This window comes from Lytechinus variegatus, chromosome 5, assembly GCF_018143015.1.
Source record: "Lytechinus variegatus isolate NC3 chromosome 5, Lvar_3.0, whole genome shotgun sequence".
Lineage (NCBI taxonomy): Eukaryota > Metazoa > Echinodermata > Echinoidea > Temnopleuroida > Toxopneustidae > Lytechinus > Lytechinus variegatus.
This window is the reverse complement of record NC_054744.1, coordinates 45490770-45562858: the sequence shown is the minus strand read 5'-3', so window position 1 is coordinate 45562858 and position 72089 is coordinate 45490770. Positions and strand designations below refer to the sequence as shown.

General features: G+C 36.1%; 1 long non-coding RNA gene across 1 annotated transcript; it reads right to left on the bottom strand.

The window, feature by feature from the left end:
• Window positions 1-36185: 36185 nt before the first annotated feature.
• LOC121416279 lies at window positions 36186-43451 on the bottom strand. The gene is made up of 3 exons (XR_005970119.1): window positions 43267-43451; window positions 42541-42641; window positions 36186-37265 (listed from the first exon to the last, which is right to left on the bottom strand). It is a non-coding gene; the product is annotated as an uncharacterized LOC121416279 (long non-coding RNA).
• Between the last annotated feature and the right edge of the window lie 28638 nt (window positions 43452-72089).

Below are 72089 nucleotides of genomic sequence, written 5' to 3'. Positions count from 1 at the left end.
TAAGTCCAAACTAAGATACCATAATGATATTCCAGTGGAAAAAAGGAAAATCGAGCTTAGCCTTTTCTCCAAACCTTGTTATTCAAAAATTGTAAATAACAATACAACAACAACAAAAACCGTATAAAGACCCCATAATCTTATCAATGCTGGGTAACATGGATATATAGCGTAGTCTTTCAGCCAGACCCAGTCATTTGTTTTTCAAAATAAGGCTAAGAGTAAAAATATAAATAACTCCAAATCTAATACCAAGCAATCCTTGAACCTAAGAACATGTTCTTAAAAAGAGGTTTAGAATGTTGTCTTTATTCCAGACCTAATCATTACAAAAATTACGAAAAAAAAAATCTTCTTACATAAGACCCTATCATATTCTCTTGGAATAACATGAGTTGTAAAACGTACTCTTTCCTCCAGACCAGGTTATCTAAGAAATTAATTAAAAAACAAAATCAAATCTAAAACCAATTTTTAAAATTTATACCCAGTAAAAAATATGTCTGTACCCCACACCCAGATTCTTTTGTATAATAATACTAAGACCCCTACAAAACATTGTAGTTATGCATTTGCAAAGAAAACGTCCATTTTCCAGACTTGGTTATTATTTAAAAATAGAATTGTCTAAAACAAATACCCAATAATCTAACTACTGTGGAATAACATGGAGATCGATTGTAGACTTTCCTCCAGACACAATTATTTCAAGAATAAAAAACAATAAAACCCAACCCCCAACAACGAATCTAAGAACCAACAATCCTCCAAATTAAGACCAAGTACAAAAGCACATGTTTAGAGCGTTGTCTCTATTCCAGACCCAGTCATTTACAAATTAATTCAAACAATCTTAAAAACATAAAACTTTGTCATATTCTTATTCCTGATGAATAACATTATTATTATGCTTAGACCTTCGTCTAGACCCAGCTATTTATAAGATAAACAAATATTGAAAAAATCAAAGCTAAGACCAATCTTTGAAATTAAACCCAGTTAAAATGCTTGGGTTTAGAGAGTTGTCTTTACCCCACATCCAGTTCTCTTAAAATACAAATTAAGCAAAAGATTAATCTAAAAACTTAGACACCAGCATCTCTCAAACTATAAAGCCCTTTGATAAGGCATACCGTACAAGTTGGTATACAACTTGTTTTTGTTTGATGGAAGTGAAATGAATAAAATTGAATTGAATTGAATACCACAAAAGCGTCAAATTAATAAAAGGTGTAAATATTCAGATCTGAATGGTACGCGCCTTAAAAACCCAAAATAACAACAACAAAAACGTTATTCTACATCAATGATATTGTGGCGTCTTTGTTAATATTGTTTGTCTGTTTTTATCGTTTCTAATAATTTCCTATTTTGAAATAACTGCATGGGTCTAGAGCAAAGACTACTCCATATTTAAAGACTGGGGCGTTGTGGCGTGCGCCTGTAATCAAAGCTATGTGGGGAAGTTACAAATTGATGCAGAGGTTCGAGCCCTTGTCACGTCTTTCGGATGGTGACGTTAAAGGTCGGTCCCAGACGTAAATAATCTGATTGAGACACGTCTGACAAAACTCAAACACACACACACACCCACACACGTTTGCCCCCTGGAAAGATTAAACCTCAAGATGTTGATGGACCTGAATCCACCGAGGGGACAGCCTAACTCCGTAACTCTGGTACGGGTGTGGGAGGGGGCTCTTCTTTCTTTGCCTGTCTCTCTTTCAGTCATTTCAAATCAGTTTTTTTCTCACCTGCGAAGCAAAGTGAGACTATAGGCGCCGCTTTGCCGACGGCGACGGCGACGGCGGCGGCGTCAACATCAAATCTTAACCTGAGGTTAAGTTTTTGAAATGATGTCATAACTTAGAAAGTATATGGACCTAGTTAATAAAACTTGGTCATAAGCTTAATCAAGCATTACTAAACATCTTATTAGAGTTTCATGTCACATGACCAAGGTCAAAGGTCATTTAGGGTCAATGAACTTAGACCATGTTGGAGGATTCAACATCGAAATCTTAACCTGAGGTTAAGTTTTTGAAATGTCATCATAACTTAGAAAATATATAAACCTAGTTCATGAAACTTGGACATGAGGTAAATCAAGTATCATTGAACATCCTGCATGAGTTTCACGTCACATGACCAAGGTCAAAGGTCATTTAGGGTCAATGAACTTTGGCCGAATTAGGGATATCTGTTGAATTCCAATCTTAACTTTGATAGTTTATGGATCTGATTCATGAAACTTGGACATTAGAGTAATCAAGTATCACTGAACATCCTGTGCGCGTTTCAGGTCACATGACCAAGGTCAAAGGTCAATGAACTTTGGCAGAATTGGGTGTATCTGCTGAATTACCATCATAACTTTAAAAGTTTATGGATTTGATTCATGAAACTTGTACATAAGAGTAATCAGGTATCACTGAACATCCTGTTCGAGTTTCAGGTCACATGATCAAGGTCAAAGGTCAGGTAAGGTCAATGAACTTTGGCCATGTTGGGGTTTTTTGTTGAATAACCATCATATCTCTGTAAGTTTATTGGTCTACTTCATAAAAAGTGGACATAAGAGTAACCATGTATCACTGAACATCTTGTGCGAGTTAGAGTAGTATTCAAAGTCAGCACTGCTGCTATATTGAACCGCGTGATGCAGGTGAGACGGCCAGAGACATTCCACTTGTTTCCTATCTTATCACTTCTTGATCACATAAATCCCCTCTCTCTCTCTCTCTCTCTTTACTTAACGGGTCAATATAACTACAGAAAATATATCTTAGGCCACTGAGATTACTGGAATTGTAACTAATAAAAAAAAATGCTGAATATATTACAAATGGTGCTTGGTACACTGAAAATTTAAAGTACCGAAGAACTTGTTAAAACTTTATCCCCTCTTGCTAGAATGATTTTCTTTTATATAATATCTCATAGATCGTCGATCAACAACCTTATCGTTTACGGGAAGTAATCCCCATATTGTGTGCTGATATCTTTTTCCTCAGTTTTTTGTTTTATATGTATTTAAAGGTTTTGTGGTTTTTTTTCATAAAAAAGGAATGAATATACAAGAAATAATAATAATAAACAAGTGGAATGCCTCTGACCGTCTCACCTGCATCACGCGATTCAACATAGCAGCAGTGCTGACTTTGAAAACTACTATAACTCGCACAAGATGTTAAGTGATACTTGGTTATGTGACCTGAAACTTGCACAGGATATTCAGTGATACTTTATTACTCTTATGTCCAAGTTTCAAAAGTCAGATCCATAAACTTGCAAAGTTATGATGGTAATTCAACAGATACCCCCATTATGGCCAAAGTTCATTGACCTTTGACCTTGGTCATGTGACCTGAAATGCACACAGGATGTTCAGTGATACTTGATTACTCTTATGTCCAAGTTTTATGAACTAGACCAACATACTTTCAAAGTTATGATGGTAATTCAACAAAAAAAAACAATTCGGCCAAAGTTCATTGACCCTAAATGACCTTTGACCTTGACCATGTGACCTGAAACTTGCCCAGGATGTTCAGTGATACTTGATTACTATTATGTCCAAGTTTCATGAATCAGATCCAAAACCTTTTTAAGTTTTGATTGTAATTCATCAGATACCCCCAAATCGGCCAAAGTTCATTGACTCTAAATGACCTTTGACCTTGGTCATGTCACGTAAAACTCATGCAGGATGTTTGGTAATACATGATTAACCTTATGACCAAGTTTAATGAACTAGGTCTATATATTTCTTAAGTTATGATGATATTTCAAAATCTTAACCTCAGGTTAAGATTTTGATGTTGATTCCCCCAACATGGTCTAAGTTCATTGACCCTAAATGACCTTTGACCTTGGTCATGTGACGTGAAACTCTAATAGGATGTTAAGTAATACTTGATTAACCTCATGGCCAAGTTTCATGAACTAGGTCTATATACTTTCTAAGTTATGATGTCATTTCAAAAACTTAACCTTAGGTTAAGATTTGATGTTGACGCCGCCGCCGCCGTCGCCGACGCCGTCGCCGTCGGAAAAGCAGCGCCTATAGTCTCACTCTGCTATGCAGGTGAGACAAAAAGAAGTATAAAAATAATACTAAATAAAATTGTTACCCTACTTCTCATACAGTGGGTGGCAAAAATAGTCAATCATGACTTATTGCCAAATAAAAACATGGAATGGAATGGTTATCCCCTCTTGTTAGAATGTTTTTCTTTTATATAATATATCATACATCGTCAATCAACAACTTTATCGTTTTCGGGAAGTAATCCCCTATTGTTTACTGATATCTTATTTCTCAGTTTTTTTCATATGTATTTCAATGTTTTGTTATTTAGGTTTTTTCAAAGAAAAAAGGAAGGAATATACAAGAAATTATTTTTTTTTAAGGACAAGTCCACCCCAACAAAAACTTGATATGAATAAAAAGAAAAAAATCAACAAGCATAACACTGAAAATTTCATCAAAATCGGATGTAAAATAAGAAAGTTATGGCATTTTAATGTTTCGCTTCATTTCGCAAAACAGTTATATGCACATCTCGGTCGGTATGCAAATGAGGAACTGATGACATCACTCACTCACTATTTCTTTTGTATTTTCTTAAATGAAATATGAAATATTTTTATTTTCTCGTCATTGTCATGTGAAATGAAGTTTCATTCCTTCCTGCAACACGTGGAAATTTATTATTTTAACATTTTGTGCTTTAGGCAAGGAGGTCCTAATCGTCAAATTCGTAAAAATTGAAATAATGTATAATTCAAACAATGAAAACCAAAAGAAAGAGTGAGTGAGTGACATCATCGACTCTTTCATTTGGATGTAGCTGGCTCGTTCATATAACTATTTTGATAAAAATAAACAAAACTTTGAAATGTCATAACTTTCTTATTTTACATCCGATTTTGATGAAATTTTCAGCATTGTGCTTGTCTGATTTTCCTCTATTGATTCAAATCAACATTTTTTCTGAGGTGGACTTGACCTTGAATGGTTGCAGGGTCTTTGTTTTGTTGTTGTTGTTGTGTTTCTAATGACTTTTATAACTGGGTCTGACAGAAAGACTAAGCTACATTTCCATGTTATTCAACATAAATAGGATCGTGGGTCTTTGTCTTTTAATAATTATTATAATTTTTTTAATAAATGGGTCTGGAAAAAGACTCTGGACTTATATTATAATTTTTTAAATAACCGGGTCAGGAAAAAAGATTTCGCATTTATGTGCCATATAAACACATTACTATAAAGTTTCAGCTTTTAGTTACCGGGTCTGGAGCAAAGACTATGCTTGATTTTCAATTTACCATTAGCGTCTGGAGAAAAGAATAAGCTCGATTCTCATTTTTATTCCACTGGAATATCATTAATGTATCTCATTTGGGACTAAAATTATATAATTTTTGAAATAACCGGGTCTGGAAAAAAGACTTTGGATTTATATCATGATTTTTTTTAAACACCCGGGTCTGGAAAAAAGATTGTGGATTCATATCATGATTTTTGAAACAACAGGGTCTGGAAAAAGACTTTGGACTTGCATTATTATTTTTTAAACAACCGGGTCTGGAATAAAGACTTTGGACTTATACAATCATTTTTGAAACAATCGGGTCTGGAATAAAGACTTTGGATTTATATTATAATTTTTGAAACAACAGGGTCTGGAAAAAGACTTTGGATTTATATTATAATTTTTGAAACAACCGGGTCTGGAATAAAGACTTTGGGCTCATATTATTATTTTTGAAACAACCGGGTCTGGAATAAAGACTTTGGGCTCATATTATTATTTTCGAAACAACAGGGTCTGGAAAAAGACTTTGGATTTATATTATAATTTTTGAAACAACCGGGTCTGGAATAAAGACTTTGGGCTCATATTATTATTTTTGAAACAACCGGGTCTGGAATAAAGACTTTGGGCTCATATTATTATTTTCGAAACAACAGGGTCTGGAATAAAGACTTTGGGCTCATATTATTATTTTTTAAACAACCGGGTCTGGAATAAAGACTTTGGATTTTTATTATAATTTGTTAATTAACCGGGTCGGGAAATGAGACTTTGCACGTTTGTGCTAAATGAACGCATTACTATACGATTTTAGCTTAGAACGGATTTGCCAAAAATCCCTTCAAATTTATTACATTTGTGGGTAAAGTCATTATTACATTTGTGGGCGATCAAAAATTATTACATTTGTGGGTAAAGTGCATTATTACATTTGTGGGTGAAATTATTACATTTGTGGGTAAAGTGTTATTACATTTGTGGGCGTTATTACATTTGTGGGTAAAGTGTTATTACATTTGTGGGCGTTATTACATTTGTGGGCGATTATTACATTTGTGGGTGTAACACCCCCCCCCCCGTCAATCTGTACGCCGGTGAGCTCAACCGTGATCATTTCAGTCTTTAGGGGTTAACATCTTTATAAGAAATGTTCATTCAAATTTATGATCAGGATAATCTTCAGAGGGGATGTTATAAAAATCATTTAAATTCCATGTTAGCCTTTCTTTTTTCGTTGTCTTATACAAACTCTGGCACATTGCCATCATGACCATGGCAGTGAACGCGGAGAAGGGTATTTACCTTTTTTTCGAACAATTCAATCTGAAGCTGCTTTACGAAAAAAAGAGAAATGCAACAGATGTCACAGAATTTATGTTCTTCTGGTTTATCACTCATTTGTTATTATTATTACTTGATTTATATCAGATTTCCAAAGTGCTTAGATACGTCACTTTTTACGGGTTTTCGAAAGGGAAGCCAATAAAATATCAGGATAATTCGTGGCAGATTTTGAACATGTAAAACAACCATAACTAAAGGTATTTCTTCGAATAAATGCTGAAGGATAACAAAATGTTAGACTATTTGTATTTATGTCCTTATTATCTTTTTAGGATTCTATATAGCGCATGAGCGTCATGCATGACGGATGTATGCGCTTTAAAAAAAAATCGATTATCATTATAATCATCATTGTTATTATCATCATCATCATTAAATCATTATTTTTTTTTTTTTGGAAGGGGTTCCCCGAACTGAACCCCTAAAATATGCTACTTCCATATAATATCCTGAACATCCTGAACATCCCAGCCATGGTGTAATTTCCTTCAGCAAGAAATTTATCCACATTGTGCTGCACTCAACCTAGGTGAGGTGAATGGTACCTGGCAGGATTTATTCCTTGAAATGCGTGTGCGCTGTAATCATAGTAATAACGGCAGCCAAGCTACAGCTGGGGTAATAATATCCAAGTCCTTTGGAAGCGCATAGAGACATTATTCATAATTGTGATATGCGCTATACAAGAACTGTTTATTATTATTTATTATTATGCATTCAAGTAAACAAGTAGTTTTCTTTCAATTCATTTCTTTATAGTTATAGAAATTAATGCTATATTACAAAACGTATTGAGTGCAGTATGTCACAGATGGCCAAAATGATTGAGTATGGAAGGAGATAACGATCATCCCCCCAGAATAATCAGAATATTTTTTTTTCAAATTATACATCACGTCTGATATTGACGAATGGATTGCATTTGTTTGTGTAACCGATGAGTTGTCTGCTCCCCCATATTTTTTAAGGCTCTTCGTGGTACGAAGGGCGATTGCAGACGAAAAACATTAAGACTTGTGTAATACGGCTTATGATGATCGTATTCGTTCGCGAAGCGGGGATTGAGTGGGAGAGGCCACCCCCTTTCGAGAAAACAGCAGGAGCTTTTTGAGGGAGGGGGGTAAATGCACCTTTTCGAAACAACCGGGGAGCTTTTCACGAAAGACTGCACTGAGTGTCTCTTGTATCAGTTGTTCATTTTGTGTGTCTGCCTAAGTTTGTGCGAGGGTAAAGAGACCTAAGTGAGGTTAGGGCTAGAGTGTGTGAGGGTGTTTGCGGGTGTGTCTGTAAGTGAGGAAGGAAAGGATGAGAGAAAAATACACATTTTAATTTCAGGCTTATTTATTTTTAAAAGCCTTGGCGGTGCATACGCGGCGCGGCATGGTCGACCAGGTAGCCACACGTGCAAGCCATTATACTGTTATTACGAGCAGCAATCTAAATCCAGTTTAAAGGTAGTTTGCTTTACCATAAGTTCTCTGCAAATTTTCATGAAATGTAAATTAATTCAGAATAACAAACACGATATCCCTCTTCAATCAGTTTTTCTATAAATATGGCTTTGTTAAACTGTTGGAGGTGGTTCTAGAATTATGAACTTGATGCAAATTTATTCAAAATCAAGAAAAATTGCACAAATTGGCTTTATTGAACTGTTGGAGGTGGCTCTAGAGTCTAGAATTATGAACTTGATGCAATTTTATTCAAAATCAAGAAAAAATCAACAAATTGGTTTAGTTGAACTGTTGGAGGTTGTTCTAGAATTATGAACTTGATGCAATTTTATTCAAAATCAAGACAAATTCAACAAATTGGCTTTAATGAACTGTTGGAGGTGGGTCTAGAATTATGAACTTGATGCAATTTTATTCAAAATCAAGAAAAAGTTGCGAAGTGACTTCTTACGCAGTGGCGTAAGGAGCCAAAACAAATTTGAGGGGGCCCGATATGGTGTATCGGGCAAAAAAAAAGTTGTGAGCGAGCGAGTGATCTACTTCATTACAAAAATCATATCTTGAATCAGATTTGGACGTAATATTTAGAAAATAATATCATATTTCATCCTGCACTCTTTATTTTTTTATTTTTTTTCTTGGTTGACAATTTCTCATTTTTTTTTTTTGGGGGGGGGGGGCAAGTGCCCCAAGCTCCACCAGTATGCCATATTATATCTTTGTTATTATTTGATGAATAAATTATACTAAACACAGACTTTCATGAAAAGTGGTTTTTATGGATTTCGATTGTTTCGGTACCATTTTTTTTTGCCATCCCGAATAAAGCCAAATACCACCCCAATAGTGGCAAGAATCGAGCTAAAGGTGGCCAGAATCGAGCCGAATGTGACCCGATGACTCCGATTACAGCCGAATGATGACCCGAATCGTGGGAATATGGCCAAATGCGCTGAGTTCCACCCGTTACGTCCTGAATGATACGAAAAGGTCTGAATCGGCCCAGAATACTCCGAATGCTTCCCTAATCCAACCGAACGTCATCCGAATATATATTCCCAATCTGGCCTGCATTAATTTTTTTTAGATCACTGTCGGTTTGATTAGGGGACGTGTTCGGATTATACTGGGCAGTTTCGAACTTATTCGTATCATTCGGGCGTAATGGTCCGAGCTTGGCGCATTTGGCCATAATATCTGAATTAAAGGTCAAGTCCACCTCAAAAAAATGTTGATTTGAATCAATATAGAGAAAAATCAGACAAGCACAATGCTGAAAATTTCATCAAAATCGGATGTAAAATAAGAAAGTTATGACATTTCAAAGTTTCGCTTATTTTCAACAAAATAGTTATATGAACGAGCCAGTTACATCCAAATGAGAGAGTCGATGATGTCACCCACTCACTATTTCTTTTGTTTTTTATTGTTTTAATTATACAATATTTCAATTTCTACGAATTTGACGATTAGGACCTCCTTGCCTGAAGCACAAAATGTTAAAATAATGGAATTCCACATGTTCTGGGAGGAATGAAACTTCATTTCACATGACAATGATGAGAAAATAAAATTCTTTCATATTTCAAATAATAAAATACAAAAGAAATAGTGAGTGAGTGATGTTATCAACTCTCTCATTTGGATGTAACTGGCTCGTTCATATAACTATTTTGTTGAAAATAAGCGAAACTTTAAAAAGCCATAACTTTCTTATTTTACATCCGATTTTGATGAAATTTTCGGTGTTATGCTTGTTGAATTTTTCTCTTTTTATTCAAATCAAGTTTTTGTTGGGGTGGACTTGTCCTTTAAGGTCAACATTCGGGTCGTCTTTCGGCTGTAATCGGAGCGATCGGGCCACATTCGGCTCGATTCCGGGAAATATTGGGCTTTATTCGGAAATGACCAAACTTGACTCGCTTCAATTCTATTCTGCGCTAATTCGGGGCCCATTCGTCTCTCCCCGAATCAGAGACGAATAAGTTCATAATCCATGCATCGAAACCATCAGAATCAGGCCGTAATTGGACAGAATCAGTCTGAATTTATTCGGAAGAATTCGGTTTCGGTGTAACCCTGGCTTTATAAAATGATAAACGTTTCTCGTGCATAGAAAATATATTAATAGCAACAATTCAGAAAATGGTGAGTTGAAAAACAAAAAATGAGATATTTTTTTGAATTTTTATTTGTTTTCATTTCATCATTGTGGTCTTCACTGTAGTAAACGTTGAACATCATCAATAGCCTTAGTTAACTTTAATTAAATTATCTTTATATATCTCAGTCCTCACTCAACGAAAAAAGGAAAGAATTACTGAGGAGTGTATGAGAAAAAAATACTTCCTAACGGGTTAGGCCTATAAAGCAATCTTGATCGAAAGGCAATGTAATCTGCCTTAGGGATATTGATCGTACCCTTTTCCTGCCGCAGAAATTTTTTTCTTTAAAAGATATTAAAACGAAAACAATACTGGAGATCATGAAGATGAAACATCCTCTTGGGCTCTTCTACTATCATGTCTGTTGATCAAGGGTAAGTTTTAAATCGTGTTTCTTTTCACGTAAACTGCTTTTGGTAACCTTGGCAGTCATGAGTCGCGTTCAGACGTTAAACATGTTAAAGGGGTGGTCCAGGCTGAAAGTATTTATAGCTTAATAAATAGAGTAGAATTCACTTAGCAAAATGCCGAAAATTTCGTCAAAATCAGACAACAAATAGCAAAGTTATTGAATTTTTAAGTTTAGTAATATTTTGTAAAAACAGTCGTCATGAATATTCATTAGGTGGGCTGATGATGTCACGTCTTTTTCTTTTGTATTTTATTATATGATATTAGGTTTATTAAATTTGTTTCCTCCAAGAACTATAAAAATTGGATTGACAACTGATTTAGTTCATTAGATATTTATTGCTGCAACTTATTTCATTATAGGGGAGGCATATAATTCACACAAGTATGAAATACTATGATTTTATGTAATAACATAATAACATAAGAAAACGGAAAGTGGAGATGTGACATCATCAGCTCGCCTTAAGAATATTCATGACGACTGTTTTCACAAAATATTGATAAACTTTAAACTTCAATAACTTTATTATTTGTTATCCGATTTTGATGAAATTTTTGATGAAAGTTTTGCTCAGTGAGTTCTACTCTGTGTATTAAGCTATAAATATTTTCAACCTGGAGCACCCCTTTAAAATCAAAGTTTTAATGATACCTCAAATTCAAAGACAGAGGAATGTGGGAAATTTGACAAGTATAAACGCAAGGATTTTGTCTGGTCAAGAAGCTATCCTTGGTCAAATATGTTCGCTTCAAGAACAATCATGGATATTATAAGAGATTTCAATATAGCTATGGTTTGACTTAGAGCTATCAAAAACATTTGAAACATCTACTAGTTGGTTCATACTTTGGTGGAACAATTCAAAAGCAAATAAGGATGAACGAAAAAAGTAACATGTTGTCCCGCTTGATGTCCACCCTTTTTAACTTTTCCTTGTTTTTTTTGTGCATATACATGATAGGATATCTCACGCGCATTAAACTTGCCTAACTTGGTAGAAACAAATCTCTGAAATTTTGTTGTCCGAAGTGGTGCCGATAGACGAGTTCGTAATAAAATTAAAAAAGACTACTGATCGATTCACAATTTTTCCCAGCCTCGAGGCGATCGACTGCTTATCTGGACAGCATTTATGACATTGTTGGCTCGTCTCATGCTGCCTTTCGTTTTATTTTTGTATAGGAAACTGTGTTTTCCAGCTGGATTTTCTTGCCAAAATTGATTTTATTAGCTAACTTTGTCAATTTTGGGGTGCCGATTTCAAAACTTTAGAGTGCTGTTCTTCCCGAGCACGTCTTCAGCCCGTCGTTTTGAAGTGCACTTTATCCTATATCTTGGCTTGTGAGCTATAAAATCATTGGAAATAGTGACAATCCGATGCTTGTGATACAACTGATTTCCTTTAAATCAGCATAACCTTCATTGCAACTCATCAAATTAGGTCGCCATCTTAAAATTCAACATGGCCGCCATCTTGAATAGATTTGGTCCTTTATATCTGAATCTGTGAGCCATTACAATTCCTGATAGATGATGGAAATGTCCATATTTGTTGTACCAAAAGTGTAATTAGATTACAATTTTTTATAGCTCATTATATTTGGTTGCCATTTTGAATTCTAGTCTAGCTGCTATCTTTGACTTCAATAATTATGGCCGTCATCTTGAAATAGATTTTGTCCATTATTTCGAGTTGTGACCTTTGAAAATCATTTTAAATGGTTGAAATATACCATATTTGTGATGCAAGAAATTCAATTAGATCTCAGAGTTTCTTCCAACTCATTAAGCTTGCTATTTTGTTGTTGTTGCTGCTTTTTCTGCGCAAAACTTGATAATTGATTAAGATTATTTACTGAATGGTAAATTTCTAAATTCTTGAATTATCGATACAGACGTTGTATCTTGACTAGCATTTATGTATTTATTGTAAAATTTATTACTTGTTTTCATATATTCCTACTCTCTAAATACAAAAGAGCTAATCTAGTCCTAATAACTCTCCTCTTGGAGTGATACTAGACCAATCCCTTTGGAGTTAAATTTACATCCTTTTAGTAGAGTGCATTGTGACTCATTTTGGAGTGAACTACGAGAAGAGACACATGCAATTCATTCCAAAAGGAGTCATAATGCACTCTAAAACAAAATTGTAATAATATGAGTATTCTAGCCTGTAAAAATATGAACGATTACGCTCCAAATAGAGGAATGGAATTAAAAATAAAATATTAGGCTTTTGTGCGCCCCAGCGTAGTGACGTCATATCAGTCTTGCGATCGGATGCCTTTACTTAGACCGTAATGTTGGCGGTAAAGGAAATTTTATTCATTACAGTATTCTCAACATCTTTTTACGCCACGATGCTGCTTTGGTAAGCCTTAATATCAATTAAAAATTTATTTATTTTATATTTTAATCCGGTCGGAGTGGGATGGCGCAGTCTGCGGTGGGCTAATAGCATAGAGCTATAGCCGAAGATTGTGCTGTGGGAAAAGCTAAATCTCGCTATTTATCATTCCCAACAAACGTGCTTCTATAAATACAGTACGTTACAATATCTTAATTTGTTTTGTTTTGTCTGCTAGTCATAAAACGATCCAAATGACTCGTTGGACGCCATAAGAGTCATATCTGGATTTGCATCGACAATTTATGTACGTTCTTGTAACGACCAAATAATTCTATCTATATGTACATGATGTAAAGCCATGGGATTATTAAGGAAGAAAATGGCAGTATAATTTCCGAGCTAGACTAATTCCGTAATCCAATGCATATTGACAACGCTGACGTTGGTTTTCAGACGCTATAGATCCGAACAAAAACCTTCAGAATATCATAAAGACCATGGGTAATATGAAGTTTTTAGAGAAAAGAAATGGATACCGCAAGTCCATTGTGAGACTGAGGGTGAATTATTCAAACTTAACAGGCAAATACGAGAGTAATTTTTGAAATTCGATAGCAAATTTCTGTAATATGCTCTTATAAGGACGAAACGACAAAACATCTGAAGGGAAAATCAATTAGAGTACAAGGGACTTCAAGGGAAAGGGAAGTAGGAAACAACGTTTACAGACAGAGAGGGAGAGAAATAAAAAGGGGAAGATGGAGAGACTAGTGAAAGCAAGAAAGAACTTGTGACGATTACACATTATCCACCCAAACCTCGAGTGAGGAGTCCCAACGGTTTACATCAAGTTCAACGATAAAGCAGAGAATGATGTTCCTTTAGCTCATCCACGTCTTTACAGCTACTGAAAGCAAGGTATCATGAATATTCTGAATGTTATTATTATTATTTTTTAGATATTACTGTTCTTATTATTTGTTTAAGAATGTTTAAAAATCATATGTAAACACTGCAAACACACCAAGAAATACAGCGCCCCCCCCCCCCACTACAAAAATGTACCTCTGACATAGGGCTGAATTAATTGAAAATGTGGTAGTATTCTAAATTGAATTTATAGAAATAGAAAGCTCATTTCATGTGCTAACTTCTATGAAAAGCGGTTTTGAATACTCATTCTAAACAGTGGTTTAGTTCAGCCCATTCCAAGTTTGCAGCATTGTTATATTTCTGCAATGTCTTCAGCATAAAAACCACATTTTACCATCCAGTATCTGAGCAGGGATGTTTTCCTGGTCAATCAGGGTTCATCAAATCTTAAATCTGGGCATGTTCAGCAGGGTAAGAAACATAAAGAATGAATTGTTTGTATGATTAATAGGGGAATCAGTGCAAAATATTTTTACCAGCACGAGGTTAAGTATCCAAACCGGGCATGGTGGCTCAGTGGTAGAGCGTCCGCCTCATGAACGGGAGGTCGTGGGTTCGATCCTCGGCCGAGTCATACCAAAGACTTGTAAAAATGGGACAATCTGCCTTCTTGCTTGGCGCTCAGCATTTAGATTGGAGAAGGGTAATAATAACATGTTATGTTATGCAGGGCCCGCTGGTAGAGCAGTTTCCTAACTGAAGTGGCTACCCTGGGTAAATAAAACGTTATTATTATTATATTGTTATTAACAAATTTGGGGCAGTATTTTACCCAATGCGGGAAGCATATTGTCCAGTAAGGTTAACAAATAAACAGCAATTACTTTAGAATGGGCAAAATTTTTACTCAATATTTTTTTAGAGTGTACAATATGCTGAACAATGACGAGCAATGCCACGATTGTATCACACTTTGCAAAAGCGACCACTACCAGTGAAAATTGACCTTTTTCATCAAAACACATGAGGTACAGTGTATTAATTTTCAATAAGTATAAGTTGAAAACAAGAATGAAATATTGTTGGAATTCCCATGAAACATGATTTTTTTTATCTCCATCACTGTGCACCTCTTATTATCAAACCTGAAATATACTGTAAACTACTTTTGTTGCGCTTCTGAACATGCTCTAGGTTGTGAAATGATGAGCGGTTTGAACCCGGTAAGATCATGGAGATTTTCCTGCTCAGATCAGAGGATTCCCTGCCTTCTGAATGATCTAAAGGTGTTGATATGCTAGACAATGCAGCACAGTACATCAGTGGTAGCAATATTGTTCATGGGATGAAATGCACCACTCTTACATAATAGAGTGTGTATTCAAAACTACTGAAGCGAGAACATTGAAATTTTCATAAAAGTTAAACCTGTAAAACATGAGATGAGCTTCCTTTTGGTTTTTCACACGATACAAAAAAAATCGTAATGTGAATGATTATTCCATTGTAAAATAAGGCCAACGACGACATTTTAGCACGTGTGAAACTAGAATCACGAACAGTAATCACAATTTCAAATTCTACTCTGGAGGTGAATTCCACTTAAGTTTCACTCAAATTACGGTTCGAATTTTACGTGTGAAAGGCTTAACCTCCAAAACATCTGTTGGGGTCGGAGCTTCAAGCACTTGCGTAGATAACAGTCATGCACTAATCGTATCGATGCAGTTCTTTGATTGACAAGTCACCAAGGACACATACTGCCTTCTCTCAGGAATTCAAATTCAAATCACAGTTTTCGAGTAAGCGTGTGAAATTTTGATGATAATATTAATGATAAAAAAAAAATAATAATAATAACGTTTTATTTACCCAGGGTAGCCACTTCAATCACAAGACTGCTCTCCCATCGGGCCCTGCATAACATAATCAATTATATTATTATTACCTTTCTCCAGGCTAAATGCTTAGCGCCAAGCAACAAGGCAGAAGATCTCATTTTTATAATTCTTTGGTAGATCGGAACCACGACCTCCCGCCAATGAGGCGGACGTTCTACCACTGAGTCAACATGCCCGGTTAAGGTCCGATGACTATAAAGACGAACTGCAATCATCATTACAATGATGATTCAAATTCACGTGTGAAAAGGCCCTTATTTCCATGCATTCATTTGAGGATAAGTTTCAATTTGGGAATTAATTGAGTCGAATATGAGAGGGCCACTTTTGGAGGACCTGCAGTTTAAGCCTCTTTATCTGACTTTTAAAGTAAGAAAAATATATGGCAATTTAATAGAGGGGCAGTAATATCTAACAAATGACAATGTGATCTCAAATATTGTAGTCAATACTATGGGATATATTTTCAGCATGTTCAGGTGCAATGATATGAATAGTTATAGAATTGATAGCTTAAGCTGTGCTCTAAATATTTCTCAGCAGAGAGTATTAATAAATCGATTAAATCCGCCTTTTCTTTGTTGCTGCAAAGGGAAAAAATAACGAAAATCAATTAATAAGAACTCAGTGAGGGCGATTGTCATTTGAAAAGCTCAGAGCCGGGTTCACTAACATCGGGCAGATGTAATTGATATGACAGACTCGTATTCAAGCTCACCAGACATCGACCCGCTCTTTCACACGGTCAAAAAAATTGAAAGATGATTCAAGTGAAATAAGGGTAATGATGAATATTTAGCACGTGTGAAACCAAACTAGAACATGATTAGAATCACGAACGCTAATCACAGTCACTATTACAATAGCAATCTTCATTACAATGATTCGAGATTCACGTGTGAAAAGGCCTTACATCAAACCATTTTCTACAGAATGCTACGTCTGCCCTTTGAAAATGAAAGTAAAATCACATTTTTTTAAACGAGGTTACCAATTGGCCAAACATTTATTATAACAATGTACCTTCTAGTATTCCTTCCCTTTTTTGTTTGTTTTTGTTGTTTTTGTTTGTAAAGAAAGAGGGCTTCGTTGTAAAGCCGTTTTATAACTGAACAGAAGTACCCTCCATCTTATTTTATCATTTGTAAGAAAAAAAAGAATAAACAAATAAATAGATAAATAATATCATTGTCAGTCCGAACAGGGATTAATGATTCCAGCTATCATGACTATGCTTTCGAAAGAAAAGCCTGATATATTTGTTTTCAAATTCAAATTCAACTTGTTTTATTCTCTCAGTAAAACCTTTACATGAAAAACAAATGTAATACAAAGTTAAAATACATGTATTACAAAACAGTGTAAAAGTCAGTCTAAAAATTGCATTATGGTTCAGAATCATGCTGAGGGGTAGCAGCAAAAAAGGAAAAATCCTTATAATTAGGCCGACCCATCATTAAAACGAAAATTTGACATTGAAAATGCAATAATAACAGGGATATAGCAAAAACATTTCTAAAAACAAACAAAATAACTAAAAAATGCACATAAACACAATAACCAAAACATCAAAAAGTGCCAAGCCCTATAACATAATATTACAATAGTTATGATAATACAAGTGCTATACATAATTCAGCCACAGTATTTCTCAAGAAGGTATCTTTGTTTTGAATAAATCAAGTGTTTTTGCATTACGTATTTCATCTGTTAGTGAATTCCAAACTACAGCACCTTGATGAATAATGGATTGTTGTGACAGTGAGGTTCTTATTTTAGGAAGATGAAAATTTTTTGCATTTCTCGTAGGATAACAATGTATATTGCAATTCCGGTTAAAACATTTTAATAGAGAAGTGGGTAAAAGTTTCAGATAATATAAGGACATAATAATTCCAAGCTGGTATTGATATATGTCATAAATGTTTAAAAGTTTCAGATTATAAAATATGGGTGAAGTATGGGCTAAAAAGATGAATGATTAACTATTCTTATTGCACATTTTGTAATTTAAACAGTCTATCGAGATAAATGTTGGCTGCACTTCCCCATACATAAATACCATAATCAAGAAAAGGAGCAATGATAGCATTGTACACTATATCATTTTTTAAAATCGAAGATGGTAACATTTTAATTCTGAATAATATTCCTATATTCTTTGATATTTTATTGCAAATGATGTTAAGATGGGATTTCCACGTTAACTTGTCATCTATTGTCACGCCAAGAAATTTCAAAGACGAGACATGTTTAATTTCAGATTCAGCAAGGCTAAAGCTTATTTGATCGATATCAACATTTCTATTTGTAAACATCATGAAATTGGTTTTCTTGACATTAACTGTGAGTTTGTTCATATATAACCAGTTTGAAATGTTATCAAGTTCATTGTTAAAAATACTTTGTAATTCATATGGATGTTTATGTTTTATATCCCTCCTTAACTTGTGGACCTAGTCCTTGTTATTGTTTAACCAATTAAGACCAAATAACGCTGCCGGATCTACTCCTATACTCTAGGTTTGTCGAGCTAATGCTAAACAATTCCTGGGTTGGCTGCGCGCGGCTTCTACCCGACTGTGAAACCTTTGGAACAAGTAGGCTTGTGTCAAAACAGAAAAATCAAGAAAAAGAACAAGGAAAGTTTGAGAAAAATCGAACAAATAATGAGATAGTTATGAGCATTTAGATATGGCAATCACTAATGCCATGGATATCCTCCTATTGGCAATGCAACAAGGATGTGTGATGTCACATGTGAACAACTTTCCCTTTGATCATGTTGATGGACTATAAAATACCCTCAAAATGTCTCTTTTTGCTTTTTTCTTAAGGTGATACAAATTCTTTACACATGATGTATTCTCTAGAAATCTGTATTACATGCCCTCCTATAGAAAGAACACATGATCTACTGATAGATGTGATAAAAGAGACAGTTTAAGTAAAATATATACCAAAGTAATGGGGTGAGTTGTTCACAAGTGACATTACGCATCTTTGTTGTATTGCCAATGTGAGGATCTCCATAGCAATAGTGATCGCAATATTAAAATGCTCATAATTTTCTCATTATTTGTCCGATTTTTCTCAGACTTTGGTTGATCTGTTTCTTTGATTTTTCTGTTTTCACACAAGCTATCTTGTTCCAAAGGTTTCATTCTCTTTAATAATACGCTGGGCTGCGTTGGTTGTTGCTGCAGTTACACTCAAAATGTATACATATAAATACGCGCAGCCTAAATATATGTTCTAATTTCCTTCTTTTTTTAATGGGTCTAGTCCGAATATAGAACTAGTAACATAATTGCGATTTCGAGCACGGGAAATTAAAAACTTGATAATTGGTAAAGAAAATGCATATCAAAACGGGGACCAAGATCGAGAGTTTACTCTTCGATTGCAATAGTATTGCAGAGCCGCGCGTTGAATATTAACAATTATCACCCGTATCAGACATCTGAGCTGGTCATTTACAAAACCGTATTGCCCTACATTTTCTGAATATAGGGAAGGGTAGGTATATTGTTTGTATTTTCCTCGGTCTCAATGTGCGTATTTACTTTGCATGCAGAGACGACGCAAAATATACCTTTGTATTTTCCCTGGTCTCACATCCGGGCATTTGTGGATGCGTATAAAGAGATACGCTTCATAAAGATCCGCGCACCAACAATATACGTCCATAGAGTTATATACGTCATAATAAAGACAACGCTGGATCCGAGCGCTTGCAAGTACGTCATAATGGTAAAGTGCAGAGCCTAGACCGATATTAACATGACACAATAGAACTCTATTTTTAAAAGAAATATCATTGTCATGATTTTTGCTCTAGATATCTGATTTGGATGATAATAAGAATATTGACTGGCTCTTCTTTCGGGGAACATCAAATATATTGCCCTTAAAAGACCCATATTGCCCTCGTCTAAAGACTCGGGCCAATATGACTCTTTTGCTGGCAATATATTTGATGTTCCCCTCAAGGCCAGTCAATATTATATAATTATAAAATGTTCTGCTCACTGACGTTAATTTGTGCGTGACGAAGTGTTGCCATTTGGTAATTTCCATCCCTAAATTTTGAAAATTTTGAGAAGCCTTTGGACATGGACAAAAATTATTTGTGGATTGAAATAAATTTGGGGAGTTTTCATGCATTTTAGAGGATTTTTGAAGGTTTTGATTAAAAACATTAAGATTTTTTATTTTTAATAATATTTACTGAAGATCCTAGAATGTACTTCAGCGCATTTCCTACGAAATTCAACCGATGTTTTCAAAAAGGTGGATAAAGCTTTACTTTAATTCCTCTCTATGGTTGTACGATATAATGGAAGGGTAGTGTTGCTAATCTTCTTTGCATCGAAATATATATATACAGTGCGTATATAACGGTTGTGTTTCAAATTATGATCTCTAGGGAGGGTTATTTTGGTGTCAATAGGTGCTCTGAAGTCTTATCCTTCAAATGCCATTGAAATAATATAGTTTCGTTCATGCTTGAGCGAACACGGAATGTATTTGTCTGGGGTTAAAAAAATAGACTTGCGCCAAAATGGTATAAAATGATAAATATGATGGTCGGACCTCTTGCTAATCAGCAGACTTCCTCTTAACCTTTTCATTATCTGTGCCATAATTTTCGAATTATGCGGTCAAAATTCATTTCCAAATTTTCTTATTTGCTTGAATAGATCCGTTGTTCATTTTAATATGTTTTCTTTTAGCTTCCTTCTAACGGCAAGAACAATTTTGTTTTAAACCGAATTATGAGAGAGCGTTTTTTTTTTTTTCAATTCCTTTCATTGTGTACTACAAAGGTTATACGGTGCCTTTCTTAGGTCAATTTTCATATTGGCTTCTGGAAATTCCGGGTGGGAAAAATAATTTCGCCCCCGCCCCGGCACCTTAGACGGCATTGTCGGATTATTAATCTTATTATTATCATCATCATCATCATCATTATTATTAATATTACTATTATTATTATCATTATCATCATCATTATTATTATTATGATTATTATTATCATTGTTATTAATATCATCATTATTACGTTTTTTTATTATAATCATCATTATTGTTTTTATTATTATTACTATCATTATTATCATCATCATCGATCATGATGTACCGGTGTGTTAACTCAGTGAGATGAGTGCCGTCTCAAAGCCGGGAGGTCGGGAGTTCAAACACCGGCCACGTAAGACCAAATGACGTAACAAGTTGCTGCTACCCTGTTTGGCGTTCAGTTATAGAGCCTTGTCGATCTGGCACTGCACAGTGGCTACCGGCGGCTACGATCTATTGGACAAAAAGATTTGTAGGAATATTTTTATTCTTAGATTTCTATTTCGAACAATAAAACATGGATTTATCATGTATGCCCTATACAGATAAACCCCCATTTAATAGATTATTATCATTCATTTTTTTGCCTGTTCGAAAAAAAACTGTTCGACGGGGTAGTGCCTTGAAAGTATTTTAACATATGACCTCATTAGGAGACGTTGGGCTCGTCAGATTTTTTTTGCACCCCTTGGAATTCCTAGATCTGATTATGGAGAATTGCATAACCTTTTCATTTTCCGTGCTATGTGTATGGATAGAATTTCATACCTAACAAAAAACCGCCACGCATGGAAGACAATTTTGCATTTTTAGCTGCATTTAGCATTTCAAGAGTTTCTGTTTTTGTTATTTGGCGTCACTTGAGTGGATGGTTCTTGCCTAAAAGATATCCAGCCATGTCCAAAGAGGGTATCGGTGACAAAGGTTTACGATCATTTACTTGGAATACCTAGAATGATTTCCTAGATCATGTAGATGATAACAACTGAAGTATTAAAGAGGACGTCACCTGCATAGATCATTGTGTGATTAATGACGAGCTTTTTTACATAGCAAAGTAATGCTTAGAAGGTGTGATAGGACAAGAAGCTGTCTTCTGAAACATTGTGTTCTGACAGGAAATGTTTCTCCTTCAAAATATCTGGCGAATTTAAATGTCCAATACATAACTTTTTTCATGCCCCTCTTGGAATCATTCGGAGAATAAACACTACTTAGCTCGGCCCCTCTAAACTTAACAATATTAGGGCTCAGCAGCTTGTCAAGAAATACACTATTTATGACTATGATCGAGTTAAATGCACCATATACAATGTCCATTTTATTTCTTCTCGAAACCTCCCTTTGCACCAACGATTATGATCCCAAACGCCTTTGGCCCTTCAGATAAGGGGTTGATGGTTACAAAGCCTTAAGTATAGATTACCAATCGATTATGAAGTACGGATTTAAAATGATTTGAGACGAAAAGCAGAGCAATTCGCAGGTGCATTTAAGTATTTTCTTTTAATGATTTATAATACAAAGAAAATAGGATCACGATTCTGAGTAGTTCCGATACGGTTCCTAGATGCTGATAGGTTTCTTTAAATCTCTACTGAAATTATAACCCGGGATAAAGACTGAGTGTAATCAACCTGATTGAAACAGATTCAAACAGATATTGATCTTATAAAGGTTGAGTGATCTTGTAATGAAAGAATTGAGAAAACAGATTTGGAATGACAAATCTTTGCTCGATTTTTTTTGCCATTTTAATATTGTTCACCGACAAAAATATACTGTTGTGCTTTTATTAAGGGAAATGCGAATTTACGAACTGCATTGCGGTACAAATATCTTTATTAAAAGAGTTAACCGAAATGAATATATATTACAAACTGCCCTTTATCAATTATACAAAACTTATTCAGAAACCTAGGAATTACGCTGTTAAGCGTTAGAATAGATTCAGATGTGTGTTACGAGGTCCTTCAATATCATTTTATTCTGTCTCCGCCCTGGAAAATGACCGTTTTCATAATCAAATGCATTTAATATTTCCTTGACATACTTTAAATTCGAATTCCCCAGTGTGCTATAAGATTTAAAGTGTTTTTGGTAACTTCAAGAAATAATGTTGATTATTGTGAGGGAAGACGTGTCAATATAAAACCCCCTTCATGTTTAATCCATGTTGTCTGTCCTAGATCTGTTGATTGTACAACATACGTGGTGTACATAGAAGATATTCTGCGAGGAGTAGAATTGTCTAGTCATCCCCAAGAGCCGAATACTTAACCTACTTAACGCCCAAGCTTATTACAACGCTTATAAAGTCTTACTTTGTCGACGGTACATTGCAGGTAATTAAAAGTCCAAATAGACACTTTGTACCAGGTTAATCATATAGCAATGCATTCGGCGATAATGATTTGAATAGCTAAATGAACTCTTCTGCAGGTGAAAGCAGATATGACGGATGATTTGAAGAAAGTTGAGTCACTATGGTAATGGGAAAGAGAAAGAGAGAGTGAACTACTGGTTTACTTTATACAGAAGAAGGAGGAGGCAGAGAGTCAGACAGAGGGCTTGATTACTTATTCATCCGTTAAAAGAAATATCTAAAGGCGAGGATGAGAAACGTAAAAGAAATGAGATCGTCATACTGAAGGGAGTGAGCAGACCCGAGGCGGGCATTTAAAGAGCAACAGGAACTAATAAACATAACACGGATTAGAATGATGAATGTGTTTACTTCATCTTCAATATTTGAAACATGCCCTTTTTTCTACAGATCTGTTGACTCCGAGCATTTAAATATTGTATTTCCTTTTTTTTTTATTCTAGTTTTATTCAATATGCATATTGAACATGCGGAGCAGGACTGAAAGACATAGAAATAGTCAAATATCTTATTTATACACGTCTGTTGTAAATCAATTTTAATGTTTTATTTTGTGTAACAAACTCATTGTAATCAGCTTTTTGATACGTTTTTATAATAATAATAATAATAAATTTGTTCTTATATAGCGCATAATCAATTGAAATTGCTCTATGCGCTTTGTACAAATTGCTCTCCAATATTACAGTTACACTACAAAAATAAATATGTTTTTAAATTTCTTTTAAAAGATTTAACAGAAGTACATGATCGAAGATGAAATGGTAAACTAATCCACAATTTGGGACCGCAAAAATCAAAACTAGCTTCACCCCTTTTGAGACAACTCTAGGAATTTGTAAAATTGTAGTGTCTTCACAAGAGCGAAGTCTATAATGTGGCCGGTGTGGGGATCTAAGTAAACTATAGAGGTATTCGGGTGCCATTTTATGCATACACTTAAAAACTAACTGCAACTTTGTAAGATATTCTTTTGTCAACTGGTAACCAGTGCAAATGCTTCAACAAAGGAGTGGCCCGCTCATACTTCTGAGCTTTCCATGCTTGTATGAATTCTAGATACCCCCAACTCTTCAGAGGTAAAGCTATGAAGCACTAAAATATTCCATTTTAACTCAAACTTCAGATTTACCATTAAATATTTTTGAAATTTCTCCAATCCCATGAATTAATATTATATTAATTACCTGATGATATAACTGTAATCTATCATGCCTTTATGCTTCTTTTCACATTACATTCTATTTTTCTCTATTAATAATCAGTGTGTTTTTCTAAATTATGATGAAATTTGAGTTTACCATGTTCTATTCAGACATGCATATTAATCTAAAAATGTATTTGCATACGATGTATGATTATGTCTTTTTTTATGTTTCACTTTCCATGTCATCCCTCTTGTACCTCCGGCTTTCATAGTACTACATCCAAACATCTTCTTCATCTGCTTAACCTGCCTATACCCCCCCCCCCCTGTGCTGTTATACCTGTCATTTATTCCTTCTAAATCCTTCTAAATTTTCCCTCATATCTTTCTCTCTTATCATTCCTCGATCATAATTTGAAGATCAATGATTATTTCATATGTACATTGATTCATTTGTTGTATTTCATTAGGTGACGTAGATTCCACCAAATTCAGCTTTCGGCTGCCATGTGATTTTTAATGAATACCTTTTTCAAATTCTTCTTATTAAAATGTAGGCTTAGTATTACCAGACTCGGATTGCAAAATCAGTCGATATACATTTCCGTCACACCATCATAATCTAATTATGAGAGAGAGTGGTGAATAAAATATAAGGAGGGGAAAATCAAAATGTGGATATATGGAAAAAATAGAAGAGTGAAATCTTAGGTAGATCGTAAGTTACAAACCTTTTGTTTGATCTTATTCTAAAGATATGAACATTACGCAAAAGCGTTCTCCTAATTCTATTGACAGTCTACAATGATGAATAGAAACCATTGACAGGGTCATCAATTTTAAACAAATGATAATTCTACCTAATAAGTCTATGGGTTTTAAACATCGTGTGAGATTTGCCTCGGTTCCTCTCATGGCCGATGGGGGAAACGACAAACCGAACCTATATCCTCGTTGACCCATACTTTTCATTTTAGCATGCTTAGTAAGATTGCAAAGCTTAGCAATTATTGCATAAAGCGCACATCGATTTCAGATGTATAGAACGACTTTATATTGCTCGGCGGAGGTGGATATAATATTTTGTTTAATCAAAGAGTTTCTCTTCAAAGTTTTCTCTTCAAACTTGGTTTAATGGGTCTTAAGTTGATATGCATGTTCAGACGGAGAAACCAAATAGGGGGATGGGCTTAAAAATTTATGACAATAAGAAGGTTTATTAAATGAAAGTGGATACCATCATTTCATGAAAAAGGGGGATATTCAATTCAATTAAATTTATTTTTCATTCTTCAACATAAACAAATAAGTACAAGAAAGATTGATTCACTTTAAATAAAAGCATGAACAAAATTCAATATTGAAAAACAAATGATAAACATATTCGATAAGTGATTTAAATATAAATTAACATATATGTCAAGTTTAAATCAATATAATCAATATCATTAAATATAATTAAATCAATACAAATATATATCATATGAAGAATGGAAGAATGGAGGGGTCCACTGAAAAGCAAATCTTGTAGAATGTGGACCCCTAAAAAAAGTAGATACAAGGAATATTGTAATATACGTAAAGGAATACATGAAGATAACGAAAAGGGCAAATAATAATAATAATAAATAACACGAAACAACACAACACAGGAACATGAGGTGGAGGGGGACAATAATACGATGACAAATGCCTAGAATTTAGAAAGAAAAATAGAGATAGGGAGAGGGATGCAAAGCTAATCTGCTGCATATATATTATGTCTACACATACATACACATCAATGCACATATAGATATATATATATATATACAAATATACACACATATACACAATGCATATATACACACACACATACATATATATATATATATATATATACACATACATATATACACAAACATATTTTTATACACATATACACACATACACATATAAGCACATACATACATACATATAATAAGAATATCCATGTAATATGTAATACACATCAGATCGTGACTAAAGCATGTAAGAGCAGGTATGGAAGCAATTTGAAATCGTACGATCCTTTGTCTTTTTTCTCGCCTGCAAAACACAACGTCACCATTGAAGTCTGAAATATTTGAACATGGTGAAGTTTTGATATATTATAAAAGATAAAAGGCCTGTTTCATCAAACCCGGGCATAAGGGTAATCATTTACCTTGCATGGGGTTCAGGTGCCACTAGGCACGTTTTTATCGACACTAGGCGCCACAGCAGCTTTCCATTGGCGCGAACTGGTCACCTGGTACCAACTGGCGCAAACTGGCGACCTCCATATTTCCACATATATTATTTTATTTTATTATTATTTTATTTTTTTTATAACCTCAACAGCACTGAGAGATACACAATGTCTACATAGTTCTCTGGAATATAAAGAGAAAACCTAAACAAAAAGGGAATATACATGATAAATAATTCAAAGCTCTATCTTGAAATATGCATACATCTTTCTAAAATGAAACACATGGAACTAAACGAGACTGCTTTTCTCAACCCATGCATGGCCTAATTTACGGTGGTAGACTAATATGAACATTTTGTTCCATTCTTTCATACTCTGGACCACTATACCGCCCTGTACTTCGATCACAGATGAGTCTTATCTTTATTTAAAGTACAAGTCCACCCCAAACAAAAACTTGATTTGAATAAAAAAGATAAAAATTCAACAAGCGTAACACTGAACATTTCATCAAAATCGGATGTAAAATAAGAAAGTTATGATATTTCAAAGTTTCGCTTAATTTCACAAAACAGTTATATGCACATCTCGGTCGGTACGTAAATGCGGAGCTGATGACATCACTCACTATTTCTTTTGTATTTTATTATATGAAATATGATGCATTTTTATTTCTCGTCATTGTCATGTGAAATGAAGTTTCATTCCTCCCTGAACATGTGGAATTCCATTATTTTAACATGTTGTGCTTCAGGCAAGGAGGTCCTAATCGTCAAATTCGTTCCAAAACAAAATAAAATGACAATTACAGCAGTCTTGTTTTAGAAATATCATTGCTGATACATTTATTCATTAATCAAAACAAATTACCACAATAATTTAGCAATCCTATTTTAGAAATATCATTGTTGATACATTTATTCATTAATCAAAACAGAATTTACACAATAATTACCGCAATCTTATTCTAGATATATCATTGTTGATACATTTATTCATTAATAATACATCACATTCCAAGAGAGCCTACTGGCACATGACAAAACGAGATGCCTAACAACCTTGTTGATTTATTAACAGCTCAAGTGCAAAAGTAAAATCTCTTTAAAATACCCTTATCCAAATGCCAATATTCATACCTTGAAACCCTAGCCTCAGACACTTTGATGACTTAACGTTCTGTCGACTAAGCAATATGCGACACCGTAATAGGGATAATACAGCATCGAATAACTGATCCGAATACGCAATAAACTATGCGAATTTCGGTCAATTAAGTAGCTTCTGAGTACTCATTACCCATTTATAAAGGGTTACCAATCGTTACCTTTAGTACATCGTAGCAATATAAAGAATAAATGAAGATGTATTAAAGGAACTCATCAAGAATTGGACAGTTGATGCAGGCACATATAAATCAACTCACTGGAGAACACTGCGGTGAGCGCATATTTAGATTCAGATGTCATTAAATCCAATTGCAAGATTGCATTTTCTTCACCAAATATTCCCAGATCCAATCAATGATCTCGCTAAGGATCACTCTGAAGAAAAAAAAAGTTGCATGATATGTATTTTCAGACTGAGAGACCGTTACTCCCGTCATAAACCACATATAAAATATACATTAGTAGTTTTATATATATATATATATAAGTATGAGTGTGTGTGTATGCATTATATTCTGCTCTTGGGAAATTGATATTAAGTTTATTTTCTTTCGTGCAATCATTAATGAATATGAGACCACAAATTATCACCACCATTGTGCTCAGTAAATATCAGGATTCGGGCACTTCCAAAGTTAATTTTTCTAATTAAACTTTATTTCTATTATATTTCTAAGGAATGTTAAGTATATGTTTACCCCCCCCCCCCTCGAAAAAAAATGGAATCAAATATCGTTAATTCTGTAACTTTCAAGTTATTTTACAATGATATAATATACCTTTACAAAAAGTTGTCAGCGCAATACTGTTTTTTTGTAATTGTAACATTGTTCGAGTTTTTTACTTATTGATTTTCTCGTTGAGCTTTGATTATTCAAATTTGAATATTTCCATACCTATAGTAATGAATAATTTTGTTTGAATATAGTGTGGACCTACCAAGCCATCACATGGATAAAAAAATGTGGAGAGAGGTATTCCAATTTCATTCCCTTCAAGTATTCATTAAAGAACAGTAATGCGCTTCTCAGTCTGGTTCAAGAATAGTTTAATTTGCCAAGTACAAAAATAAATCAAGTGCATTGAAATGTACGGCAGTACCGTAGACACAAGGTAAACTTCCATTCGAGAATAGAAGCGGTACTAAAAAGAATATAAGGGCCATCAACGACTGCATGTGACGTGGTAAAGAGAAATTGAAAAATAGACTTGGCTGACGAAACAGATCGAACTGGCAGCAGATAAACGAAAGTAGGACCTGGTGTCGAATTGATACAGGTGAAATGGGTTCCTTGCAAATCACATTAATACCATCAAATCATCGACCTTAACCATGTTAATTTAGAAACAACGTACCCCCACGTCAGGATGTCCATAAACATACATGCTGAAAGGAAAGGACCACAGGTCCATAGTATCAATCATTTCGTATCAAATTACCTCTTTGACGGAACAACAACAAAAATGGCTTTTGCGCAGCATGGAAGAACGCAGCAAAAAACATGCAATGAGAATTCATAGGACCAGTCGACAGACAACTTCAACGGAGAGGTATATAGGCGATTGGAAGTCGCGCAAACCATCTGCAGTCCCAAGGAAAATGTGAAATAACACAGAGTATAGGGAACAAGATTTTCTTTAAGATTAAATACTAAATAGGCACCATTTTGGTCAGGAACTTCTTTGAAATCTAGGAAGCAATTTGAGATTCTGTTGAGCTATCGGCAAGTAGAGCTCCCCAAAGCCAATGACTTGGTGTTCCAGTAAGACAATTATTAGAGAGATTAAGGGATTGGATGAGAAGAATAATCTTGACAAGAATATCCGAACAGCAATCTTCTCGAAAGAAAACAAATGTATCGACCAGATATCGTATTAGGAACAGGCGTACGGCAAAAAATAATAGTTTAAAACGGTACTACGAAAAAAAAGAAGAGGGGAAAAGGGAAATCTAGGCGATATATCGGAAGTTGTAGGCACGTGGAATGTTTAACGGATGTCGCCGTTGTCGCAGTACTCAAAGAAACTAAAGAACAAGAAGAACTACTGGATGGAGGTCAAGAGTGATCAGCATCCGAAGACATTTCATATTCGTTTGACCCATAAGGATAGATTTCACCACCTGAATACCATCCGATCAATAATCTCGTTTAAGTTCTACTTGGCTTCTCAAAATAACACAGAAACTGCTAATTCGAAGAATTTACTCCTTGGTTTGAAACCACCAGAATATCACGGAAACCGCATAAAGAATAATCATCGACATCAGCCAAGACCAACTTTGAGGAACACACACACACACATACACACAAACTGCTAATCAGGACGTAGAGCAATGTCAGCACAATAATGAGGGACAACTTTGCCAGTCAGCACGGAGAGCAAAATGAGGAAAGATATTGACAGAGATATTGATAGAGATCAAGAGCAGCATACAAAAAGCAAACACTATTATTCAACAATGCATGTCTTCGATCATTCACTCACTTTATATAGAGCCCCTAAGATACCATCACTGGATCACTACATCAGATGAAGCAATGCCAGCACCTGATACATCACAATCCTCTCCAGGATAGCCTATGCCTTGGGGGGAGAGTACTTCTTCAATGTTCTTATAAAACTAAAAAGGAGCTCAATGAATAGCGTCACTTTGGGAAAAATTCTTAACAAAATTCATAGCGACTTGGCATAAAAAATAAAATTATGTCCGTTGATGGTCACCCCCTCCATTTACTCTCAAGATGGATATCAGTAGTTCTTGATACGAAATCACTTACTGGAAATCTATGTTTGTTGTACAGTAGGAGATTATCTCCAACGAACTAGCCAACAACATTGTGAAATGAGGTACATAAATTTTACCTTGCAGAACTGACGTTTGAATGGGATATGTCAAAACGTAAACGAAAATCAGAATTAAAAAAAAACTGCATGTCCTGAATACTAATTCAAAACCAAAAAATTCGAGTAATGATGGTATTTTCCAAAGATTTTTACAATGGTATGGGTTCCTTTTCCCCAAAATTTGTCTCGATTTCAATAAGACTATGGAAAATCCTTGTTGAGCTGTACTTCCATAGGGGTATCAATCGTTTATAGGGTTGAAATCACAAGAAAACATTTAGAAATACCATAATAGGATGTGTCTAAGCCATACGGCAAATAAATTTATGAAAACCAATGGCAACGCTTGCAAACATGTTTATAACTCTCGCCAGATCTCCTGTTTAACATCAAATTTCATGTATGCTCTTATAAATTATTAACACAGCAATCATGTCTGGTTGGGGAAACATTATAATTTACATAGTTACTTCATCACCGTCATATGTTAATAATACATTTGGTGTATGTAAGTGTATTACCACTGCATTAATTTTCTTAGAACTCGGATCCCTTGACGCTTTATTCACGTCGTTTATAACAAGTAGACCTATCATCTCATTGACCCCGCCCTCCTTTCAACGTTGCATCGACCCTCTTCTCTCACCCTTCACTATTATAACGTTCAAATATCGAATAAGAGTGTCCAATGAATCCCTTCGGTCTTCTAATTACTATTTGACTAAAGTAGAACAACCAATCACACCCTTGAGGGATGATACTAAATACTAATCTATCTACATAACTGTCACACCGCTACAAATGTGACATCTTATAACTGAAGACGATATCTAGTACATCATTTGCCACACTATTCTCAATAGCTTGCCGAGTGTTTTTCGCTGAACCTTATCTTACCCGTCATCTCATCTTTCCCTTTAATCGTTTACATTTCCATTCATACAGACCTATGACAACCAAATACTCAACAATAATAGCCAGCAGATAATACACTTTAAATAACTATAGTTATTAGAAATGAAAAAACCCAAAATACAGACATAAATTGCTGAAATGTTTAGAACATTAACAAATAATCACGAACCGATATTGGTTCATGCATTCAAATGCTCATGGATTTTCCCAAAGACTTGACTTCATTGAATTTGCAATTATCCTTGTAAGGGAGTTCTAGATTATGGTGAATTATGTATTTTGATTGCATTATACTGTATATTGTCACTAAACATCTGGGGCAATTCTGTATCACAATGTCGTAAATGTACGAGGAGAAATGGGTTGAATTTAACAAAGATCTACGTATAAATATGCACACCTAGAATCAAGATAGGTTTTTTTGTTGTTTTTCATGCTGTTGTAATTGATTTGTATTTATTTCTTCAAATAACAGACTCATGCAGATCTATTCCTGTTATTTTATTACTTTTGGGGGTAAAATTATACATGACGTGGTCCGGGACGTGGTTTGTGAGGAAAGTTTCCCAATTTCCTTGAAGACCTCTGCCAGTGTTACTCGAAATAAACACATCATGTATGAACGTTATGGGATGATAAGAAAACAAATAGTTTAGATCTCTTGAATCAGTTAAGGAAAACAGTAAAACTTCAGAGCTGGAAAAAAAATGAAGAAGAAGCCAAAAGAATAAAAGTTGTACTTTTGGCAGAACATGTCACGTAAATGGATCACTCTTTGTTTGCACACGTGTGGGTTATATACCGCGTGTCTATACCCATTCACATCACCTGGGATAAGCGCAGCAGAATTTGGGTAAATTTCTTGCTGAAGGAAAACACATTCATGCTAGCTTTTCTTCTGTCTTTCTACTCACAAGTTTCAAACATAATTTATATCGCACATTTATTACCATTAGCACACAAATATGGTCTTAATAAATACAAATACAAACCCAGTCGGGTAAAAAACGTGTGAACCAAATACACCAAAGGAACTTAGTATGAGAAACATTTTAAGGTTTTACATAGTCGTACCTAAAACTAAACGTGAAAAGTAAAAGATGATAACAATGAGGAATATTTTGAATAATTGAAGTGAATATAGAGGCGAGTTTACTACACAGAGTGAGTCAGAAAAAATGTCCCAATTTTGTAAAGTTGAATTGTTTAAAATATGAATATTTAATCATTAGTTTCATAATATGTCTTGATAGAGGTATCCTCCAAGTACATTCAGGTACCATTTTCATTTGATCCCGTGCACGAATGACTGAACATCGGACAATCTTTAGAAGACTGTCAGATCTCACTTGCGCCAAGTTACTGGGTGATGAATAAAACAGTGCTTTAGACAAGACAGTCAGACAGACAGACTGGCATGCTCTCTCTCTCTCTCTCTCTCACACACCCACACACACCCACACATCAACACACACAACACGCATGGTAATAACTGGTTCATAACTTTCTCTTTTCTGATTAAGCATTGATTTTTTAGCAAGATCGCTGAATGTTTAAGTGGCAATTCCCGACAATCTTTCCCCTTAAAACACATTCACTACCACCATCATATCATCCTCATTGTCATCATCTTGATCTTGATCTTCATCATCATCATCAAGTGCACATAAATCCAATATGCTGCTTATGTCTTTTGTTGGTTAACAATGAAAATTTACAATGGATGTCTGTGCTTTTGTTGCACTTGCCTATAGAAGGGCTTGTCTGATTTGGCAGCAGTCACTTGAGCCTCTTTTTACAGTAGCAAAAGTACACGAATCATGGTTCGTCCTCAATTCACACCACAACATAGGTCATTTATGGTCACCGAGTATATGCAAGGACTCAGAGTGTGGCAGTTGTTTTGCAAGGGTTTCGCCGACGTTACCCAGATGTTCGGTGTCCCAGCAGTTGTTTGTGTTTTCATTCACCGACGTTTGCAGTAATTGTGTGTTTGCGTGTGTGTGTGTGTGTTTCAGTCTGTCGGACTGTCCTTGTTCAAAAGAGTGTTTTATTTCCCACCCTGTAACTTGGCGCAAGTGAGATCTGACAGTCTTCTAAAGATTGTCCGATGTTCAGTCATGCGTGCACGGGATCAAATGAAAATGGTACCTGAATGTACTTGGAGGATACCTCTATCAAGACATATCATGAAACTAATGATTAAATATTCATATTTTAAACAATTCAACATTACAAAATTGGGACATTTTTCTGACTCACTCTGTATAATGTTATCTCCATACGTTCTTAAACATGGAATGCTCAACCCAAATCTCCATCAAGTCGTGAGAGACAACAAGCAATGTTGGAACAATGATATCTATAGACAACAAAACTTAAAAACGAAATTTCAGCTAGCTACCACTTCAACTTCCTTCTATGAACACCACAATATGTCTCCCGTTGCCGCAATTTTAAGAAATATTTTAAAAATGAACATGTATTTATAATTATTCACTATTTCTGTGTGATCGATAACAGAATCGGAAGTAAATGTCGTTCCGGAAGTTTAGCAGACATTTTGATAGATTACAACGTCAACTTTTGTCAGCATGACAACTGAAGTAGGCATTTTAATCGCGCTGATTTGAGAGGGAAGTAAAAAAACATCCTTAAGCAGGGTTGCACTTTGAGGCAGTGGGAGACATGTAGGCCTACTAATGCAAAATGAAATACACCTTCGCCAAAACAAGAAAAGGATAATGATATTGAAATTAAGCAGAAGCTGTTTTCCCCCCGTAACGGCATGCTGACAGTGACAACACTAACACAAAGACTGATCAGAGTGAGAAGTATCGTGTGACTAATTTAAATACCAACTAATCAGGTGGATTAATACACTTGTATCTTTGTAAACCACTGTTCGTTGCTTTAACATGCACTACGAGCGACTGCGTCTCGTTCTTAAAGATGATATTTATAAAACATTCTTACAGCAGGTTTATATGGAAGCTTAAAAGTGCCACCGAGATGTTGAGATAATTATCTTGGGATGTCGATATCTTGATAGCAAAAGATCAGATGACAAGATCCCGGATCTCGTCATCTTTTAGAAGAGATGATGAGATGACAAGATCTCGGATCTCATCATGTCAACATCTTGTAGAATAGATGATGAGATGACAAGATCCAGGATCTCACCATGTCAACATCTTGTAGAAAAGATGATCAGATGACAAGATCCCGGATCTCGTCATGTCGACATCTTTTAGAAGAAATGATCAGATGACAAGATTTTCGATCCATGATCATGTCATCTAATCATCTCTTCTTAAAGATGTAGACATGACGAGTTACGAGATCATGACATCTGATAATCTTTTCTACAAGATGTCAACATGATGAGATCCGAGATCTTGTCATCTCATCATCTCTTCTAAAAGATGTTGACATGATGAGTTCCGGGATCTTGTCATCTCATCATCTCTTCTAAGAGATGTTGACATGACGAGATCCGGGATCTTGTCATCTCATCATCTCTTCTACAAGATGTCAACATGATGAGATGACGAGATCCGGGATCTTGTCATCTCATCATCTCTTCTACAAGATGTCAACATGATGAGATCCGGGATCTTGTCATCTAATCATCTCTTCTTAAAGATGTTGACATGATGAGATCCAGGATCTTGTCATCTCATCATCTCTTCTTAAAGATGTTGACATGATGAGATCCGGGATCTTGTCATCTCATCATCTCTTCTAAAAGATGTTGACATGATGAGATTCGGGATCTTGTCATCTCATCATCTCTTCTAAAAGATGTCGACATGATGAGATATGGGATCTCGTCATCTTATCTTTTGCTATCAAAATGTCGACTTCCCGAGATAATTATCTCAACATCTCGGTGGCACTTTTAAGCTTCCATAGGTTTAAACGCACCATTGCACGACCAAGCCATTTCTTTTCCCATTTCTCTCAATCTCTATCGCTCTCTTCTCGTCCTTCCCCGCCCCCTCCTTTTTCATTTTTTTAAATTCCATTTTCCTTCTTATGCTACAAAATAAACTGTTGCCGGAAAATTGGGTTTGATGATTTCAAACAATATTTATTCTATCTACGCCAATATCTTACTAATAGATGTCGAACGTTTAGCACACTTTTTATGAAAAAAATTGATTGCGCGGTTTTTCCATCCACATACAGCACCAAGAGGTGTGGTCACTTCATAATGCAAATAAGAATGCAGAAATTGTAACCTAATACTGATAAATGCAGCATTATGATATAAGTAACAAATGATACCAATTAAAGGTATATATACATCACAAAATGATTAAAGGTCAAGTCCATCCCAGAAAATGGTTGATTTGAATAAAGAGAAAAATCGAACTAGCATAATGCTGAAAATTTCATTAAAATCGGATGTAAAATAAGAAAGGAATGACATTTTAAAATTTCGCTTATTTTTCACAAAACAGTGATATGAACAACTCGGTGCTAAGTAAATATGTCTGACGATGATATCCCTCACTCACCATTCATTTTGTTTTCATTGTTTGATTATACAATTTTCACAGATTTTACATTAAGGACTATCTTGACTGAACCATTTAGTATTTATCAATACTAATTCCACATGTTCAGGGAGGAACTAATGTGGCTTCATTGGACATAAGGAGAAAATTAGAATATTCATATAATAAAATACATACAAGAAAAAATACGAGGATGACATCATCGTCTCCTCATCGGCATACCGACCAGGATGTGCATAAAACTGATTTATGAAATCAAGCAAAATTGTAAAATGTCATAACTTTCTTATTTTACATCCGATTCTGCTGGATTTTTCAGTGTTGTGCTTGTTTTATTTTTCTCTATTTATTAAAATCATTTTTTGTTAGGATGGATTTGTCATTTAACATCATAAATCATAAGTAATCTTTGGCATGTCACTTTCAGGCGGTTTATTCGACCGTCCAAGCCCGCTGGATTTAAAAATAAGACGGGTATTCAATCATTCCCATATCTAATTAAACCTTACGCGGTCCTATATAATCCCAGATATACATCCTCATCATGATTTTATAGATTCAATGCATTTAAATTCGTCGTCCTTTAATCCATTATCCTCTTGAAAAATATCAAAAGGTATAGTAATATAATAAAAATTTCTTTACTAGCCTTCTGCATGCCTCTTCAAAAGTTCAAAAGGTGAAATAAAAACGATATTTGGCATTCGCCATTCCCTAATCCCCCTTCGTTAAACGGATCGGTGTTGACCTAACATGTTTTTGCGTTTCGTTTGTGTTTTTATTATATATTAATCAAATTCAACTTAGTCATCACTTCGCTATACCACTCTCACTCCAATAAATAGGGAGAAAAACTTGACGAACAAAACAAACAAAACTAGCATAATAGCAGTGATGTTTAACACTAAGTCAATTGGTGAATTACATGAATTACATTATCAAATAGAATAGAAAAAAGGTAAATCAATCAAGCGGTTGATTCCACAGAATACCTATGATTCTACTCACTTTTTTGTATGATACAGTATGACGTCATGCAGCATCTTAACAAAGATTCCATCTAACCTCATGATTTACTCAGTTTAAACAGCATTTCATTTTGTTCCATTAACAATGATTGTTCAATTGCGTTAATCTTTAAACAAGATGAACTCAAGGGCATGATCCGTTGAGCGCTCCAGTCTGAATACATCCAATTTTATCTTTCTCTTTGGACCAAGTGGTTCGTAAGCGTCTTTTCAAATCTTCTCCCCCAAAAATAAACTCAATAGCCTTTTGAGACATATCCCAGATATCTAGGTGCGATAGATTGAAAGTATTAGCAGCAAGTAAGTATTCCTCTGAAAGACTTGTTGAGAAAACACCTTTATCATCCGTCTGAATAAAAAAAGAAACAGTAAACATTTATTCAATTATGTCACATGCGATTGTAATCATGATTTTTATACTTGATTTGTAATATAAATGCGAATCTTAATCTTGATTATGAGTTCAACCTTATCGTAAATTTGAATTTTAACCTCAATTTAAATTTTCTTGTTCATTTCCTTTTACGTGATATTATTTCATTTTGTTGCATTTCAATTTGCATTATATTGCCATTTATACATTAATTTATTCTAAATCATTCAGTCCTTGTTTACTTTTCTATTTGTTTTTAGTTTTATGTTATTGGTTTATTTTGTTCATCACATGTCTTCTTGTTTATTTAATTATTTATATACTGTATGTATTTAACAATTGTCATTGGGGTGCACTTAGTCGTTAAAATAATGTACAGGCAATAAATTATGTCTAACGTCTACATTTATCTTTAAGAAGCGAAGCAATACGATCATAAAGCGACGCGAAAGGAGCGTCTTGCGTTATACATGTATCACATTCAGGGCCTGTCTGTATAGTAAAGCCCCCGTCACACTTATTCGAAATCAGCAGGAATCAAACAGAACAAGCCGAAATGAAAATTTTTACAAAATTCGAGCCACATTCGGGAAAGAATTTCAAATTGATGTAAATTTGTAAAAATGTCGTTCGATGACTTCAGTGCTCCTCAGTGACTCCTCAGAGCTGACTGACATTGCAGCAACAGCAAGCCATGTTTTTATGCTGTTCCATTCTACCATGAATGCGATCGGAATATTTCGATTGTTGTTCAAATGTCGTCAGAATATTTGAAATGCATTCAGAGTGCTGTTGGACTGCACTCTGAATGCCGTTCGATGTTTTTCCAGTTCGAATACATCTCGAAAGTTTTGAGCATGATCAAAACATTCGGGCCGGACACAAGAATGGACCCGAATACAGTCAAACCTGTGTTAGGGGACACCTGCAAAGAGTAACCACTAAAACCGATTCCCACGGAGGAAGATTGTGTGAATAAGAACCTGTCTATATAGCAGCCACCTGTCTATAAAGACCACATTTTGTGTTTCCCTTGGGTGGTCTCTATAGACAGGTTTCACTGTATTTGGAATGCACTCAGAATGCAGTCAGATTTTTTAAAATTCACTTCGAATATCCAGGAATGTGCCAAGAATTTTTATTCCGACGGCATTCCGCCTTTAATGTGACTAGGGTATAAGAAAATCACGATAGAAAAGTTAAGTAGGTCCAATCTTGCTTTATTTAATCCGTCTATACCGAGAATGCGAGACGCTCGTCAACGAGAATGACACCTTAAAATCACTTGAAATAAGCGAAATCATGTTCAAATAGTTTAGATATTTCTTAAAATGAATACGATTCTCAATAGAGAATAGAAATCTAGATTCAAACTTGTTTGTAAACTTTCTTGTACCTTTAATGACCGGCGAGTGCTGAAACAATTAGCAGTTTTCGAAGTTCGCAAGGGTTCGAGGGGTTTGCCGGTTTGAAACAACGGAGACTGCTTATGAACTTGCTTGTAATATTCACAGACCCTGGCAAAATCTCAAATAACTTTCATCAATCATGTATACATTCACAAGCATTGGTCAGTTGCATTATACACGATTATTGGAGTATTAAAAAATAAAATAGGTGTATTATTTCAAGCATTGCGATTGACCAATACGCGTCACGTGACATCCAACTTTTTTTGCATGCACGGCTATGCGAAAGGTGCGCAACGAAAACTGACATTGCACGCTCAAGCAGACCAGTGCGGTAGAAGTCACGGGAGAAGTCCAACAAAACTGCACTGTAACTTTTTAAGAATTTTTTTCTGTGTTTCTATTTTATAATACAGATAATGCACTTGCTCTGTCGTGCGTAAAAGTAAAGAAAACTCGGTTTCTTCAGGTGGTGCACACTGGGCACTCGCCGCCAGCGCGCTGGATGCGTGTGCCCAGTGTACACGAGCCGCTGCAGCGGCTCGTGCACAGTGCGGCACCTATCTAAAGAAACCTCACGTGCTCTGCACTTCCACTAACGCACTCGGCTGCATGCATCATTGCTCACTGAGTAACGCCCAGATTCCTATTTCGAACAATAAAATAATGCATTTTCACCTTTTTTATTCTTATTTTCAAAAGATAGAATGCATTTTCGAACCAATTGACGAATTGAAAGCGAGCAAATATATGTTCACAAAAGTTCGATGCACATTTTGACAGTCACGATAGTGGGTCGATTTCATCATTCATGTAGATTTGCAAATGGTAATTCTAACCGTATGGTGGTCAAGCTAGTCCTCGAATTGAATGGCTGTTAAAGGTAATTGACTCTAGGGCCTCGGACGAAAAGGGTCATTACTATTATTCAAAGGTCACATGAAATACAGCAAAGATGCTGATTTATTCGTTAGCTTAGTGGTTACTAATTACGACTCCATCAAAATTTTACCCGAAAAACATCCCACATCAGGTTCAAAGGAAGATTTATATTGAAAATAGAGCCAAATCGCCCCGCCCACAAAAATTCAGCCCGATTTGATTTCGTATATCACGTGACCATCATGACGTCAGGGAAGGAAGCTGCTGAGTGTTGTTGGCGTTTGGAGCGTGAAGTGCCTATTGTGGTTGCACGTGTGGATTCAAAGTAAAAAAAATTGAATTGTTGGAATAATATTCATAACCTTAATATTCAAAGTCTGAAGAATCAGACGCAGCTGATGACGACGCTGCAGCCATGATCAAAACCTCATAAAAATCTTTAAAAATACGTTGGTCGATACAACAACTACACGAGGAATATGTACAATAACTAGGTGTCCGGCTGCACAGCTAGAAAAACCTTCCTTCGATGACGTCACAATGATTGTCAGGTCGATCGGTCGACTCTTTCCGAAATTTTAGTGGGCGTTCCCGTTGAAGTTCATTTTCAATGGAATAACTCAACACCGGTTCGTCGTGCACAGGACCCGATGGCAATTTCGTATTTTTCATGAGAAACTACGTAATAATAGATATGTATCTAGAATAAGATGGCCTTTGTGTCATAGAACCTTTAACTTTCCACTTGTAGTTCAGGTGTATAAACGTAACAAGATTTTTGCTATCAAATTCCTACATAAGCCTTCAAAAAAATGATTTCTGGACTAGACTTGCAACGAAATTACAAAAATATGATTAACGCATCCTTTTACGATTTTAGATTTCTTTGCTTGGTTTATAGGGTTTTTTTTGGCGGGAGGGTCATAGGGGGTCTCGGATTATTTACAAAGGATAGTGAAATTCATTACTTAGAGGTCAAGTCCACCCCAGGAAAATGCTGACTTGAATAAAAAAAAATCAAACTAGCATATAATAGTGCTGAAAATTTCATCAAATTTGGATGTAAAATAAGAAAGTTTTGACATTTTAAAATTTCGGTTATTTTTCACAAAACAGTGATAAGCACAACTAAGTGAGCCAGTCGATGATGTCCATCACTCACTATTTCTTTTGTTTTCTTTATTGTTTGAATTATACAATATTTCATTTTTATAGATTCGACAATAAGGACCAACTTGACTGAGCAATATAGTATTAAACAATGCTAATTTCACATGTTCAGTCAGAAACTAATTGTTGTCTCACTTGACAATGAGGAAAAAATTAGAATATTTCATATTTCATATAATGAAATACAAAAGAAATAGTGAGTGGATGACATCACAGACTCCTCATTTGCATATCAGTCAGGATGTGCATATAACTGTTTTGTGAAATTAAGCACAACTTTAAAATGTCATAACTTTCTTATTTTACATCCGATTTTGATGAAATTTTCAGTATTATGCTTGTTGGATTTTTCTCTTTTTATCAAAATCAACTTTTCGTTGGGGTGGACTTGTCCTTCAACGATAAAAGCAACATTTGCCTTTAAAACACCAAATGAAAAAAAAGTTTATACAGCGTTGAAATAGCGTTTCCGGTTGTCGCAAATTTTTGAAATACGAAATATTTGTATTTGTTTGTATTTATTTATTTACCGAAATTCACAATAAAAACATAAGTGTACAAAGGAACATATAAAAGCAAGAAAAATATTTTTTTTAAAAATAGCAAGTAAGAACAAAATATACAAACAAAAAACAATATGAAATAGACGTGTGAAATCGGAAGGACACCCGGTTCAGCTCTGCCCATAAACAGTACTGTTCTTCCACGGGGTCCAATATTCACTCAAGAGAAGCTTTTACCGCGTTTAAGATATTATATAAACTGATTTAAACGGAAAGATCCTAATAATCCCACCCCCATTAGAACGGATGAGGGTTAGATATAATTTGTGATTCTGAATTTATCTTTAACATGTTTAAAGAGCCAAAAAAAAGACAGATGTTATCATCCTAACGAACCGACCCAGCTCTAAGCAAACAAAACTATGGTTTTCCCCCAATATTACCGGCCATTCTTCTAACACTGACAAGATCGTTGGCTAATCGTTCTAGCTTTCCCCTAGGAGAATAATCTAAAATCGATGATTATCTTTCTTTAGTTTTTGTTTTTTTTAACTCCCTAATGGTGCAGTCACATTTTTCATGCGGTGTCCGCACGGCGGCGGGTCGAACACAGCCCTTTTATTGATCAGGGGGGTGTTTCACAAAGATTTAAGTATGACTTAGAGTCGCACTTAAATATCGAGTTGCGTACGGTATGAAAGGCTTGACCGCATTGGTCAGATCGTGTCATGAGGACGCGCACTATTGCGTATCTATCAATAAGATCGCGCGTTGCATATCATGTACGCGTCGGCATTTAAGTGCGACTTAAGTCATACTTAAATCTTTGTGAAACGCCCCCCTGGTTTTCAAACCACCTATAGGTAGCTGGTACGAAAAAAAAATGTTTAAAACGGCGGTTTTTTAATTGCCGTTCAGCCACTATATGGGAAACATGACTGAACATAACCAGTAGTCCCAATCGTCAACTATCGGAAACCATTCTACTTAATTCAATTCTGTTACCCAGTCTTACAGTCGATAATTCCTACTATAAAGGCGATGCTTGACAGAGTATTTAGTTCGAAGGAAGGGGAAAAATGGGTATGTTAGAAATTTCAATTAAAAAAATGTGGCCACAGTATAACTTATACCATACCATTTCTTTTTCACACTCTTTTCTTGTCTGTCTTACTTTCCATTCTTTGAATATGTTACAGCCCCCTCCCCTTCCTCCCTCCGTGTAATGCCACACAGGGGACTCGTTTAACAAAGATTTTTTTTCTTAAATAAATTCAATTGACTTACGCATATAACACATGGATGATTTTTGTTCCTCCAATACTGTAAATGATGAGAAGATGGCGTCTCCACAACTCCACCAATAAGATTTGATGTCATGCACATCTCTGCAATGTCGAATACAAAAACAATGCCGTACGCTTATATATAAACATCATTAGAATTGCATTAGTTCTTATAATAGGATTATCGGTTTTTAAATCATTGTTTATTTTTAATGCAAATTCATAGGTAAGTTGTCATTGAATTAAAAGAAAGTGGATAAAGATTGACAGCATCGCACGTCTTTTCCAAAAGACCCTCCCGCTAACTTCAAAACCGCATCACCATCCTTGCGATCTAACACAATTGATATGAATCGTCATAAGGGAAAACTACTACAGATTATTTTCACCGACAACCGGGAAGCCAAAGTAGCTTACTTTAGCATCCATTACGCAGACGAATCTGAATCTAATGAAAATGCCCGTCAAATCACAACGGACGGATAAGGGGTCATTGTCGACTTTTGGTGGACCGACCGGGACACCACATCGTCTTAAGATTCTGACTGGAAAAAAATAGCAAATATGTCGCTTGTCCAAAGTCCAGGATGACACTGCTGTTTGAATTCACCGATTTTCAACAAAGGCTGCGGTATTTGACAAAAGAATCTCTGCATTACCATGGTTACAGAGAGCGTCTGCGAAGTGAATGCTAAAATGCTCTAATTTATAATGGGGAATCCTATACCTATGGGAATCTTTGATCGTACAACCGAGTTCACCAAGCTTTGGTCGCCTCCAACCTCGGGGTGAAGGTATGTCCCGTGTCCGATACGATCAGGAGGTACATCGAGAAGAATACGACTTTCTTCAACACTGTCTGGGTGCTTTAAAAACAAAATAATAAAAATCTACAATCAATATATACCCCCTCTCGAAAAAAAAGGATAAATAACTTCAGTAATCGTAACTGCGATCAGTATGTTGCTGTTACGCTAGAAATCAACTGGGCCGTCGTCAGTTCGCTCCAATGCAAGTGGCTGTGGCGCTTTGAGTCGCCAAAAGGGTGCCTAGTGGCCTGCAGCGCAGTGGTTCATAATTGCCTCCCAACTGGCGCGTGTTGGCGCGTAACGGCGAAAAAAAATCCAATGTTTGAAACCGAAACATCCGTCACGCCAGATTCATTTTTGGTGCCTTTACGCGCCACCACACGCCATCATGCGCCAGTTAGGAAGCAGTTAGAGCCCAGAAGTTTTAGCCACTGCACGCCACTTTTTTTTTTCTTTTTTTTCTTTTTTTACGACTCTAGGCGCTTTAAGTATTTATCTTTATTTATTTGCCATATAATTACTCAGGGTAGCCCACTCAGCATTAAACTGGTCTCCCGCGGGATCCTGGAAGAAAAGGATAAAATCATGTATAAATAAATGAAACATTAAAACAGGGCCGGAGACCCTAAGTAGGGGTAGGGGGCATTGCCCCCCCCCCCCCCCGAACACACACACGCACTTTTTGAAACACTGAAGTGTCTTTTTTCACGCAAATAAATGCCCCCTTACAAACGTGTTCTGTGCCCCTTCCATACCTGAAAAAAAAGATCTATTTTATGCCGTTAACAAATGCCCTTTGCCTTCTTATAAAGGTGCCTTTTCTCTTATCAGTGTCCCGTTTTAACCAATAAAAGTGCCCCTTACGAACAAGTTCTATACCCCTCTCACCTGAGAAGAACGCGTTTGATGTGTCAACGTGCGTCCATTTACCTTCTCAGAGGTGCCCGTTCTTGATAGCAGACAAGTTGTTTAAAAAAACTCTTTTCGTGCCTGATGAGCACCCATTTTCTTTATTTAGCGTTCTGCTTCCTTCTGCAAGTGCATCCCTTTAATCCCGCATGCGCGTTTCCATTTTAAACCCTGGCGAAGGATTTTCTTGATAAAATTGCAACGAACCTCCGCTATCCGAATACAACATGTGCAAATCAAGCAACATGTAGCTGAGCTGAGCGCAGCAACTCTTACACGGTATCTCTATATTTTTTATGCAAGTTCCGAATTACTTGTAATTTTCTCACTCGCTGTCAGGGAAGATGACATTCCGTCATCTTTTAGGCTTCTTGTGATCCATTCTAGTAACATAAACACCCAATTATATGAGCCTTGGTTAAGTTAAACCGAAGTTATCGCGTTTACAAGGACTGCAGAAGGGTAAGATAGAAATATGTAACTGTGACCTTGACCTAAAAATTAATAGGTTTCCTGGGATCCATGCTAGTACCATACAAAGCAAATTATATGAGCCTAGGTTAAATTAAACTGAAGTTATCGCGTTATTTTCTTTATTTGTTGTAAGATAATAGCCCGTTTTGAAAGAAAAGGTGCTCTATAATTTATCCCTGTGCCCCCCACCTCCCCACTTTCAACTTCGCATTGCCGCCCCTAATAATCTCACATCATTGCATTGGCGCAAACTGGCGCAAACTTGCGACGGTCCAGTGGTCTCCTAGCATTAATAACAGTCATGACGATTACCACAAGAATACAACCAATTATCTCAACATAATTAAATTATAATATCGTAAAATCAGGGTTACTTTCAGATGGGGTTGAATTTAATGATATACGCAAGAAAAAAATTTATAGGTCTGAGCCTTTAAATTATGGTATTAGTCCTGGGCCCCGTTTTACAAAGAGTTACGACTGATCCAATCAACCACAACTATGGAAAGCCAGCAACATCAATATCGCTACCTTGGCATTCATTAACTTTACGTTTTTCAGAAAAAAAATAAGGACAAAAAACTTCACATTATGAGCTGTAAAATGAAATATAATATGTTAAATATAGGCAACGATTTAATTTTGGCTTTAGAGGGGACAATAGCTTGGACCTGCCCACATTCAGTTTCTTGAAAATTCTGACGTTGATGGCTTTCCATATACTTGGGGTTGATCGGATCAATCATAACTCTTTGTTAAGGCCCGTTGACCGAGCCCGGGACGCGCGTTTCCGTTTTACACCCTGGCGAAGGCATTTTCCGGAAAAGTAGCCAAAAAGCGACTAGTGAAGAGTCTACGTCTACGTTTGTTTACATTATCAGCTGGGCGCGCGATCCAAAGTCCGCACCGAAGTTATCCGCAGAACGTACTTGCAAATGCAGCTGAGCTTATACTTTCCAGGTTCAGTACGAATGTTTGCCTTGATCATTTGCCTTGCCGATTTGCTGATGTCTGTCTTTCTCTCTATCTGTCTATATATCTCAAATTCTCTCAAATTCCATCTCTATCTATCTATCTATCTAACTATCTATCTATCTATGTAACTGCAGTATCTATCTATCTAATAATCTTCTCTGTCTCTCTCATTATTTATCTAACATCTATCTATCTCAAATTCTCTATCTCTCTCTCTCTATCCATCCATCTGTCTGTCTTTCTCTATTTCTCTCTCTCTACCTACCTATGTAACTACAGTATCTATCTGTTAATTTGTCGCTCTTCTCTCTCATTCTTGATCTATCTGACATCTATCTATCTCTCAAATTCCCTCAAATTCTCCAGCTCTCTCTCTCTATCCATCTGTCTGTCTTTCTTCTATCTATTTATCTATCTATCTATGAAACTACAGTATCGGTTAATTTGTCTATCTTCTCTGTTTCTCTCATTCTTTATCTATCTAACATCTATTTATCTCTCAAATTCTCTATCTCCCTCTCTCCCTATCCATCTGTCTGTCTTTTTCTCTATTTCTCTTTTTCCGTCCATATATCTATAACATATCTCCATCTCTCAAGTTCTCCCCCCATCTATCTATCTATCTATCTTCTATCTATTTTTGTAACTACAGTATCTATCTATCTGTTAATTTGTTGATAATCTTCACTGTCTCATTCTTTATCTATTTAACATCTATCTATCTCTCAAATTCTCTCTATCTCTCCCTATCTATCTATCCATCTGTCTGTCTTTCTCTATTTCTCTCTATCTATTTATCTATCTATTTTTATAAATTCAGCCTTATCTATCTGTTAATATGTTAATAATATTCTCTGTCTCTCTCACTTTTAAATCTATTTAATATCTATCTCTCAAATTCTCTATCTATCTCTCTATCCATCTATCTATCCATCTGTCTTTCTCTATTTCTCTCTATTTATCTATCTATTTTTTTAACTAGAGTATTTATCTATCTGTTAATTTGTTAATAATCTTCTCTGTCTCTCTCATTCTTTATCTTTCTATCTATCTAACATCTATCTATCTGTCTCTCAAATTCTCTATCTCTATCCTTCTCTAGCATCTGTCTGTCTTTTTTCTCTCTTTCTCTTTGTCCGTCCATATTTCTATCTATAACATCTCTCTCTCTCTATCTATCTATCCTTCTCTCTCTCTCTCTCTCTCTCTCTCCTCTCCCTCTATATATCGACCTCTCTGTCTCTCCCCCTCTCTCTATTTATCTATCTATCCATCCATCTCTCCCTCTTTCTCTCTCTTTCTATCTATCTATCCACCTCTCTCTCTCTCTCTCTGTCTCTCTCTCTCTATTTCTATCTATCTGTCTATCTTGTCTCTATTTATCAGTCTTCTATATCTATCTTTCGGCAGCTTCTAAGTGTATCAATCCATCAAACTTCAATTTGTCTTTCCATTATAAGTATCTGTTTATTTTGATTTTGTCTGTCATTCTATTCATTTAGTTCATAATTTATTTTTAGGAATTTTAGAAAAAAAAACTATTATAAACATTGCAACGCGACTGCAAAAGCATGTTCGGATTTCATTCCTGACTGCCGCTCTCTCTGTACATGAAGTGCCGAGGAACTCTGTGCTCTGATCAGTAACTGTGGAAATTGCATGCGGTGGTGGACTCGCCTGTGTCGCACGCTGCATGCAACCAGCGACGTGTGTAGACTCTTCACTAGTCGCTTTTTGGCTACTTTTCCGGAAAATGCCTTCGCCAGGGTGTAAAACGGAAACGCGCGCCCGGGACGCGAAATTATTTTTCCCATCGCAGTTCCGGAATCCGGACCCCAATATGAATATTCATGCGTCTTGCGTCCTCAGAATAAGAGTACGCATGCGCGTGAACAAAATTGTGGTCGCTTCCATGACTAACTGATTGACTGAATCAACAGTGCAGCTCCCTCAAATTCCCGGTACGGTTAACCTTTTAGAGGCCATAGGCTTAGATCTTTATCAAGATCCAATTCTTAAACACCGCATAAAAGTGACAAGCCAAAGTGCTACGCTAGGTTATGGCTAGCCCAAATCTGGACCTGTCTAATGAAATCTTGCAGCCGCATATTGCCATTGTTAGCTATGGGCTTACAACTGGTGGGTGTTTCATAAAGCTGTTCGTAAGTTAAGAGCGACTTTAAGAAAGACTGGCGATTCTTTCTTGTGGCAAATGGGGTATTAATTAGCGATGGTTTTGCGCGCAAGAAAGGATCACCAGTCGTTCTTAAAGTCGCTCTTAGCTTACAAACAGCTTTATAAAACGGTCCCCTGGTTGATTCCTTACTTTACGTTACTTACCAATGAGCTTGGTAGCATTAGTTCAATAGCACGGGAAATTAAAAACATAATAATTTGTAAAGTAAATGCTTACTGATCTATTACATTTTACTGATCAAGAGAGTACTGGCAATCATTCATTCACTCACGCAAATGACCACAACTATGTAAAGATGTCCACGCGCTTGCGTACTCTTATTCTGAAGAAGCAAGTCATGAATATTCATATTGGGGTCCGGAACTGCGGTGGGAAAAATAATTCCGCGCCCTGCGATGGGACTTAAATTCCGATGTGTGTGTGTGGGGGGGGGGGTACGTAGTATAAACTTCTCTTCTTTGCCGTCATTTCACGATGTATTCTAAGCACGTGTCAGGGCAGACGAAGCACTTCCAATCAGGCACCTCTAGAACATGCAGCTGTCTTGTTATACAAAAAGGTTGAAGATAAGACAAGTCTACAATTGTGAACCTCTTGGAAAACAGACACAACGCACTCTGATCTCCCGGGATACGTCATTGCACTATAAATGGAGTGAGTGTCTTTTGGGTTTGGAATTAATAACCTAATGGGAGTATGAAGAAGGGTGATACTTCATACCACCATTCAGGTAGTTGAAAGGTTGATATGCATTCTTCATCCCATAACCCCTATGGCCTTCAAATGCTTCAATCAGGAGATGCAGTTACATTTCGCTTTCTACACGTACATGTATGTATAAGAGAAATAATCGTTTAACGAAGTTGACACAATTATTTGCTCTCTGCGTATTTCTTGTACTGTGCTATGCTGATTATGTAATTACAAATGCAATGATGACGATGATTATGATGATGATGAAATCCATACCAATAAGAATTATAATAATAATAATACCAAGAAAAAGAATATTAATAATGATGATGACGATAATAATAATAAATAGATATTATCACTGAAGGTGATTAATAGCCCCTCCATGAATACCCGCCCCATTCAGTTACCTTTTTAAATACAGTTTCCAGTATTATCTACAGCATATAGCTGAATATCATATCCATGACAGAAGCTCAAATTTATGGTACGTTTGCATGTAATATCTATCTTATAACTTAACGCGCCCTTACCACGCTTGCAGAAAATGAATATCATTAATGTAATCTTCATAGTCCAGGATAGGCCCCATAGGAACTTGACCAAACCTTGTTTTTTATATATACAATATTTTTTGATGGTTTCTTGTCAATTCGAGGGTGCTGATTACGAATCTGGATGATGCCACTCGTGTAACTTTGAGCATTTTCCGCAAATAGGCAAAATCCAATATGGCCGCCAAAATATGCAAATTACCCATGAAAATCCTTAAATTGTCCACACATTGGCTATGAAATGCATAAAATCGTGTGGCAGGAGTACAATACTCTCTGAAAAAATAAATTAAAAAAAAATATTTATTTTCCTGATATTCAAAATGACCGCCATAGTCCATTGTATACTCTATTATGTACAGTATGAATAGGGAAAACTTATTTTCACAAAAACTAGCACTAAACCGCAAAAATCGCGATGTATGAAGGAAGTAATATATGCAAATCATCATTACTAACAAGATATATCATTTATATGGGGACATTGCTGTATTTTGATATTTAAAATAGCCGCCACTGCATGGCCCAATGAGTATTATGTAAAATGCAATGGCCGGGGCCAATGACAAGAGTGAGCACCAAAATGCATATTATTAAGATAAACGAGTGGAATACTGACTAAAAACATCATTGCCATTAATATACAATTTATGTCATTGTGATAAATGCTGTATTTTGACATTCAAAATGGCCGCCATAGGCCCTATATTTATCATGTACAATGCGAATGGAGAAACTAATTTTCACAAGAGTGAGAATCATAAAATGCATATAACTGTGATACATACGAGTAAAAATATTGTCTTAAACACGATTTCTAACTAAATACATCACATATTGCTCGTGGAGGTAATAAATGCTGTACTTTGAAATCCAAAATGGCTGCCATAAGTCCTAAAGTATTGTGTACATTGTAACATGGGACATATAACTTTGTCAGAATTTGGCTTTGCTTGACTCTAAATATTGCATATGATTGTGAATTGTGAAAGGGTGAAATATTGTCTAAAACCATGGTTTCTTACGAGATATATCATATCTTGTGTAATTAAGTTGATAAATGCTGCATTTTTAAATTGAAAATGGCCACCATAAGCCCTTATTGTATAATATACAATTTGAGTGGAGACAAAAATTAATAATGTTCACAAAAGGGGCATATGGCAGCCATTTTGAATGTTGAAATACAGTATTTATCACCTAGATTACATAAGATATGATATATTTTGTTATAAATCATGTTTTCAGACAATATTTCACTCATACATCACCATTTGGCAAAGCAAAACAAAATTCTGTTGAAATAATTTGTTCCCATTCACATTGTGCATAATACCATAAGGGCCTGTAGCGGCCATTTTGACTTTAACAGCATTTATCACCTAACTGGCAGAATAAATTAATAGAAATTATGCTTTCAGACAATATTTTACTCATATATTACTATTATGGTGCTCACTCTTGTGAATATTGGTTTCCCACTTTACATTGCACATAATACTGCTAATGTCTATGGCGGCCATTTTGAAAGTCAAAATACAGTATTTAACACAAACTTGAAACCTGAATGATATATTTCGTTAGAAAATATGTTTTTAGAAAGTATCCCATCAATTTATCACATATAATATGCATTTTAGTGCTCTCTCTTGTGATTTCTTTGCTTCTCTTTCTCATTGTGCATAATACTTTTAGGGCCTTTGGCAGCCATTTTGAATATCAAAATAAAACATTCATCACATACATGGCATATTAATAATATATTTCGTTAACAATTATGTTTTAGTCAGTATTCAACTCGTTTAATCTTAATAATATGCACTTTAGTGATCACTCTTGTGAATTTTTTGGCCCCCATTGCCATTGTACGCAATACTGTTTGGGCGAGTGGCGGCTATTTTAGAAATCAAAATACAGAAATGTTCCCATATATGACATAATAAATGATATATCTCGTTAGTAATGATGATTTGCATATATTACTTCGTTCGTACATCTCGATTTTTTGCAGTTTAGTGCTCATTTTTGTGAAAATTTGTTTTCTCTATTCATATTATACATAATACAATATACAAGGGCCTTTGGCGGCCATTTGAATATCAGGAAAATAAATTGTTTGTCAAATATTATTTTTTCAGAGAGTATTATTTTTCACTCCTGCCACACAATTTCATGCATTTCGTAGCCAATGTGTGAACAATTTTAGGATTTTCATGGGTAATTTGCATATTTTGGCGGCCATACTAGATTTTGCCGATTTGCGGAAAATGGTCAAGGTAACACGAGTGGCATCATTCAGATTCGTAATCAGCACCCTCGAATTGACAAGAAACCATCAAAAATTATTGTATATATAAAAAAAACAAGGTTATGCCTCTTCTATCCTGGACTATCACCATTACTAGCCGTAGTCGTAGTATTTGTAGCAGTAGAAGTAGAAGTAGCAGAAGAAATAGAATTAGTAGTAGTATTAGTAGCAGCAATAGTAGTATTGGTTGCTCTACAGTGCGTATAACGGGACAGATATGAAAAGTCTAAATGTTTTGTTTCAAATTATGATGTCTATATTTTGGTGTTAATAGATGCTCTGAGGTCTTTTCTTTCATATGCCATTAAAACTAATAAGTTTCGTTCATGCTTGAGCGAACACGAAATGTTATTGTCTGGGGTTAAAAAGGAGGCTTGCGCCAAAATGGCATGAAATGATAAATATGATGATCGAACTTCTTGCTAATCAGCAGACTTCTTCTTAATCTTTTCACTATCTTTGCCACAATTTTCAAATTATGCGGTCAAAATTCATTTAAAATCTAATTATTTGCTTGAAATGTTCTGTTGTTATTTCTTTTTAATATGTTCTCTCAGCTTTAAATATTCGTTCAAGCAAAAACTTTTTTCAACCGAAGTATGGGTGCGTATGGGTGCGAAGCGTGTATTTTTTTCAAATCCTTTCATTGTGTGCTACAATTTTTTTTCATTGCATTTCAAAGATGAGATTTTAGAGCATCTATTAACATCAAAATATAGATATCATAATTTGAAAAAAAAAATTAATTGACGTTTCAAAACTGTCCCGATTTTTATAAGCACTGTAGATGTAGTAGTGGTACTATTGCTAGTAGTAGTAGAAGAAGTAGTTTTAGTATTAGTACACTCTAAAAAATGAAGTGCTAATTTAGCTCTTAAAGAGCGTGTATAGTGACTGCACTTCTGAGTGCTGATTTGTCTAGTTCAAGTTTGAACTAGACAAATCAGCACTCCGAAGTGCAGTCACTATACACGCTTCATTTTTTAGAGTGTAGTAGTAGTAGTAGTAGTAGTAGTAGTAGTAGTAGTAGAAGTAGTAGTAGTAGTAGTAGTAGTAGTAGAAGTAGTAGTCGTGATACTATACTTAGTACTAGTCGTAGTAGTATAAATAGAGTGTGGATGAATTTCTTGCTGAAGGAAAATACGCCATGGCTACGATTCGAACACACGACCCTCTGTTTCAAAGGCGAGAGTCAGAACCGCTAGACCACGACGCGCCTAGTAGTAGTAGTAATAGTTGCAGTAGTATTAGTATTAGTAGTAGTAGTAGTAGTAGTAGTAGTAGTAGTAGTAGAAGTAGTAGTAAGAGTAGTAGTAGAAGCAGTAGTAGTAGTAGTAGTAGCAGTAGTAGTAGTAGTAGTAGTAGTAGTATAGTAGTAGTAGTAGTAGTAGTAGTAGTAGTAGTAGTAGTAGTAGTAGTAGTAGTAGTAGTAGTAGTAGTAGTAGTAGTAGTAGTAGTTGTTGTTGTTGCAGTAGTAGTAATAGTAGAATAGTCGTCGTCATGGTAGCAGAAGTATACCATTTGCATAAGTAGACATTGAAATACACAAAGAGGACTATGAAAACTTTTTTTTTTCAATCTAAAATATCGAAAACGATTGGAAAATCTAAAATTTGCATTTTTACAAATACAAATACAATGAAATACACAACGAGGACTATGAAGACATTTTTTTTTTCAATCCAAAATATCGAAAACGATTGGAAAATATCAAATTTTCCGTTTATGTGAGAGAAGCTATGTAATGCAAACACAGGCACTTAGGATTTGCACTTTGTCTCATTCTCAATCAAACAAAGTGAGTTTCCGGCAAAAAATTCACTTGGCGACAAAATAACAAAAGATATATCCAGACCTAGAATTTCCAGGAAGTTCATCTGCCTTACATGAACACGAAAGAGTGAGCGTAAAGTGTGAACACACGACCATAAGGCAATCCAGTGAAATTCTCATTGTAAATTAAATGTGAGTATAATGTGCGTTATGTCATAACACATTGTAACATCTGAATGACTGATACTGTTTCATTTGTTACAGGAGGTACGATAAAAAAATAATAAACTCCTGGAAAAAATACGTATTTTTTTTTCATATTATCATCATTTTATAACTAGAATAACGCACATGTAACTACAACTTATAATCATGTATAATGGGGAAATAAAATCCCATTTATCTTTTATGAAGGCACTCAGCAATACATAATCCGCGTGATATCTTTAACATGTTGAAGACTGAGGGAAAAGGACAGGGAAAAAACCCTTATTCTTTGTCTTATTTCCCAGTTTTCCTTATTTCTCAAAGAACTACCTTCCCGTCTAGCCAGGGTGTGGAGGTGTGGTCGCAACACCCCCCCCCCAAAAAAAGATAGGTAGAGGAAGAAAGGGATGAAAGGTACCTTAGTCATGTTTGTTGGTTTGCACCTTTTCCCCGAATAAAAACCCAAAGTGCTTTTTTTTCTCTCTCCCCCTACCACCCTCTTTCTCTCTCTAGATATTCCCATTCCATAGGCGGATCTAGGGGGCCGAAGCGTCCCCTCCCCCTCCATTGGCGGTACAAAAGAACAAACACAAAAACAAAAAATCAAGTAAACTGAAAAGTTTTCAGCTTTATGCTCGCATTACTGCAAAAGACCGCTGTTTCATGTGGTGTTTTCTCTTACAGGGTGTTTCTAAGAAAAAGTAACCGAATAACTGTCAGCTATATCAAGAACATATAATTTATTCTTGTGATTTCTATTGTACGTAACTGAGTATATCATCAACTTTAATTTGACACCTTGCTTTTGCGTTTACCATGGACAGTGGTCCTTCGAAGGCAAAGGGTACAAAACCTACCTTTTCAAAGTTTTTAGTTTTAATGTACATACCTGCACCGCATACACGAAACCAACTTTGTTGTAAGATTTTGATTTCATCCCTTCTGTTAACTTTTTGTGAGTGACTGGCATTTACGTAGTAACTGCCAAGCTTCTTTTCCGTCATCCCTACCTTTTGCTCTAACACGCTCAGCGTTTAACAGTAAGGTCACAGTAGACGTTGCATTTATTGCATTGCTCTTGTAACCATTATGCGATTATGGCGAACATATATCTCATGCCAAACATTTGCCTGCTAGTCACCAAAGATGTGCTCAACCAAAATTGCAGCCAGGCACCAGTTATTCACTCGTAGGAATACTAGCAGAAGGGATAACGTAAATTTGCATAGAAAAACTCTGATGACACCAAAACTTTACAACAAAGTGTGTTCCTTGCAAGTACATTTAAACCAAAAATTGGAAAGGGTGGGTTTTGGACCCTTTGCCTTCGAAGGACCATAACTCTTTGACCCATGACAATAATCACAAGCAAGGTGTCAAATGAAAGTTGATGAGGAACCCACTTATGTAAAATGAAATATCACAATAATAATCATACATTCCTGATCTAGCTGAACTGTGGTCATCCTTTTTAGAAACACCCTGAAAAAAACGAGCTAGTCTTGAATAAATACCAGTATTCTTGCAGTGCAAACAGTCTTTCAATCAGTCTTTAAAACTTTCAACTTGCGCAATAATAGTTTTATTATTTTGTTGCTCACTTCATATATGCATCTTGTTCATACTTAAAAACTTGCTCAGAATGTTTATTTTCAGGCCAAGATACATGAAACATAAAAAATTTGAGCACGAGCTTCAGTTTCAGTATCCAGTTCCTATATTGTTTGTAAGGATAAAGGTAAAGCGTTCTTACAACTTATTCAGTAAGGATCACTCCTTTAAAAAAATGCGGCCAATCGAGGAATATCAGAAATAAATATTTTTCCACTCCAGCCCCCCCCCCCCTTATTGGCGAAAACTGGATCCGCCCCTGCTTTCCCCATTCCTGTCCATACATTTTTTTTTCTATCCGGTTTTCTCACATCTCAGTTATAGAAAACTTCAAAATATTTCTTGCTGGCAAGTATTACAAAAATACATTCGGGCTTGGAATCAGAGTAGAATCAATCGGGCCGGCGTCATTTTTTTTCACTTTCAAATTGATAACAGGAAATGTCCGCGCTTCTGGTATATAAAATCTGTCACCAGCCCACCACTCCCCACAGGCTACTTCTCTCGCTTTTTAGCTTATTACTATATACAGTCATGTTGTTCTCTTATCATATGAAAGTAATCTTTGAATATGCATGGGATCAATAAAATCGGTTTCCGTGCTTAGAGCGAGAAAGACGGGAAGTGTTCTCTTCCATGCATCATTTTATGTCCCATGTTTGCAGTCGATTATTCCTCTCAATCTAATCAATTAGGAAAAGTTCATTGATGAAAACATGAGATATACAGCGGGTCCCCCAAAAATGTCCCTCTGATTTACGGCTGAATTAATTAAGAATTTGTAATAAGAAGCTCATCTCAAGCCCTAACTTCTTTAAAAAATGCATTGGTCTCGCTTCAGTGGTTTTGAATACCCAGTCTATTACGTAACAATGGTGTTTTTCAGCCCATTCCAAGTTTACATACATGCAGCACTGCTACCACTGCAGGTTCTGCACTGTCTAGTAGGGCTGCCTAGCATATCAACCCCCTCTGACCAATCAGAATCTGATCAGGGAATTTCCCTGAGCTGACCAGAAATTCTCCATGGTCTAACCAGGCTCATCAAATTACAACCTTGCCCCAACCTTGCACATGTTAAGAAGGGCAACAAGAGTACTTGACAATTCATTTCAAGTTTGATAATGGGAGACGCACAATGATACAGACAAAATGTCATGCGTGTTTCATGCCTAATTCAAGCAATAATGCATTCTTTATTTCATTCCTGTTTTATCATTAAGTTAATGGGCTCAAATTAATTCATTGTACCTTTTTGAATGAATAAATAGTCAATTTTCACAAGTAACGTTCGCTTTCGCAAAGTGTGATACACTTGTGGTTTGTTCTTCATTGTTCAGCTTATCATTACCCATCAATTCATATTTTCCTTCAAGTCAGAGCACTGATCCCCTATCGATCATAAAAACTGCAATTTGTATGGTTATAATCCTTCTGCACATGCTATTCGTCTATGCTATAATCTAACTAATGTCTGTTTATATGGTTTATGTACTCATTTGAGTTGTATGTACATATGATTTGATTTGTGATGTTTTTGGTTTTAAATAAACTTGAAAGTTCATGATTTGATGAACCTGCATGGATATGTTCCTGCTCAGATCCTGGATGGTAAAGTGGGGGTTAACATGTTAAAGACAATGAAGAAATACAGCAGTGTTGCAAACTTGGAATGGGCTGCAATACACCACTGTTAGCTGTCTACCCCTGTACATTTGATTGAGAATGCTGCCACAAAATATGTCAGAGGGACATTTTTAGGGGACGCGCTGTATCCGCGTTTCGTTAACGATTTTTTTTAAATAAAACATTTTGCAGAAAAAAAAAGAATATAAATTCGCATACTTGCGAACCCATCTTTCCATCTTCTGGATTTTTCCGATTTGACTAATTGCTCTATGATTAAAAAAAGCTACCAAGTGAGATATTTAATTAGATGATAATGATGACGATGCACAGCATTTGTACAGCGCCATATATCTGTCAAAGACATTCAAAGGCGCATTGGAGGAGCCAGCCAATCTGGGTCGCCTAGAAGGGCGAGCACACAGAACTGTGACACACAGGTCTCTCCTCCCGATAACTCTTCGAATAGTGCAGTGGGTTCTTAACGTGCAAAGGTGGTGATTCTCCTCTACACGGGGCCTCCATTTAACGTCCTATCAGAGGGACGGAGTGTTTTCCACTGTAACATAGCCTGCAATTAGACCACACAAATGCTCTTGTAAGGTTTTTTAAGGTTTTATTTGAATATCCACATATCACAGCCATTTAGACTGAATTGCATTGGATTTACAAAATATGACAATAATATGATAATATGGTATAGCAATCGAACATTATATTATTAAGTATTATTAAGTACATTATCTACAAATAAAAATATACTTTGGGTAACTTGACAGATTAAGGAAAGGGTGACCAGAGTGTAGAGATAAGGGGAAAGGGGAATACAATAGAGTAGGGAAAGAGGGTGGGGAAGATGGAGACAGAAGAGATGAGTTCTGATGAAACGTTTTCAATAATACAGTATTTATTATCGCTTCCTCCATCGTATCGCTTCACTACAGTCAGTCTTCGAAATGCTTTCAATGATAGCAGCAAAGTCAATAACGTGACTAGAGAAAATAGAGGCATCTTTTTTTTTTCATTTGAATTCGATTAAAAAGTTCACATGAGTAAAAAAAAAAAATCCGCGTCTACATTAACGACCATGCACTTAAGATGGTCTCATCAACTGATTCACATGTTATGAAGTAGGTTAAACAAGGATAACTTTCCGCATATTGATCCAGAAATGTTCCAATGCCCCTCATGTGCGAATCACATGGGTATTTCGATTTATCACCGTTTTCACGAACTCATTTTCTCTCCAATGTATAACGTTTCAACGAGTACACAAATTTTTGATCGACAGAAAAGAATACACCTTGCCAAAACGGTGTCCGCCGGCGTTAGAATTGTAGAGATATTATGATCGAGTTATCACTCGACGTATATCACTTTCAAAACCACTGTAATAGGGGTTTCTTATTTCTCCTAATCTAATATTGTTCTATTTATTGATATCCTATCATTTTCAAGTCAATAAAAATCGCAAACAATATTTCAAAACCACATTGGGCATAATGATAAAAAGATTACATTCCTTGGGGCAATATTAGCTTTATCACTTTCCGCTGTCTCATTTCCCCTAAATTTGCCCCCTCCCCTTCTCTCTCTCTCTCTCTCTCTCTCTTTCTTGGTGTATTTTGAGGGATGCTTAAAGGCATTTCGTATGAAGAAAAATAAAAAATTTTATACTTAATGATCTGCAATAGAAACGTTTACAATTCAACTTCAGAAACAGGGGTTTTTCATGAAACCTGCTGTATTTTGTCGCAGGTTTTTTCTTTCCTTTTATTTCTCTTTGTAAGAGTCTTTAAATATTTTGTTTTTCTAACCGTTATTCAATACACTATTTATATGACGTGAAATATGATAGTGAACTAAACAGGACTGGATACCTAAGCACAATCTACTGGTGTTTCCAATATTCCAAATATTCAATGAAAAATATAGTTCTATTAACCTTGATCAAGGGTTGAGGTAATTCCACACGGTTGTTGCAAGCCACAGTTACACCAAAACCGAATTCACCCGAATAAATCCGGCTCGATCCTACCTGAATATGGCCTGATTCGGACAAATTCAATGGATTCGGAACCATTTCGTCTCTGATTCCGGGAGCTCCCCGAATCAGACACGAATAGGTCCGGAGTAGGTCCCGAATCAGAGCAAAATCGCCAAGAATAAGCCAGTTCGTAGTTCCTTTCTGCGCATGATCAAAAGATTCGACGCATGATCAGAGGAAGGTCATTTGTACTAAAGTGACATGGTGGTTTAAAATCTAATCAGATAAGCACCAAGTTTGATGTGTTGATTATTCATATATTCTTTTGAATAGTGATTTTCATTTACATCCACAAAAAACAACAATGCGTCCACGGAAGACTGGTATTTCACAGTTTACCAAGTACATTGTGCAACATGCTATGATATGCATTCAAAATAGGAATGCACCAAATACCTTCATAAAGTGTTCATTGGTGTGCTATTCTAGTCACCTGGTCTATTAAATTTCTTCATCCTGCTATGTAAGGCAAGCTTACGTAATATCTTGCTTTGAAATCTGCCTATCATAATGTGCCTATCATAATGAAAGAAATGAAAGGTCATTTGACCAAAATTGTCCATGAAGTAACTACGAACTGGTCTATAGACTCTCCAGAATACCCCCCGGGCACCTCCCAGAATCTTCGTGGCCACTTCGGAAGTATTTTGGTGGGTATTCGGCTGGTTTTGAACATTTCAGAGCCACGGAATTTCTCCCGAATCATCCCAAATAGGAAGGTTTACGATATATTTGGGTTTAGCTACACAACAGAACCGAATCAGCTGCGAAACCAACTGAATACACGTAATCAGGTGGTTTCGGCAGCATTCTCTTCTCCCAGATTCGGGAAAATTCGCGGAGGAATTCGGCTCGTTTTAAAATGTTCAAAACCAGATTAAAGTGATTGGTTAACATTGGTTGACTTTTAAAAAATCTGAGCTAGAAGGTCATACTTGTCACCTGTGTCTGTTATATGTTACAAAAATGAAGCCCAGAAAAAATTGCGTTCGAAAATAATTATTTAGTGCATCAAAAATTGAAATATAAAGTGACCGGAAACACCATCTTAATTTCATCCCATACACTTATGTGTACTATTTAGGTGTCTATAAGATGCCTATTTACAAAATCGGGGTTTGCCTTGTAGTTTTAGCTTTTCATTCTCAATAATGGTTGTTTTCAGGGTTTATTAGTTCTAATACATGAACTTGTACACATGCATGTTTCATCTTGGTTTGAGATTTTTTTAAATCGGCTGCTCACAAAGTTAAACAATACCTTTAATACCCTCGAAAATACCCCCGAATGTGGCCACAGGTAATTTCATTCGGGATGTATTCGGATCGGTTGGGTTAGGGGAGACCTTCGGAGTATGATGATTCAGACCTCTACTATAGGTTTTCCCGTCCAATTTCATCAGGGTTGCATTTAAATTAATGAAAGGACTTTCAAATTCGAAATATTTTGTCAACCCTCTGCACACATGGTTCATTTTCATTTATTCATCATTTAATTCCGTTCTATATTATTCCTTTGAATTTGGTAGAAATTTAATTTTAGGGAGAAATTCGTTCGAATTAATGGCCAAAAGTCTTCATTTAATTTCGCAACGACGAACTGATCGTTTAATTTCACCCAAAATACCATTTTCAATTTCATTAATCGGCACACATATTTGCACTTTAAATTCAGATAACATGTTTCTGTGTTCATTTTTCTTTTATAACGTTATACAATTTTTTTCTCCAAACTTTACCCTACCTTTTTTTTCTGATCTTTCAGTTAGAATAATTTTATTCCATTATGTTTGATAAAGACGTAATTCATGTAACACTTATAGTATATAGGATATGGTTGTGAACGGTTATTCTTTTAGTGATTAATGAGTGGGTGCACGGGCGGATTAAGGATTTCCAAAAAAGGGGGCATTTTCCCTTGGAATTTGACGAGCAAAACCGAAGGTTTTTAACCAAAAAATAAGGGACGGTCCACGATTTTTTTTTAATTGTGGCTCTCAAAGGGGGGGGGGGCACGGACACGAGCCGGGTGTGCCCCCCCCCTCCTGGATCCGCCAGTGAGTGGGTGGATGACCTATGCCAATGGTGGGTATTTTTTTCATCATCTTGTTCTTTTTTTATTTCACATAATTGTAAATTATATCGTTGTGGGGAAGGGATGGTATTGACCACGTTCTATAGTTGAATGAAAGTGGAAAAACGAGTTGTTGTTCCGATGATGGTTTTTCAGATGGATGATACATTTCAGTATAATGGTAAACATCCAATTAAGAAGTAAAACCCATTTCCATAATCATTCAAATGAAGTAAAAAAAATAAAAAATAAAAACGAAAAACACTGTGCATATCCTATAAGTGATCGCATATTAATGATTTTGAATTCCTAAACCTTCGCAAGGAGGGTACCGTTGCGAATTTGAAAACATCTCTTCGGCTATTTGAATTTGCTCGATCTTTATACTTGTTTAAATGAAATAACCATGAAATCGCGTGCCAATATGATTAAATCAAATAAAGTATTTGGGTATTTAAATGTTTATCTCATAGGTCATTCGAATTAGTTGCAAATTGAACTATTACATCATTAAATCGGTTGAAATTTTGACGATATTGGACGGGAAAACCTATACAGTCAAACCTATGTTAGTGGCCACCTGTCTATAGTGGCCACCTGCCTATAGTGACCACTAAAACGCTTCCCATGGAGGCAGATTGTGTGTATAAGAACCTGTCTATAGTAGCCACCTGTCTATAAAGGCCACATTTTGTGTTTTCCTCGGGTGGTCACTATAGACAGGTTTCACTGTATTATATCATTCGTGCCACCTTTGTCCCGATTCTTGCCACTATTCGGATGGCATATGGCTTTATTCGGGATTGCCAAAATTGATTCGGATCAATTCTTGGAGATTCTGCGCTGAATTGGGACCTATTTGGGACCCATTCGTCTCTATGCGGGAAGTTCGCCGAATCAGCGACGAATATGTTCCCAATCTACCTAATTCATTCGAATCATGCCATATTCGGGCAGAATCAGTCCGAATCATTCGGGAAAATTAAGCTTTGTTGTAAGAAAGAGATTTTGTAAGAAAATGTAACATGAACGCACTCACCTAACAGTTTACCGCACATTAATTTTGTTCACGCCTCCCTTGATATTTGATATAATTCCTATACCTATCTATATAAGTGTTACCAAGCATGCCAAGGGGAAAATAAATATCCAATGTACTTTGCAGTATGCATTTAATGATTTAACAACAAAACTAATTTTGTTTGAATACAGTTATCAAAATAGTAAATTTTGTAAGGCATGAACCAATATATTTAGTCGTATGGATAACCACAGACAATCACACTTTTCCCAGTATAGATGTAGCTTCATCTTCCAGAAGTTGATCTTTAAAACCTGATCATACGATATGGCTAATTCCTCGAATTGGCGTGTAGGCCTCTAGCGTCAACGCATATACAGATTTAATTACCGGTTCTCAATAGAATATTCCTTTCAAGAAGATAACGTAATACCTGTGATGAATATTATTCCCTCATTTTCAGGGCAATATGAACGCTACAAGGAGATATCAGATAGCTGAGATATTAAACAGAGATCAAGAAATCAACCCATTGCAGAAAATAGAGTTTTGTTTTGCCAGTAAATGTGAAAAGAAATTTTGAAAAAAATGATAGCACGAGACGCAGTAAAATTTACAATAAAAGTATGCCACACATGAAATAATATGAACTTCCATTGTAATTGATAAGAATTATGTAATTTGGTTCTTTACTGATCTAGAACTGAAAACATATTTACAACATTCCATCATTCACGGCTGAAGTTTCTCGAGGGAAAAGTGTGGAGGCATGTAAGTTATCCTTTATTACGTTTTCTTTATAAAAACAAAACAAAACAATGCTAAATGCGCCAGACAATATATAGTTACACTTACAGTTGTATTTGATTGACAGAACACTTTTGACCCCAAAGATGATTCTTTCTTGAGACCTAAAATAAAAACGTATTCGATTATGTATAGCATTGCATTTCTTTGTTTTAAATCTCCGATGAATAAATAGTGAGCGTAGCTTTTAGCCCATTCTTCATACACTGATACGTTTAGCAAACATATGGCAATACATCAGGTTATGTTTTACTTAACAAACTCATATAAATGATACTAGGAAATTCCTACATTCCAGAAAATAAAAGCCCGTAGCCAAGGGGAGGTTTTAGGGAGGGGATGGGGTTCCATTGAACCCCCTAGATTTTTCCTAAGCAAGAAAAATAGGGAAGAAACAAGTGGAATGCCTCTGGCCGTCTCACCTGCATCACGCAATTCAACATAGCAGCATTGCTGACTTTGAAAACTACTATAACTCGCACAAGATGTTCAGTGACACTTGGTTACTCTTATTTCCACGTTTTATGAACTAGACCAATACACTTACAGAGATAGGATGGTAATTCAACAAACACCCCCAATGTGGCCAAAATTCATTGACCTCACATGACCTTTGACCTTGATCATGTGACCTGAAACTTGCACAGGATGTTCAGTGATACTTGATTACTATTATGTCCAAGTTTCATGAATCAGATCCAAAAACTTTGAAAGTTTTGATTGTAATTCATGCAGATACCCCCAAATCGGCCAAAGTTCATTGACCCTAAATGACCTGTGAACTTGGTCATGTGACATGAAACTCACGCAGGATGTTTGGTGATACATGATTGACCTTATGTCCAAGTTTAATGAACTAGGTCCATATATTTTCTAAGTTATGATGACATTTCAAAAACTTAACCTCATGTTAAGATTTTGATGTTGATTCCCCCAACATGGTCTAAGTTCATTGACCGGATTTGACCCTAAGTGACCTTTGACCTTGGTCATGTGACATGAAACTCTAAAAGGATGTTCAGTAATACTTGATTAACCTCATGGCCAAGTTTTATTAACTAGGTCCATATACTTTCTAAGTTATGTCATTTCAAAAACTTAACCTCAGGTTAACATTTGATGTTGACGCCGCCGCCGCCGTCGCCGTCGGAAAAGCGGCGCCTATTGTCTCACTCTGACTATGCAGGTGAGACAAAAACGTTCCGGGGACGAAATGACCAGTAATTTTGATGAAGGGCCTTTTTGGTTAAAGGTTTCAGCAAGAAAGAGAAAGATTCGAACCCCCTAATTAATAAACCCTGGTTTTTGGGATTGAGTTTCATCATAATATATTACTTTTTAAGGTCAAGTCCACTCAAAAGACTTGGGATGGAATCAGCACTAGAACATGATTGTGATACTAAATTTTATCAAAATCTGACGAAATCTATCAATTCATATTTCTTTCGTTCCAGAATGTTGTACATTTTCTGATGTATAATGTGTAAAGTGGTCAGTCATTTTGAGTCATAATGTTATAACTCAATTTATATTTCATTTCACCACGCTTAAAGACCACTCGCATGAATTAAAAAGGTTATGTTAACATGGTTAATGATGATTTTCAAGATCTAATGATAATTCGAACTATTTGACAATTCTTCCATTTTGGGGGTAGAATTTTTCTCTCTCTTGCCCTTCTTACATATTCTTCGGCTCGTTTTAAAATTTATATCACATTTACGTTGCTATTCAATCACCAGAATAACCACTTCATTTCCCAAATGGTCAATCATGTTAACAATGTTCACTTAATGTAAGGACACGCCAGTCATGCTTAGCAGTGCAAAAACATCATACAATAACCTCATATTTTCATACTAAAGGGGGTATGATATCCAAAGAGGAAAATACGAAACTTTGTCTATGTATTATGTTCTCTTTTTTCATCAATACACCTCATACATTTATTCCGTTTTGCCTATGTTTCGTCCCATGTAAGACTCCAGAAACCTATTGCTTGCAAAGATAATCAAAGCGGTTTAATTGCATTGTCAGCAGGGCACGCCAACACACTATATGCATGTTCAATAATTTTTTCCCCGTGAATGATTAAGCTAGGTTCACACCAACGCCGCTTTGATGGCGCTTTAAAGCGGCGTGCAAAGCGTAACAAAGCTTAATTAAAGCGTAAAGACCGTAATAGAGCATGAGAAAGCTTTGAGCAATTCGGGACATTCGGCAAGAGCGCCATTTTTTTAAAACTGTTTAAAAATTTGAGGCGATCTGTCACGGATTGAGAAAAGCGGGGAGAGCGTATTAAAGCTTATCAAGCCGTCACAATGCGTATCAAAGTCGTAGGAAAGCTTAAAGGAGAATGAAACCATTGGAACAAGATAGTTTGTGTGAAAACAGAAAAATCAAAGAAACAGATAAACGAAAGTTTGAGAAAAATCGGACAAATAATGAGAAAGTTATGAGCATTTGAATATTGCGATCACTAATGCTATGGAGATAGCAAATTGGCAATGCGACAAAGATGTGTGATGTCACTTGTGAACAACTCTCCCCATTACTTTAGTATATATTTCACTATAATTGCCTCTTTTATCACATCTATCTATAAATCATGTGTTCTGTCTACATAAGGGCATGTAATACATATTTTTTAAGAATACATCATGGATAAAGAGTTTGTATCATCATAAGAAAAAGCAAAAAGAGACATTTTGAGGGTATTTTATAGTCCACCAAAGGGAAAGTTGTTCATCAGTGACATCACACATCCTTGTCGCATTGCCAATTCGAGGATCTCCATAGCATTAGTGATTGCAATATTCAAATGCTCATAACTTTCTCACTATTTGTCCGATTTTTCTCACACTTTCTTTATTCTTATTCTTTGATTTTTCTGTTTCTACACAAGCCTATTTGTTCCAAAGGTTTCATTCCCCTTTAACAGAGTTTAAGAGAGCTTGGTTCAAAGCGGTAACCCCACTTTTGATACTTTGCCCATAGGCCCTACAGTTAAGGATTCGTTCAGCCTGATTTTTACCGGTTACAGACCTTTGCAAGGAGTACTTATAACACAAAAACCACTGAATGTGATTTGGGTATTTTTGGATCAATTACTAAATGAAGAGTTGGTCTTTTCAATGAAACAAAAAATAATGAAAAAAAAACGACCAGAAGTGTACTGGGCATTTTTTAATGGGACACCCTGTATAAAACATAATGAAATAGAAAAGGCAATAGAATAAAAAAATAAATAAATAGAAAAACTCTTTTTAAAACTTCAAGTTTTCCACAAAGTTTTTTCTATTTATTTTTTTTATTATATTTCATTTTTTAATTCAATAATGTTTTATATTTTATTTCCTTTGTTTTATGTTCTCTTTTATAAAATTGATTTTCTAACTAATTTTTTAATTAGTAAGAAAATCAATTTGTAATAATTTGTAATAATCAATTTAACACAAAATGCGTATTTTAAAAATCTTTAATCGCACATGTCTAAATTTCGAATTCTGCAACTTGATTCCTTTAAATTTTCACTCCTGATGTACAATAGTATAGTATTATCTGATATTTGATGGGTAAGAAATCAATAAAGTCTGTATTTATATTTTTTACAAGCAGATGAAATACATAACATCAATAATAATATTAACATCTTCACAAGTACACACAATACAAAAATTATTTCAAACTTGTATTAAAAATAAACGAATGTGCATATGGGAGTATGTTCTTATTTCCAGACACAAAAGTCTTTATCTTCATCATTTGCTTCTGACGATATCTGAGCCACTCCTTTCTTGACTCAATCAGGAAGTACCACCCCAGCCATTCTTTGTTGCCAGTCAACAGCACCCACTGGAGAGTATTCTCTGAGATGATCTCTCTGATGTCTGGCATCCACAGTGGCGAGGTTCCCCCTTGCAGGTGGTTGCGGAACATCTTCCCAGTGAGGTCCACCTCCCCTGGCCCCTAGTGCGAAGCTGTGCTCTTCATCTTCGTGGTCCACCGCATTGGCTGCCAGCGCCACCCTCTTCCTCAGCTGGTTGTGGAGCACCACAGCAGTCTCCACCAAATCTCTGATGTTATCTACCTTCTGTTCCAGTGTTCACAACAGGCACCGGAACCTGTTGGTCATGATGCCAAAGGCATTCTCCATCACTCTTCTCCCCCTTGAGATCCTGTAGTTGCAGATCCTCTGTTCATTTGTCATCCCTCTTCTGCTGTATGGCTTCATCATGTAGCTCTTCAGGGCAAAAACATCGTCACCCTGGATGTAGTAGGGGTATCAAGCTGATTTTCTCCAGGGAGGGGGCATGATGGGGGCAGCCCTATGGACCCATCTGCTAGGCATTCGAAAAGCTCAGAGTCAGACATGTGCCATTTACCTCCCAGCTCAATCCTGATGAACTTGTACTCTGCATCTACCAATGCCAGCAGTGGTATAGAGAAGAAGCCCTTATAGTTGTGGCAGAGACTGTCTGTGATTGCTGGCTTCTTAATGGCTGTGTGATTTCCATCCAAGGTACCAATTGCATGGGGAATATTCCATCTCTGTTCAAACTGCTGGGCAAGGGTGCTCCATGCTTCAGGGGTGGTAGGTATGTTGAAGACCTCATCTTTATATGCCTCTGCAATGGCCCTGCATACTCCTGGAATCAACTCTGATATGGTTGAGATACCACATCTGAAACCATATGCCAGTGATCTGTAGTTGTCCCCAGTGGCCAGATGTCTCAAGGTGATTGCCAGGCCAGCGGACAAAGGGTGCCTGTAGTTAGTCTCTTAGTCGCTTCTGGATGACTGGTGAACTCTCGCAAGGATCTCATCGAACACCTCAGGGGTTACTCTGGTGAACATTGTGAAGGCAACAGGGTCCTCTAACCGCGGTTGTGTGTCTAAGAGGATAGTGTACTGGCCATATACTGCTGTCTTCTTTCTTCAGTGAGCCATGGCCTGGTCCAGCAGCACCTAATGAATGGTCTTCTCCCTCCTGCTGGTAGTTCAATCTCCATTTGTCTTTGCTGTTCTTTCTCTCTCCTCTGCCTAGAGGGCTATCATGCAGGGAGAAGGGAGACAAAGGTCATGTCTACATCATAAGATGGTTCATAGTCTGGTACATATTGAACTTCCATATCTCGTTCTTCTGCCAAAGATGAAATGATTTCGTGTATCTGCTGCATCTTTATATACTCTGGATCAGAGTCGGGATGCAATCAGAATCTCGAATTTCGTCATTGCGTAACAGAGCTTGACAGACCCTATCAATGCACAAGATATCTTGATAATCGTATCAGAGCGTTATTTAAAGCGTGATAAGCGCATCAAAGCTTATCAAAGAGTAATAAAGCATATCAAAGCGTGATTTAAAGCGTAATAAATCCTGATCAATCGGCATCATAGCGTTAGAAGCCGTAGCGATTCGGGAAATAATTTGTCGCACAAGCGGGAACGAACTTCGTATCAGAGCGCATTAGAGCTTATCAGAGCATAACATATCTGATGAGATCGTGAGATTTTTAAAAGTTGAAAAAAAAAATGACGCCGAATTGATCGCCGATTTAAAGCGCGGCATTCGCCGTTGGTGTGAACTTAGCATGCATAAGCTGGGGTTACACCAAAACCGAATTCTTAAAAATGAATTCGAACCGATTCTGCCCGAATGTGGCCCTGAATCGGGTGGGTTCGGACGTGGTTTCGGAACCCATTCGTCTCTGATTCGGGGAGCTCCCCGAATAGAGACGAATGGGTCCTGAATAGGTCCCAATTCAGCGCAGAATAGCCAAGAATTTACACGAATCGATTTTGGTCATCCCGAATAGTGGCCAGAATTGAGCCGAATGTGTCCCGACTGCCCCGATGACAGCCGAATGATGACCCGAATGTTGACCAAAATCGGAACGAATATGGCCAAATGCGCCGAGCTCAGACCGTTACGGCTCCGATTGATGTAAAATGTAGGTCCGAATCTGCCCAGAATACTCCGAACACCTCCCCAAATCCAACCAAATGCCATCCGAATACATCCAAAATGATGCCAGAATGAAATTTGTCGTGGTCACATTCGGGTGTATTTTGGACGATATTCAGTTGTTTTGAACATATCAAAACAAACCGAATTCCTGCGCGAATGTTCCCGAATCCCTCCCGAATTTTCTCGCATTCGTGGAGGGAAAACATACACTGTAAAAACTTTGGTTTTAAAACTGACACCAATCGGTGTTAATAGAGGACCACACCCTGAAGTGTTAAAATTACACCCTAAAGATTGAACATAACACCAAAGAGTGTAAATGTAACAACCAAAGGTGTTGTAATAACACCTATAGGTGTAAAATTAACAACACCAATTTAACACTGGTGTAAAATAACTGGTGTGGTCCTCAATGTACACCGGTTAACACCACAGTTTTTGCTGTGTAATACTCCCGATACCATACACTACGAGTATTCGGATGGATTCGCATCTGATTCCGTTTTCGGTGTAACCCTAGATTTAGGTAGTTTGTGAGAAGGCCTCACGATATAATTATGTTGGGTTGTCGCCTCTATCGTTTAAAGCCCTGAGCCGAATCAGCTGCGAATCCGTCCGAATATCCGAATCCGAATTCAGTAGAATTCGGGAGTATTCTGTTCTCACTGAAATGTTAAAAAACAGCCGAATACCCCTCCCCATACTCCCGAATGTGGCGACGAACAAATTTCATTCGGGCCACATTCGAATGACATTCGGCTGGATTAGGGGGGGGGCATATGGAGTATTCTGGGCAGTTTCGGACCTATTCGTATCATCCGCGGAGTGCTGTCCGAACTCTGCGCATTCAGTAATATTCGATCCGATTCAGGTCAACATTTGGGTCTTCATTCGGCTGTAATCGGAGCAATCGGGCCACACTTGGCTCAATTCTGGCGACTTTTGCCTCAAGTTTTGCCACTATTCGGGTGGCATTCGCCTTTATTCGGGATGGCCAAATTTAATTATTCTACGCTGAATCGGGACCTACTCGTCTCTAATTCGCGGAGCTCCCCGAATCCAGCGAATCCATCCGAATCAGGCCATATTCCGGCAAAATTGGTCCTAATTTATTCGGAAGAAATCAGTTCCGGTACAACTCTGGCTTAATATAAAAAGACGAACGGCTTTGGTTTCCTTTCCCTTTTAATATCTTAATACAACGCAAAGTAGAGTAAGACATGTGATACCCAAACCTGATTTGAAGATAACTAAAATTAACTGGGCTTCATGTGACATATCTCGTGGCAGAAAAAAAGACGGATCGGAACTCGGCATGACTAAAAGGAATTTTAAAAGACTGTGGGGGCACCTCAATAAAAGGACAGCGCCTTGAGGGAGATAACAATGCGTAGTTAAGAAAGTGATACGTAGCGGTGATGATAAGGGAGGCAAAATCAATTAGAATGATGGAATAGACAGACAAAAAATGCTCATGGATATGGCGATGGTGTCGTATTACTCTAATTTGGCAGATTTTAAGGTGGGACTTTGGCAGCTAATTTGAGGGTTGAACGAGGGAAAAATCGATATATTTTTAAAGGCGATTCCTTTGTACGTTCCCTTTTAACATAGGAAAACTTGCGGCATGACAGAGGATACCTCTCCCTTTCCCTTCAAAAAGAAATGATAGAGCACTCCGATCAAATCCTGGTGAGGCAATGTGAAGAATCTCTTATTTCATTTCTAAGAAACCAAAGAAACACTTTTTAATATAATTACGATTTAGCCTCGGCTGACAACATAGGATGCACAAATGTAATCATGAAGAGAAACAGTAGCAGTTGCATTATAGTAGTCTAGTAGTAGTAGTAGTAGTAGTAGTAGTAAGGCATAGTAGCAGTTGTTGCAGACGAAGTAATAGTAGTTATAGTAGTAGCAGTAGAAGTAGTAGTAGAAGTAGAATAGTAGAAGTAGTAGTATTAGTAGTAGTAGAAGTATTAGTCATAGTAGTAGTAGTAGAAGTAGTACGGTAGTAGTAGTAGTAGTAGTACGGTAGTAGTAGTAGTAGTAGTAGTAATAGTAGTAATAGTAGTAGTAGTAGTAGTAGTAGTAGTAGTAGTAGTAGTAGCAGTAGTAGTAGTGGTTGTTGTTCTTGTTGTTGTTCTAGATGCTGTTGTAGTAGTAGTAGTAGTAGTAGTAGTAGTAGTAGTAGTAGTAGTAGTAGTAGTAGTAGAAGTAGTAGTAGAAGTAGTAGTCATAGTAGTAGTAGTAGTAGAAGTAGTAGTAATAGTTGTAGTACTGGTAGTACAGTAGTAGTAGTAGTAGTAGTAGTAGTAGTAGTAGTAGTAAGTAGTAGTAGGTAGTAGTAGTAGTAGTAGTAGTAGTAGTAGTAGTAGTAGCAGCAGCAGTAGCAGTAGTAGTAGCAGTAGTAGTAGTAATATTACTAATACCTCTTTATCAGAAAAGCGCTCGACAATAAATGCAGAATTACCCTGGCTTTAGGGATGGTCTGAGCTGAAAAGAGTTATATCTAAATGAACAGTAAAATTCACAGAGCAAAATGCTGAAAATTTCATCAAAATCGGATAACAATAAACAATTTTTAAAGTTTATCAATATTTTGTAAAAACAGTTATATGCACATCGTCATTAATATTCATTAGATGGGCTGATGATGTCACATCCCCACTTTCCTTTCCTTGAATATGTTATTACACGAAATCAGAAATGTTTCATTTTTTTCATACATGTGTAAATGATGTGTTTCCATTATGATATGAAATGAGTTGCGGCAATAAATAAGTAATGCACTTAATCAGTTATCAATCCAATTGTTTTAGTTCCTAGGTAGAAATATTTTGAATAAATTTAATTTCATATGATTAAATACAAAAAAACAAGTGGGGATATGACCATCATCTCACCTAATGGAATATTCATAAAGACATGCCTAGAACTGTTTCATTGGATTAATGCAAATCTTTAACATTTAATAACTTTGCTTTTCGTTATCCAATTTTGATCAAATTGTCAGCATTTTGCTTTGGGAATTTTACTCTATTTATTGAGATATGAATATTTCCAGCCTGGACCATCCCTTTCACATCACCTTTATATCTTCGCTTTTCTTTCCACTTCTTATCACTTTTCCTCCTCTCTTTCCTTCCTTTTTCTTTCTTCCTTCTTTTGCCCTTTTCTTTTTTATTTGGGGTGCCAATGGGGCGCGGGGAGGGGGGAGGACCGTAGCTGACCGTTGCCTTATCAAAATGAAAAAAGAAAAGTATTTCGACCCATGTATAGCCCACTCCTAATGTTGTTAACATAGTTCAGCTATTTATCATAGGCACTCATTATGTTAAAACATCATTTTTTAGGGTTTATTGCCCATAAACCGTATACTTAGCGGGGACAATGCCCCCTTCCCCTTAAGAGGAGAAAGAAAAGAAACGGGGAGGAGATAGAAAACGGAAGGGAAGAAAGAAAGAAAACGGGAAGAAAGGGTAGAGTGATTAA